Here is a 72,089-nt window from a genome sequence, read left to right as displayed (position 1 = left end):
TGGAAGTCTGGCCAATCAATCTTTGGAAAAGAGGAGCACAAAAAAGCTTTTGTTCCAACGCAGTAGTTTAGTATTTACCCATGAGAAGCTCTCTTTGTCATGCAAGACGGCCAAGTGTAAAGCAGCCATCTTAAATTAGTCTGTCAGTTTACTTCATGTCATTGCAATGGCTGTCATCTTACACAGAAATGACCTACCGGAGCAACGCCCCCAGCACCGAGTATCTGGTGGAGCAGAAATGATGGAGAGCTCTGACCAGAGAAAACCGTTCCCAGGTCAGTCTGTGTGAACACTCATATCCATGATCAGCTACCTGCAGTTCTTCTGATTCTTGTTGTGATCCATTGCAGCTTTGGCTACACTGCATGCATTTCTAGGGCAGGTGGTAAAATTGATGCATGAGGTAGCATGCTTGAGAGATCCAGGCTGTCAGCCACAGAAGTGGCAGAGGCAGGGCACTGTGCCCACTAATGAAATTTATCTCAGGCAGCGAAGATCACTGCTTAGATTTGCTTATGTACTCAAATGACTACGTAACCTCGCCATCATTCAAGAGGAGGAACATCCAGGGAGAATGACTGTTAGACATCGGCTGACATGTTTGCATCATAAAGTCCCATAAATAGGAATAGAGTCCTGCAAGGCGGACAACACTGATAAATTAACTTCTGTTAAAGTGACGGACAATGACAAAGCACAGGGAGTGATATAGTGGGCTGGCAAATTGCTATAATGCAAAACCATGCCAGGTTACATCCAATATGAGATGAGATGAGATGGGATGAGGTCCTATTTAAAGACCTGGAAAATGTGATGTCCAAAGAGCATCCTGGGTGCAAAAGCATCTCAGAGGAGTCATAAATTACAACAATTAGACTTCATGGATGAAATCGCCTCTCTCAGAAGATGTTGAATTAAATTTTCTGACACTCAGCTCTTTTAGTAAGATAGATGGCAGAAATGTTAAAAGCAATATCCTTTGAAAGTAGAGGAAAAATGAAGAAAATCTGCAAAGATCATCTGAACTTCAAGAAAAGCTCGACTTAATCTGAAACAGAGGAAATGAAGGTGTCAGTGGGCCAAGAGGGACCATGGCACATTGTAGCAGCCTTTATAGTAATTATGCAGCTGTAGATTTCTATTAGGTTTAAGTTCAAATTTTTTTGAATACTAAGCTAATGAACATTTACATGTAAATACATGAGATTACAGCCAAGTGGCTAATTTCCATCTCCAATCCCATTGACAGGTTGATGCTAAAGCATAGTAAAAACAAGGAGAAAAACAACAAATTAATGTTACTGAATAAGAAATGCACAAAACAAACATAAAATCCATACATACGATCAATGTTGACAGCTTTGGCTTTCCAAGAGGCAGTTTTTAAAATGTTTTCTAAATGAATCTCCTTTAGTAACTTTTTCTCTTTCCAAATGGTAACTAGTCATATTTTTTTTTATTTGTGTTGTTGGAGACTTTCTGAGAGAGCAGTGAGAACAGACATTAGCTTCTCCAGCTTCCTCAGTACTGCAGCCAGTCTCACACAGTCGTATGTTCACACAGTCCAAACCTTCACCAAATAGTCAGAGCAGAGCAGACCCATTCCAGTCATTCCAGTCATGCATTATTTAGAGTCAAATTGAAGTCCCCACCAATAATAATATTTATATTATGATGCTTTCCACATAAGTCATTCACCATGTTACTTAATCTATCATGAAGTTGCATATTTCCTGCTTTGGTAGCGGCCGCTTCGTCCAAACTATGAAAACCCCGACAGTCAACCTCTGAGTTTGAGAGGCGCTAACTGAAACATACGTTCTGCACGGGGGTCGACAAGAAAAATAATCAATTCTGGAGTTATAACACTATTTTCTAATAAAGTTTCTGAGCTGAGAGCTCCAGCTCACTGATAACCTGCTAGGTATCTCAGTTCTAGGCAAGTCCAGTGTGATGATAACCAACCAACCAGCAGAAGCTGAAGCCTGATAACACCGCCCCTCATTTGCATTTAACTTTTCTTGATAACGCATCCAATGCACAAGGAAAAGTAAGAAAAGGAGACGCTTGTATAAGGAAACGACACAACAAACTATAGACTTTTCTTCACAAAAATGCATGTTTAGGAAAAACAGTTTTTGATGACAGCGCATGAATAAAGGAATGGAAAAACAACAACAAAAAAAAAAAAAAATATATATATATATATATATATATATATATATATATATACTGTATATATATGCTTTTTTTATTATGTCAGTTTTGGTCTTCCATACAATGGTAGATAGGCATTTAGCAACAGTTTTGATAATATTCATCAGTGGACACTCAAAATGTGATCAGCAAAGCACATCACTATCATGAATGTCTTAGCTCTTCCCAAGAAAAATGTCATCTTTTGTACTTTAGTCATAATGAAGCATTTCCACAGGGTTTGATCTATATCTGCAGCAGCCCAGGCCTGTGGCCCCAACAGAACCTGATGAATAAGTTAAGAATGCCAGACACAGCTCTCAATGCCAAATCTGGTCCCCTGTAAGTTTCTGCAGAGAGCCACATATTTAGAACCAATAGTTGGTTGCTAAAAGTTTCTTATGTAAGTATTTTTTTTATATCTGTATTCCACCTAAATGGAGTGTTCAATATTATTTAATTTCATGAAGTATGGATCAAATGCAGAGACAGCTATTTTTTAATATTTTTGCAGTTTGTTATTGGGTCCTTTTATTAATACATTCTGCCAAAACAAGGGCCCGCCTCTGAATTAAACAGAAAGAAAATTGACTACTGACTATCAGGAAACCCCCCAAAACTTTCTGTATTTACCTGAACAATCTCAGCCTGCCAGAGTCACTGTTATACTTTTTGGGGCTCAGCTGATTAATAATATATATCAGGGATGTAGAATAGATTGCAATGGCAATAATATTGGTAAATTTTGTGACAATAACAACTGCAATATGTGATTCTTTTCTCATTTCTCATCTGTGCCTCCATCACCCTTTGACCTTTAACATTTTGGACAGTGTCATTTGTGTCCAGTGTGAACATCTGCTGCCTTAGGACTCTGTCCACCAGGTTAATATTACATTAAAATGTAAAATGCAAGTTCAGAACATTATGAATTTATCAGTCAAAAATTATTATTGCACCCTGAACAGTCCTTTGCCATATGAATATTGCACACGCTAATGTTGCGATGATGAGATATTTGCGATATATTGTGCAGCTCTAATACATATATGTTTAGACCCAGCCACCCTTTAGGGGATGCCACTCTTAGTGGGGATCCAGCCCATCCCTAAAGCTCTCTTTAATAACAGTGCTTCTACGTTTTTCTGTAGGATGTCACAGTAAAGTTAAAATTAGCACATAATAATAAACATAATAATTTCAAATTTGTCATTACGTAAGAAAATATACACTGCCAGACAAAAATAAATAAATATGTGATTGTTGTCATGATTGTCTTTTATCTTACTAGGTCTTCTGAGATAATGACAGAAGGATTGGTGGTTATCAAACTAGACGAGTTTTGATTTGGTCCCAAAGAACAAACACATGCCATGTTTTTTGGGGGTTTTTTCATCACAGACTTGAAGAAGTAGTGTACCATCAACCTCTTTTCACACGGATCCCAGTTCTCCTCCGGTAAACTGAGGAGCAGATCATGGACGGAGGTGAGGAGAACAAAAACAGAGTGGAGGGGAGCAGAGAAAGGCAAAGTCCAATTATGATGCAGTCGAGTGTGCTTGTGCGTATTCCCCGGCACACTGGTGCAAAAATGTTTGACTCTGTTCTTAGATGCACTGTGTGTGTGCAAATTGTGTGCCACAGGGCGTGTGTTCGTGCGTCAGCACTCACTGGTGAACACATGTGCGCTCTGCGTGGGTGGACGGGGGACCGGCTTCTGACGAGAGGGGCTCGGTTTGTCCAGCCGTACAATATGGTGATGAGCGCTGGAGAGGAGAAAGCTCATCAGTGATGCAAAGGTTCAAAGACTTGGTGCCTGTCTCATCATCAGAGCTGCAACAAACACAAAGGAGGTGACCAAGTGACCCTCCTCCCTCCTCCACACACCACCAGCACACACACACACACACATTTTGTGCCCTATAAAAGGAGAGTCTATGAAAGACGCCTGCTTTACACAAAAATTCAGCTTGAATCCGCTCCACCTTTCAACTGATCAACTGACATCGTTCACATGTAAGCCAGGGACTAGGCATTGCCAGCAGGATCTTTTCACAACAACTCCAACTGGTAGCCAAATGCCACATAATTCGCTCTGTAAGACGGAAACACACGAGAATTTACAGCTGGGAACATTTTCTGCTCAAAAGCTGAGATGTTACATAAAACAAAATAATGACATGAAGGTCAATATGAAAGGATCATAAAAGGACGTACCTTTCATGTGACGGATTCTCCACAGGCTCTCTGCTTGCAAAAGACGCATCAAGGCGATTACAAATGACAGCACAATAATCAATATTCTCTCACTACTTGAAGGGGCTCTCCCAGTCGTTGCAGTCTCCTGACTCTTGCAGCGTGGAATATGGAAAAGAAAACCCGCTCTGAGATTTTGGAGGCAGATGCACAGTTCATTGTTCCAGCTACTGGCTGTGCCTTCCTTTCTCCTCAGACTCAAACATGGAGAGTGTTTCCCACTATTCCTCGACAAATTCTTCCCTCCTTGGAGTACTAGGATTCATTTTAAGGCGGGTTTTTGATGTCATTTTGCTGGAGGATCAATACATTTTGGACCTTTTTAGAAACTCAGGATGATAAAATGGAATCTGGCACGTGTGGGGAAAACCGCTGCCAGGAGCTGTGACAAAAAAAAAAATCAGGAGGTTTATGACCTTGTGCGAGCTGACGTTTCCCTCCTTCTGCTTGTGAATTGATGCGGGGATTCCTAGTGCTATTTTTAGCCTCTTGGTCGTGGAGAGCTGAGCGTGGGTGGAGGAGAGAGAGAGGAGAGGAGAGGAAGAGAGAGAAGCTGGGTGGTGGAGGGATGGGGGATGAAGAGGAGGTAGAGATGGAAAGAGATGGGAAGAGAAGGAGATGGAGGTGAAGGGTGGTGGTTGGGATTTGCATGAGGAAGGAGGAAGAGATGGACGGGGTGGGGGGTGGTTGGGGGTTCCCATGCGGACTTCAACTGCAGCAGCATCAACACAAAGCTCCCTGCTATGGGGGCTTTGAATCGTGACCAGACAGCCAGGAAATAACAGAAGGGAGCGTCGTGTCATCCTCTCTGCACAGGACGGTACTGCCTGCTTTCATTTTAGCATGGAGTGTTAAATTATACAGGTGCTTTAAAATGATGCTGGGGCAGAACTCGTGCTGAGTGGGGGGAACAGGAGGGAGGGGCTTTTATTAATGGGACTAATGTGTTGATCAGGGAGGCTGTTCAGCAGTAAACCTAGAGTCATAAACATAGAATGGCTTTTTATAAAGATAGACGTATATATCTGCAGCCTCTAATGCAGGCCTGTCTCAGCAGTGCTATTAAAAGCATTGATTTTACGTCTCTTACATCCCAAACTGCTAAATAATATTAAAGTCACGACAAGGCGAGTTAATACACGCACAGCCATATCTCCACTTGCGCAGCTTTTGTCTTTTAAATGACAACCACTAATTGTTATCCTGTGCATTTCTTCACAACGTGTTCCCAGCAGATGAAGTCATTCGATTCAGCCCACGGGTTGAAGTCAGGAGGAAGGTGGAGGGATGCGTGGCATATGGGGATCGGGTTTATTATTTATCACCTCCGCACTATTTTTAGAGGAGCTGGCATTGAGGGTGTCCGGGCGCATGGATGGCAGGTTTCCCCGTCACCCCGCAGGTCACACAGCGGGGGGAGACCCATGCATGGTATTCCGCAGGGAAGGGGAGGGGTAGAAGAAAAACCACAGGCATCAGAGGACTCCTCTGGCTGGCTGCATTATTCACTCAGGCACTTAATCAGAGGTGTGTAATTACAGACACAAATGGGAGCGAGGAAAATGACTGCATAGGGGACGTAGCCTATAGAAGGTCTCTTAACAACAACAAACATTAGTGATAATTCACCTTAAATTTACAAGCTCACCTGTTACATATGCTCTAAAATAAAAGAAAAATGTAAATTATTAATTTAATTAATTTATAATAAACTCCTTTATTTTTAACTCAGGTGAGATCATCAGAGTGATTTCTTTGCTTAATAACAGAACATAGGGTTTTTAAAGAGTCTTTTCTTTCATCTATGGGGTTCCGTTTGTCTAAAATTAACAACAATAATTTAAGTTATTTAGCCAGTTGTTAGACGAAAAACTGTCTTAATTTTTTATAGTCATGTTTTTATTATGTTATTCAGATTGATTTATGAATGTCACAGTTTCAAACTAACTATTTAATTAACAAGCAAAACATTTATTTTACCAACTAAGTATTTATCATGACTGGGAAGCTAAATATTCCAAAAGATTAAACAGAGTAGCAAATTTCAGGCTTTCTGTTTTTGTCTCCGTGTCTCTTCCAGCCTCAGTGAACTGCAGACATCTTTGACACCTTTACTTTTATTAAGCTTCTTCTCTGTGGTTCCTTCGTCTGTAATTTTTTTCTTAAAAATACTGAAAATACTCACCTTGAAACGTCTTCCCTCAGTAACAGTCTTGACATGAAGAGGGTTGCAATCTGGCAGAAGGTCGATTTGTGTTTTTTAAATTTCTCACTGACTGGTAACTGATCAAAGCAGATCAAGATGAAAATCATAGAAGTCAGTGTGGTCATGTCTGCTATGTGCAGCAAAATTAAAAACATTTCCTCAAGTGAATCCAGTGCATTTTAGTGATTTGTTATTAATGACAGTAATCCCCAAATCGTTAGTGCTTTTTCTTTTCACCCATCCTCCATTCTTGTCTTGCCTCGTTTATAAGTGATATCCACGAAGGACATTCGCTGTAGGCAGTTGTTGGTACAGCCAAAGCCTCAGCAAGCCATTCAGAATGATAAGTGACAATATTATGCTGTGATGCAGCTTTCTGCAATGCTGCAGTTATGTAAGAGTAGCCTATTCCTAAAACACACTTTTATTTTTACCTACGTTTTGCATTAAAAACTGTCAGATAAGAAAAGACAACCTCATAATGTCAAACTGAAGAAGATGCTGATTTTATCAAGTTTGATTTTATAATGCTAAAAAATTAATCACATACAGTTTTCCTTAGTGCATCTTTGGTTAAAACTCTTAGAATAAGTTATGACATGAAAACATCTAACAGAAATAAAAATGTCATGTATAAGTTAATCTTTATCGGTGGGAGAAAGCCCAGACAAAGCAGTGAAGGGAAATGAGAATCGAGCAGAATTGCGCACAAAGGTGATGGCCTGGCTATGTTTGGGGGCACTGCCCACCCAAACTGAGGTTATTGTCAGGCGATAGAAGAGGATCTCCAGCCACTAAGTTCTGTTTATTTATATAGAGTCAATGTAGAATATTTCATTAACCTTTTAAAAGGAAAGATGCATTGTTCCAGGTTATAGCAAAAATGCTAATTTCCACATGCAGTCCCAGTACAGATATATAAAATATATATTCTCTCTGCTAATAAATCTACAGTTTGGTTTCTGTCAGTTCTAGAAACAAGAGAGAACAAAGCAAATTTCTCTTTATAGTGGCCCATAATTTAATTTTACTTAATAGGAGTCATGATTTAAAATTGAACAAACTTTGGCTCCTATATGCTTTATGAAATATTAACAAACTTTGGCTTCTATATGCATTATGAAATATTTCATCCTATTTGATGATTGCTCTGAATATAGCCACATTCTACGAACAAATGATGCAATTTGTCCAGGAGACAAATGTAGAAAAACAGTTTGTTTTTTGTCTCAGTCTGTCAGCTTAACGTCACACGCAGACTCGTTTATTTATTGGTTATGCAAACCAATAAACAACAGCCCTGAGAGCGCAGAGCAAAGATTACGTTCAAATGCATCAGGAATTAACACACAAAAGAAAACCCACAAAAACATTTACCACACAAAAACGGACGTACAAACACCAATCAGAACATCCTGTCTGTTGCAGATTTATGTTTCTGAATTTCCATTTTGTGATCATTAGGAAGTTGTTGTCTGAACACTAGCGGTGGTTGATTAGCCATCTTAAACACCTGCACTTCTGATTATCTGTCTGCCGAAATACTCCGAACTGCGCAGCAAGAGTACATGTTAAAGTGATAAAAGTTAATCTATCATGACTACCCTCTCCACTTTCTTTATATATATTTTTTAATTAAAGATTTTTACTGACCTGTGAAATGTGATCCCTTTGGACATTGTTGTCTTGCTATCACAGTGTTGACAATATCAAAACTTTGCATCCCCTTCTCAGATTCTTTGCTTGATTGTGTCATTTCACCAAGCACTGATATTCCAGACTCAATGCAAAGCAACAGCGCATGTGGCGCACTGCCACTGCGCAGTGCACGCCGCGCACAGTAAGCCACGTGATGTCCAATCCAGTCCTCAAGGGCCGGTGTCCTGCACCTTTTAGATGTGCCTCTGCTGCACCACACCTGAATAGAATAATTAGGTCATTAGCAAGGCTCTGGAGAACTGATCTACACAAGGAGGAGGTACAGTAATTAAGTCATTTCATTCTAGGGTTTTGTACCTGTGGCACATCTAAAAACTGTAGGACACCGGCCCTTGAGGACTGGAGTTTGACACCTGTGCACTAGATCACTGAGCGGACTTGCCATTTACGTTTTACAAAGGAATTTTAAAAAACATTACCTGACTGTTAATTTTTTGAAGACAATGTGTATGTAACTCGGCTACATACACGTTGTCGTCGGCATAAAGTTACGTTACATAGATGTAACTCAATGAGTCACATAAAGAACAAAAGGTGCAGGAAATATTGGTGGGGACTGTTCCCTTCATGCCAGAGTTGGTGGAGACATGTCCACACCAGTCCTTCAGGAAGTTACACCTATGCCACAGAGTGTTTTTCAACAAATAACTGTTTGACTGGCAATTTAGTCACTGCTGTCATTTACAGAAGATAAAATTGAATTCATGTATTGACTTTCCTTTACCATTATAGAACAATATCCATTTTTTCAATAGCCATTTTGTTAATTCTGTTTATTACTTCTCGTAACTGAATGCTAGAACGTCTTGTTCGCATTGCTTCTCTGCTTCAGAGAAAACAATAGCTGCAGGCTATTTGCAATAGGACCTATGTAGAAGGCAAAGGGCGTAAATCCCATCTTATTATTGGGGGGGACCATAAACAAGAACATTTCTTAAGACCGATTTTGGGGGGTTCAGCAAAGTTACAGTGAAATGTAACATAAAATGTGATTTAAAATGTTTTTAAACCACATTCAAGCTGCAGGACCAAAAATGACTAGTAATGCACATCAAACGTGTTTTTCTAAGTAACCTGTTGAGAAGTAAAACTAAAATTCAAATGTTGCTTAGATACGAGTTTTGTTCAGTCTCACTGATCTAATCTGTCTGCTATACCTTTACAAAAACGTAAGGTTCTAAATAAAAAACCTTTAATAAGTAACTGCTCTCAATAAAATTCCTCATAAACACTGATTTATTGTAATGGCTCCCAATACAAGTTATAGGCTGTTTAAATTATAACTTAAGTTGCTTTATTTTTAAGCCTTTTTTAGTTTTGCCATGTCCTGGATGACTGAGAACCAGCAGGTAGATAGAAATGAATATCTGGGGGCTATTATAACTTAAACATAACACTTAAAGCACCAAGGTTTATATAGAAAAATATTCAGATTTTATTTTGTGGTTTTAAAGGCTCTACGTTGAAGACAGTGAGAAATAAAGGCACAGCTTTCTGTTTTTTTCTACCTGTTCTCTCTTCTGTTCTCGGCTTCCACACACAGAGCTGTCGGCCACTCCTCAGCCCCTCCCTCCCGTTTCAAACTCTTCTAATTAACTAAAAGTTAAAGAGTTAAATATGAATGAGATGTCTGCTACCTTTGACAAAAAAGCTCAAGTCTATGAAAGCAGCGTAGCAGTTTTTCTAATGAGGCAGCTTATCAAGATTCAGCCAAAGTAAGAAAATAACGGACTGCAGTCTGATCTTTACTGTTAATGTGTTTCTTCTTATTGAGCAGTGAAAGTAAATAAAAGGTGTTACATGTCTTTTGTTTAAAGTATTTACTTGTTGGAGGGTTTTATGTTTGTGATGCAGCGCCACAGCTAACAGCTAGCTCATCACTTCAGTGGCTCTAACGGAGCCTGTTGTTGCTCCGTCTTCAAGTTGCACTGAACCATTGTTCTAACTAAGGTAGGGGGGGGACCTAAAAATTAATTCTTATTTTTTTCTAAGATAAATGCCAGATTTAATTCGTTCTTTATTTCTTTTGCCTATTCATATTGATATTATTTAAATGCAAACGTTTCTTATTTTTTTGGGGGGGGGGGACAATACTAGACTTTTCCAAGATTGGGGGGGTCCGGACCACCCTCCCCCACTGGGATTTACGCCTATGTATGTAGGTACATTTTAAACGTACGCTTATAAAACACTCTCATTGTTGATCCACACAAAATTATTACAGTTTACAGATTACTACAGTTTCCTAAATATGAGGAGGAACAATTGTTAACATAAATGAGGGTATGACTCTAAAATATATAAGCTAAATACAGACCTAAATAAATACTGTATAATGATAGTCAACATAAAGTGTGTGCTCACAAAATCAGCCATTGCTTAGCAACCTGAAACATGCAAAATATTACAATATTACAACATTACAATTATAATACCAAAATGCTCCGATATTGCACTTAGAGTTCAGGTTTAAGTAAAATAAGACAGAATGAATCTTAGAGGGGTAGAAAGCAAATGTAACTTTAACTCAAGGTAAATCTGTTTACTGCTAAACTAATATTTATTTCCTATAAGAGAAGAGCTGATCTCATGTACAGCGACTTACAGAAGAATCTATATTACAAAACTTTTAAGCACTTCAACAATAAATGTATTTTGCGATAGACTAACACAAAGTCAGAGTTGCTGTGAATTAATCACAATGGATTCATTCTTAATAAGATGAACTAAGTTAATGTTTTTATTATGGCTACCAATAGATTAAAATAGGATGTAACAAAACATGGGATCATTTCTCTGGTCTGATGATTTTGTATTTATCATTGTTCATGTTTATTATTTGTTCATAGCAGTTTAGTGTTGCTTCAGTTGCGAGAAGCTGCTTGTAAAATGATGCTTTTCTCCATTGTATTGTCAACAACAGTTAAATCATTTCGGGGTTCTTCCTGTCCTCTGCAGAGCTGCAGCATGGCGCTATGGAGGACAGAAAGAACCACCAGCGGCGAGTAGGAGGAGAAATGGAGAGGAGAGAGAATGGAGCTGTTTTCAGATTACTTTTTTTAAGAAACAGGAGATCAATGCCATAGAGAAACAGCTGAAACAAGGAAAGAAATTACGTTCAAACTGTAGTGCAGGTGACATAAACAGTACATAAACCTGTGCATTTAATTGCATATTATTGACATTTTCTCACTTTGCGAGATTTATCCAGGATTGGCTTGCTTCAGCTGACTCATTTCATACTATCAAGTGTTCTGAAAGCAGTCATTCTTAGTGCTTTTTCTGTAGCAAACACAGCTGTAATTTTGGCATTTGACAGTATTTGTTTAAAAAGAACGTTTCTCAGTTTCTCTGCATGTTTTTTATGTTTTCTCTCCTTCTTGGCCATTGGGCAGAGAGCCAAAGGGAGAAAATGTTTTGTGATATGACTGGGTCTGCCCTGTGTCCAGCGCAGTGACTGCTTGTTGGAAAGTTGCACAGACATTTTTTTTTTTACAATTACAATCCATTGTAATTGCCTTCCTGTCAGTCAAGCGATGATGCCACAACTGTATTACGTAAATTCACAAAAATATCTGCCACTAGTACAAAATTTAACAGCCTGTAATCAGCTTCTTTTTTTATTTTCAAACAAGCTTTAACAGGTCACCCTAATGTCTGTAGAAATGTAACAATCAACAAAATACAAAAGCAGAAATAGCAATGACTTTCCCTGATCTGTATTCAGTTTCAATGGATCACTGACAGTGTTTTTCCCTGAAATGCTGCCACTCTTTCAAATGTGTCACTTTATTGTTCTGATTTCCTTCTTTTCCCCAAAAAGGAGGATATGATTTCACAGAACGTTAAGTGGATGGGATCCCAGGGAATAATGTTGGAGCTGGGGAGGATTGTAGAGATCATGGTTGGTGGTGGGGGTGGGTGGAGCATCTCTGACCTGGCCTAATTAAACCCACCCACCAACCAACATCTCTGATGGGTTGGCTGTGATGTGTGAAGGACATTGGATGACTTTCTGAATCATAATTTGCCTGACTTTGACAGAAAAATTATCATAGTAGCTGTTGTTAGAGAAGCATTGGGAGACATTACCTGCTGTATGTTCTCAATGAAAATGTACAGGGAAATAAAACGGCAGTTACTCCGGTAGCCAATCAGAGGAACAGACAGGTGGGTGGAATGTCCATCTAAAACTGGAGTCATAAATAAAAATGCTGCATGGCATCAACCACTTCCACCTTAATGCTGAGCATTCTGAAATGATCTCATCCCTTTATGATTATGCTTCTTTGCAAAGCTCTAATAGAGTTAAAGTATGACCTCATATTTTCTTAATAGCTCTGACCCAAGTTTAACTGAGTGGCGCCAGGTGGATCTAAACTAACCTCATTTTCCTCATAGCCGGCATAATTAATACCTAATCATATTCCGCCATTAAAATCACAAGTTTCTGGCTGCTACCAAACCAAAAATGAAGACCTACGGATGTCATGCAGAGACGAGACAAAATCAAATTCCCAACATATGCTCAAACTCATAATTCACATGATAGAGGTCTGAGAGAGCTGCAGGGGGGGAGCATGTGGCTGAGAGGAGGGAGGCCTGCAAGCCGTAGCGCATTCCTCCCTTCTGCACATAGGGTGATTGATGGTGGGTGCCAAGGCAACATCTTGTCTGGGGCCCAACACACAAGGGTGCCTCACAGAGCAATGATGGACGAACCTGTAGATGCTACCTAAAAATCGAAGCTGGCACATATAGCGCATTCCCAGCTCTCTATCTTAACCTATAATGTATAGTGATTTAAATTTGTTTCGCAGTCCACTGCCATAGACAGTGATGGATGCCAAAAAGGAAACACAGGGAACAGAGTAGAGGAGAGAGACTGTGTGCATGCATTTTACATTTGTTGGGCACCTGAACACTTTCCCTGTAGACAGACATACAATCAATTCTAGGTGGAGGAGCTAAGCAGTTAATGTTAGCGGCTAACGCCAACGGTCCAAGTGACGACTGAACAGCACAAATAACATAAACAAAGATATAACAGAAGAGGACATGGACGAGTTTTAACGATCACTAAGCTTCATGTCAGGGGAACTGACAAAGTTAACGCTGCAGCAGGAGCTTTTCCTCAAAGTTGTAATGAGGGGAAGTCACTACAAACAACGCTGACAGAACGGGATAAGAAGAATTCTTTGCTCCAGAAGAGAATTGGAAAACTTGAACAATACACGCAGAGAGAGTATTTGGTGATTACAGGACTTAAAACTCGACACCGAATGTATGCCAGAGCGACAGCTAATGCAGATTTAACAGTGGACACACAGAGGAGAAAACTGCTGCAGCAACTGGTCGTTTGTTATCTTCAGAGTCAAGACATAAACATTCAAAGCGAGGCAATATCTATTTGTCAAGGAGGAAGTCTGAGCAATCCAGAGCCGCTATTAGAGTTTGATTCATCAGCAACAGAGGAAAGATGTCTTAATTCACGCATAAAAAACGGAATGGAACAAACATGTTTATAAATTCAAAATTTAAAAAAAGGAATTACAAGAGAAGCGAGGAGGTTAGGAAATCAGAAAAAAATGGAATATGGACTGGGGACGGGAATGTATGGATTTGAGATCAAGCTGGAGCTGTGAAGATACTCAAAGACATGGCAGAACTTGATAAGTACACAAAGAGGAAGATACAACCTTGACACCTGTTACTAAAAAACAACAGATAGTACAAGGACAGAGGTCATGAGAGGAAGCAGGTTAGACACACATGTTTAATGGACTAATATGCAGTGAGGTCAGTAACGAGTTACTTAGTGACTCGTTAGTGACGTCGGTACAAAATTTTTCTTCCTCTATGTGTCTTGGGGAGTTTCTATGCGACAGTATCAGCAGCGACAAAAACATAAACAGTCGAGGGAAAAGGGAGATGCGCATTTTGTTACTGGAAAAACAGGGAGTAGCCTATTTTGAGTCTCGCTCGCCAAGTCCGATTATTATAAGCAGCTTTGGGCTTGTTTTTTTTTTTTCTAAAGTCGCTTGCGCAGGTTGCGCTATTTGGGCTTGGAAATAAGCAGACATAAACCCCAGAATTTGTCTGACATCCAGTTAGTTTTAGTCAGACTCTCCCTGTCCATCATTTCCTGGATGATCCGTCCCGCTGTGTCTTTGTTAATGTCAAGTTAATATATTACCTCTGAATTACGTTGAGTTTCGCGTCGCGCTCCAGAAAACTGCAAACATCGAGACTAATATGAACAGCGCAATAAACGTGAAAACAGCCACGAATGAACATGTCCGTAAAGTTGTGTAACTAAACGCCACTATAATTATTAATATTAAGATAAGTGTCACAAATCTGTGCAATGGGACATCAGAGGTGTGGAGCGGCAGGAGGAGCGCTGTGCCTGCGCTCTGACACCAAACGCAGGGCCGTAACGCAGAACCTGGACGCTGGGAGCGGCAAAATCCTATTTATAGTTTTCCAGACAATACTGGAACACTCAAATTACTAAAGTTTTTATTGTACTGTTGTAACCATTAAACAAGCTCCCCTTCAGTTCAACCATATAAGTGGAGACGCATTGTTGATGTTACCATTATAAAATAACTTGCAATTAAGTAATGGCAAAGATCAATGTAATTTTCACAGAGCGTTGTTAGCAGGTGCTGAAAGTAACTAAAAAGCTACTTTTAATGTAACTTAGTTACTTTCCAAATCAAGTAATCAGTAATCTAACTAGGTTACTTTTTTAAGGAGTAATCAGTAATCCAATTAAAGTTACTTTTTCAAAGTAACTATGCTATCACTGCTAATATGTTTCTTCATGGACAAACATGAACACACGATGATCTTAAAGATAGATGTTGGTCATTGATTTCTCAGAATTAAAGAGTTTAAATATTATACAGAGGAACGATTTAACAATATACTGTGATGGACAGAGCACTGTCTGTCATTCATTTCCATAGTTTGAACTGGAGTCTAGTAAAAGTAACTGATTAAATCAACTCAGTAAAAGTTTTAATGTAATTGTGGTAACAAAGATTTGGTGAAAGGAAACTGATATAAAAGAAGTTCATGGTTGTCAGTTATATTATACAAACAGAATTGAGAAGAAGGGATAAGGAGTTGCTCTATAAATAAATGCAGATTATATATAATGATGACGTTAATATCGATTATGATGCATTTGTCAATCTGTTGTCTAGTTTGTATAGTAAGAATTGTAAGCTAACCAAGATAGAAGGTAATATCAATACAATTATTAATAACAAAATCTGGATGACAAATGGTATAAAAATGCCTGCAAGAACATAAATTATCTGTGTAGGAGTTTTAAAAATCAAGATTCAGAACAGTGTGATGTCACTGCGTCCTCTACTGCGCACGTGGGACACTTTTAGGTTATTTGCAATCCACACAGGGGATCACATGAAAGTTGTATATTTTTGGAAATGTGAACAACGCAAAAAAATCTGATTTTACAAAAAATCTGAATTAATGCCAGTTTGAACCCCCATTCTGTCTATAGTTGTGTCCTTGAGCAAGATGCTTCATCTGCCTTGTCTTTAGGAGTAAGAGGGTCCAATGGCTCCATTGGCATGGCAGCCTGCCCCAGGGGAGCTGTGGCTACTATGTAGCTTACCACCATCAGTGTATTGTCCTCTGGACTACTGGACATATAGCATAAGCATTTCTCTTTTACTCTTTTGAGTTTTTGCCTGTCTACCTGGACTTGGAAATCAATGACAAAAGGTAAGGCTGTATATTCTCTAAAGCATGCAAATGGAGAATGTTGTTTTACAAATGTTAGCAGCACTAACAACGCTAGCTGATTATATGATATGCTAAAGACTGTCATGAGTTTGTCTTAGTTTTGAAATCTTTTTTAGACTAATAATGAGGAGATGATCACACATAATGTTGTTGTACCTTCAAATATCATAGTTCCTAAAGACAAATAATAATGGGCAACAATCAGTATCAGCAACTCAGAGCTTTACAAACCCCTGAGATCAGCTCAGAATGGCTGCAGTTCTATTAATTACAGGGACATTATTCACTATCGAACTTTTGCAGGTGTCTCAGACATTTGCAGGTTGTTGTTGCTCAGACAAATGACTCACGTGGTTGTCCTCTATGTTCACTGCCATGTCAGTGCCCTGCTATGAGCATGTATGACACACAGTAAGTGAGCTCTTGTGTGACCTCCCCTCACATGTCACACATTCACATGCTCTCCCAAACCCACACGACTAAAGACCTGTGGGCTTTTCTGGCTCAATATACAAGAAATTATTGATGCGGCTTTGTCGAGATCTTCATTTAAAGGGGCAGTAATATGGTATGTGTTTTCCAGGCACAACTTATTGCACAATCAAGTAACTATACCTTCACTTGTTATAAAAATTATATATATACCAAATACACTGACTGGCCAAAAAAAAAGTCGCCACCAAAAAATGGTCACACTCTCTAATATTTTGTTGGACCGCCTTTAGCTTTGATTACAGCCCGTATTCGCTGTGGCATTGTTTCAATAAGCTTCTGCAGTGTCACAAGATTTATTTCCATCCAGCGTTGCATTAATCTTTCACCAAGATCTTGTATTGATGATGGGAGAGTCTGACCACTGTGCAAAGCCTTCTCCAGCACATCCCAAAGATTCTCAATGGGGTTAAGGTCTGGACTCTGTGGTGGTCAATCCATGTGTGAAAAAGATGTCTCATGCTCCCTGAACCACTCTTTCACAATGTGAGCCCGATGAATCCTGGCATTGTCATCTTGGAATATGCCCGTTCCATTTGGGAAGACAAAATCCATTGATGGAATAACCTGGTCATTCAGTATATTCAGGTAGTCAGCTGACCTCATTCTTTGGGCACACAATGTTGCTGAACCTAGACCTGACCAACTGCAGCAACCCCAGATCATAGCACTGCCCCCACAGGCTTGTACAGTAGGTACTAGGCATGATGGGTGCATCACTTTACCTGCCTCTCTTCTTACCCTGATGCGCCCATCACTCTGGAACAGGGTAAATCCAGACTCATCAGACCACATGACCCTCTTCCATTCCTCCAGAGTCCAATCTTTATGCTCCCTAGCAAACTGAAGCCTTTTTTTCTGGTTAGCCTTACTGATTAGAGGTTTTCTTACGGCTATACAGCTGTTCAATCACAACCCCTTGAGTTCCCTTTGCATTGTGCGTGTGGAAATGCTTTTGCATTCACAATTAAACATACTCCTGAGTTCTGCTGTTGTTTTTCTTCGATTTGATTTGACCAAACGTTTAAGTAATCGCCGATCACGATCATTCAGGATTTTTTTCCGACCACATTTCTTCCTGGAAGACGATGGTTCCCCACCAGTTTTTAATGATGCGTTGGACAGTTCTTAACCCAATTCTAGTAGTTTCTGCAATCTCCTTAGATGTTTTCTCTGCTTGATGCATGCCAATGATTTGACCCTTCTTAAACAGACTAACGTCTTTTCCACGACCACAGGATGTGTCTTTTGCCATGGTTGTTTAAGAAATGAGGAGTTACTCGTTGCATCAGCTGGGGTTAAATAACTTGTTGCCAGCTGAAAGATAATCACCTATGCAGTACTTATCCAATAGGAGGCTTGTACCTATTTGCTTAGTTAAATCCAGGTGGCGACTTTTTTTTTGGCCAGGCAGTGTATATTTATATAATATATATTTACACTGCTCAAAAAAATAAAGGGAACACTCAAATAACACATCCTAGATCTGAATGAAAGAAATATTCTCATTGAATACTTTGTTCTGTACAAAGTTGAATGTGCTGACAACAAAATCACACAAAAATCATCAATGGAAATCAAATTTATTAACCAATGGAGGCCTGGATTTGGAGCCACACACAAAATTAAAGTGAAATAACACTACACGCTGATCCAACTTTAATGTAATGTCCTTAAAGCAAGTCAAAATGAGGCTCAGTATTGTGTGTGGCCTCCACGTGCCTGTATGACCTCCCTACAACGCCTTGGCATGCTCCCGATGAGGTGGCGGATGGTCTCCTGAGGGATCTCCTCCCAGACCTGGACTAAAGCATCCGCCAACTCCTGGACAGTCTGTGGTGCAACGTGACGTTGGTGGATGGAGCGAGACATGATGTCCCAGATGTGCTCAATCGGATTCAGGTCTGGGGAACGGGCTGGCCAGTCCATAGCTTCAATGCCTTCATCTTGCAGGAACTGCTGACACACTCCAGCCACATGAGGTCTAGCATTGTCCTGCATTAGGAGGAACCCAGGGCCAACCGCACCAGCATATGGTCTCACAAGGGGTCTGAGGATCTCATCTCGGTACCTAATGGCAGTCAGGCTACCTCTGGTGAGCACATGGAGGGCTGTGCGGCCCTCCAAAGAAATGCCACCCCACACCATTACTGACCCACTGCCAAACCGGTCATGCTGAAGGATGTTGCAGGCAGCAGACCGCTCTCCACAGCGTCTCCAGACTCTGTCACGTCTGTCACATGTGCCAAGCGTCCTGCACGGTGTTGGGCTGTGAGCACAACCCCCATCTGTGGACGTCGGGCCCTCATACCATCCTCATGGAGTCGGTTTCTAACCGTTTGTGCAGACACATGCACATTTGTGGCCTGCTGGAGGTCATTTTGCAGTGCTCTGGCAGTGCTCCTCCTGTTCCTTCTTGCACAAAGGTGGGGGTAGCGGTCCTGCTGCTGGGTTGTTGCCCTCCTACGGCCTCCTCCACGTCTCCTGGTGTACTGGCCTGTCTCCTGGTAGCGCCTCCAGCCTCTGGCCAGGCAGTGTATATTCAACGCCTTGACATTGGGTCTCTGTCTCTTTAAAAAATTCTGCTCTCTCTGAAACTTTGCCTTCAGGAAGTCATCAAACATTGCTCCTCTGTTAATACTTTAACAACGTTTTTTACCAGTGTTGCTCTGAGACATTGCTCCTATAATGAGCTCAGCAGATGAGCTTTTCCACCAGGAACTTGTTATTTACTTCTGGCTAGTCTGAAGGAGCTGAGTGGGGCAGATGCAGTGGAGGGGGGCTCTGTGAGGCCGAAGCTTGGAAACTATAGCTCCCAAGTGTTTTGTACAGCTGAGTGGTTGCCATGGAGATTAAAGGATTTCTCAAACATGCATAAAATAATCAAAGCAACACTCCAGGTATGGTTTTGATGAGGGAACAATATTATAACATGATGTAAAGCTCAAAAAAGTTGATTTTACTGCCCCTTTAGAGACATTAAAAGTGCAAAGTGACTCTTTAGGAAAAGTGTTATGCTTGCATGAAGGTATTGAATTGTCAAATGATCATAACCAGGAACCAGCGGCTCACTCTGTCCTTCCATGCATGCTCCCTCTGCGTCTTTTGAGTATAACATACCTGATGACACACGTAATAAAGTCCACTTTGGTGTATTGTTAGACGATCACATTGACTTGTCATGGTGAATCTTCCAGTAGCTGATAAATATTAGATGGGAACAGATAATAAGTTGACTGAGGGGGCCTCCCCCTACCAAGGCAGGAGGGTTGCACACTCAGTAGTGAAGTATTGCCCAATGAGACTACATCCAGGCTGCTGAAAGATTTTCTCACAATTGTGTGCACAATGCAGCATAATTGTGGGTGGATTTCATGCAACTCTGAGAGTAAAAACCAAAAAAAAAAACAAGTGTGTATTTGTCTACAATTTTGTATCTGTGTGCCAGAAAGAAAGAGAGGAGAACAGCAGAGGAAGGTTGTTTTTTTTCCTCTGTCCATATCTGCAAACCTCTAGCTGGATTTTACAGCAGTTGCCTCTTCATCGTGAACAGAACTGGATTGTGTTTTAAAGCCGTAGCTGAAAGATGGGGATTTCAGGGCTTACACCTTCTGTGTGTGAGTATGGCATGTCATGGAAGGGAGAAAAAAAACTGGCATTTGCATGACTCAGAAATATGATCCAGACATGTTTAAGCCAGCTCTGTAAGCACACGTGTAACAGAGTAAACCGGGATGAATAGCTGAATTCATTATGAAATTACTTAGCTTATGTTTATTCATTGAAAAAAAAAAAGAAACTCCTGTTCTGACTTTTAGATTCATATAGTCACAGTCTGTGATGTAGAAGGTAAACAACTCTAATAAGTTTAATGTAAAACAGGAAACCTTCTGAAAATGCAAAGAAACTCTACAACATGAACATTAAAATACCATGAAATGTACATGCTGGCAGTGAATCTTTCACATAGCAAAAAATGACTAAACAAAAGTTGAGCTGTACAAATTAATTTCAAATGTAATCCATGAATTCTTATATTTCAGGGCTGCAACATGTGTAACAGGTTCATAAAGCTGATGATGTTTTGTACTGTTGCTGAAAAATGATGAAAAAATAATAAAAAGTGAATCAAATAAAAAGATTATTTTCAGTCTGGATGTACATTTTTAAGACAATAATGTTGCAGTGAGCAGCATATGGGTCACTTGCCACTAAACAAATCCAACCCACTGCTTGGTGACACTGTGACAGATACTCAATGGTTCATTTCACCTATCAGTGGTTATAATGTTGTTGGTAACCTGGGCTGATGGTTAATTGGGCTACATTTTGAGCTTGTACTTTATATACTGTTCATAAATTAAGGTAAGTCTTGCTTAAGACTGCAGCCAGGTCAAAATACAGAGAGTAATTAACCCATCTCTGGGACGTCTTGGGTTGTATTTCACTTCTTCTGGCAGACTGCTTTACCACACAATGAGATGGAGACCTAAACTGCTGAGGATATTCAGCAGCTCAGTATTCATTTAAGAAATTAACAATTAAGATTTTTTTAGCCTGAATTTGCCTTTTAAATCAAGTACTTCAACATTATCAACAGTCTAAGAGACTTTTAAATTTAGAGCAACATATGCTTTGAGGTGAGGTGTTGTGAATTGGTGCTATATACATATTGAATTGCATTGAACTGAATTGTATTAATTTGAACTGAAATCATCATCATCACCTTTATTAAAGACACAAGTAGGTCCATATTAAAAAAATATTTGACTGAATTAACTGAACTGAATTTAAATTAACTGAATAGAATTAATCTGAATTGAATTGAACTGAATTGAATTTAATAGAGCTGAATTGTATTAAGCTGAAATCCAGCTCTGCTGCTCGTGACAGAGAGGTTACATTTTAAAAAAATGTTTTAAGTTGCGCATTGAATTAAAAAGGCATGAAACAGAAAGAAAGAAGGAAGTCCGATACTTCAGCTTCATTAACATGCACATTAACATGGGACCGGTCAGGCCCCAAACATCACCTTGTCTCATGTTGAAAGAGAAATACAGCGGCTGACAGAGCCTTTGCATTGCTTATTGATGAGTTTGAGTGGATAGGATGACAGGACAATGTGAAACGAGAAACTGTTCACAGGATAAGGTGGATGGGGAGGCAGTAGCAGTGGTGGCTGCGGTGTGATTTAACATTTCAACATTATCACTTAAAAAGACAAGCCTGGCCCCGGCGTGGGCCCAAATGGAGTCACTGGTAAGGTAAGGAAGGACGTAGAAAGAAAGGAAGAAAACGATGCCGAGAGATCCCATGCCACACGGGAGCAGAGAGGGAGAAAACTGAGAAAAAAAGGAAGTAGGGGTTGCATTTCCACTCAAAACTTAATTATATATGGAGGGGCAGCTGGAGAGAAAGAGATGAAGAGGAAAAGAAGTTAGTACCAACCTAACTAAAGGGATGGTGTGGCAGGTGGAGTGCAGGGAGGAACAGAAAGGGCGCAGAAGATAAAACATAGCTCTTACAAATAAAGCTTTAAGACTGTATTTGTTAAAGAGTTTCTATGTAGTTATTATCAGTGATAATTCTCTTACTTGTGATAGAAAAATGTCATAATGCTTTTGAGTGTGACAGAAAGTAAACAAGTTACAGTTTAAAAGAACTCAAACTGAAAATCTTCATTATTATTGGAATATAACAGGATGCAGTGACATCTGGCTCGTAGGGGGCACTGCACTTCCTGATGTTCAGGGGGGAGGGCGGGAAACCTAAAAATTACATGTTTTAAAGGTTATTTAAAGCATTTTAAAAATAATAGTATTATTCTGTTTTCCTTACCAGTGTGTGCCTAAATGTAGTCTGAATGATTTACACAGCATTTCCACAAACCGAGTCAAATGTTGTGTCAGTTCCACCAACTGACACAACATTTCCACCAACTGAATTCAACAAATGCTGGGGGGAAAAAAACCTTTCCATTGAAGTTTTGCAAAATACACAAATTTTGTTACGGCTGAAAAACCAACTGGTCCTATTGCAAACACTTTTTACCAAAAAACATGAGATTTTTTTTGTTTGTTTGGTTTTTTCTTTTTTTTCCAAAAATGGGCTTGTTTCCATTAAGCAAATTTATTTTCATAATTTTAATTTGCGCAATATCATGGTCAATGGAAATGCAGCTGCAGTTACATCAATCCAGCAACAGTGTTGCACATGTGGGGTACATTGCACACAACGTGTCAAGAAAATGATGAGTTGGAAATGTTCAATCAGAGGCAGCCTGGGTGGTCTGGTGATCAACGTGTGTAATAGCCCAGTGTTAATATGTAGGAAGCATTGTTTTCTTATAATTTGTTCACATCTGAAACAGTTCCATGCTAGTTAAGCCCAGTCACACATGAGCAAGACGAATGAATGGAAGGAGTGATGGGCAATAATATAAGGAGACATTGGAACAATTGGGAGCAGCTGTGAAAAAGCAACCAGAGTAATTGTTTTTTCTGGGCCAGCCCACTGCTGTCTGCATCTCTACCCATCTAATTTTTCTCCTTGTACTCTTCTTACACACCGAATGACTCATTAACACACATACAGTACACACACACACAGTCACATACATTTTGAGCCCCTGTTCACTCTGTAGCACCTCCTTCCACTGCAGTCTAATTTTCTGGTTTGCTCTTGTGACGACTCTTCCTTGAAACTGAAGAGGGTTATTCCTGTTTGTGCCGCGCCCACACACATCACTGCACAAACGAATTTGGTGGGAGGCACACATCGCATGCACAAGTGACAGAATCACCAAGTCTTATGCTTGGTCCAGTTATCCACAACTTCTCAAGACACTGGCTTCCTGATTCACAGTAGAAGTGAGATTGCTGGGCCAATGTTCTGTGGCTGCCCCACTTAAGACAGCAGCAAGCTGACTTTACATCAGAAAGGGTTAGGAAGGATTGATAAGTTAGTTGAATTATGTGTTTATGAGAAAGTATTTTTGTTGTTGTTGTTTTTGTTTTTCCTGTCGACCAGAACACATCTGAAAATTTCTACTGCCAAAAGGTAAGTAGGTATGTTTAGTATTTTTTGAATGGGATGTTTGTCCTTTTATTTTCCTCTGCTTAATTGTGATCAATATGAAGATGTAGCAAGTCCAAAAAGGCATTCTGATTGGATGAATGAACTACTTAGGTTGACTTATTTCAGTTTAGGGGAGCAGGACGGGAACTCTGCGTTTCCCCCATTATCTCTAAAGCAGAGTCCAGTTACCCTGCAGAAAAAGTCTGTTAAAACAGAATAGAATAGAATAGAATAGAATAGAATAGAATAGAATAGAATAGAAATATTCTCACCCCTGATTTCCTTAATTTTGATTGATACTGTCCTGAAGTGAAGCTGATCTTATTCACCAATCTTATTTACTTCGACAAAGGTCTAAAAATCATCCACATTCCTCTCCTGTTTTTGTGTCATCTCCTTCAGTAGTTGTTGCAGCGCCCCCACAGGCGAGCCAGTAAACATTTTTCAAAGGTTTGGTTAGTTTGACAGTGCACCGCGTCAGGTGGAAATGTCACAAATGTTTTGTTCCCAATTGAACTGAGTCTATCAGGCTATTTCCTTTAAAAAGAAATGAACAGGCGCACCTAAAAAGTGGTTGGTCAGTGAATGGAGGCCGGACAATTCAATTCCAATTTCTTCCTCAGCAGCCCGACGGTTACACAGTCTGGGTGAAATTGAGAATATTTTTACTGTCACTATATATGATGAGAATTTTCTGGAAACCGATGTCTAAACGAACCATGTGCATCATGAAGGAAAAATGAACTAAATAACAATACTTCACTATTTGTTGGGTTTGTCCTGTTTTAAAATCAGCTCTTATTTTCTAGCCCAGTTTGGACCTTTCCTCTGAACTTGCAGAGCTGTTATAGTTCTCCTTATTTTTATCTGTCAATTCTGCATCAATTCATTTATGAAACAAACATTGTTTATATCCAAAATATAAAACAGGAGTGGTGTGGAGTAATCCCAATCCTTCACTTTTCTAAAAACACTTTCCTCCTTATCTCGAGACGATCAACACTTATTTCACAGAAATCTAAAAAGATATGTAGAACCAAACCATATTTGATAGCATAAATGTGTTTTACAAAATATTTGTATATTAGTTGATTTCAAAAAAAAAAAAAAGAATAGTGTTCATGTGACTTGAGTAGATGACCGACACAAGATCAACCCCCATCATTAAACATGAAAGGTCATTGTGCAGAAGGAAGGTGGTTCCAGATTGGCACACCTGCAACACAAACAATGGATTTTAAATTATTCAATGATGCCATCAGATTTAGGCGTAAGCAGTGGCGCGGCGCATCACTGTATCTGCGTTGCACCAAGACACTCAGCTCCCTCCAGCTGCAGAAAACTCATCTGCGCTGGACCAGTGACTGCTGCTGCCACACTGCCCTCTACCAGCTCAGCTCTATTAGTTCAGCTTCACCACCTCCCAGTGGCCCCAAGGTTGTGACAAAGTGGCAGTTAATGTCTCTCTGAGTGAGTGTATGCGTGTGGGGGCGTGTATGCGTGTGTGTGTGTGTGGCCGTGCACCCACACACACATGTTTGGTATTTTGCATCTTCCACTGGACAGATTAGGTGGATAAAATAGCATGAAAATAATTTAGAAAATTGAGCTAATTGGTTGAGTAATTGGTTGAGAAGTCATTGGCAAGAAAAAAAATCTGGTGACATTTCTGACTAAATAAAAGGAAAAGAAAGGAACAGAAATAGAAATTCTTCTGGCCACATCTTGCAGTTGCTCCTGCAGGCGCAGAACATAGGGAGCTCTGTTGCAGCTTTGTGGTCAGTAACTTCAAAAAATGAGAAAAAAGATGGCAACTAGTTTTCCAGTTGTCTTTAAGAGCATCATTTTTGTCACCATAAAGTAACAGAACAAAATGTTTTCAAAGCTGTAACAGAGACATGCAATTAGGTTCTACATATTTAAGACGCACCGTAATTTATGAACAAACAGTTGATTTCAGTAACCGCCTCACTGTTAGTAGCAGGCATGTTGATCATCTGGAGTTGTAAGTTAAAAAAGTATTCATGTTCATATGGACTGACCTCTGTTGCTGATTACAGTCAGCAGGTTTCATACAACATGTTCACACCTCGCTGATACAGTACATACCATAAGTTTACATCCACTGTACAGAAGGACACATAACCTTTTTTTTTCTTTCTGTCATTACGTCAAACTAAACATTCTCTGTTTTTACAAAATGCCAGAATAAGAAGACAGAAAATTCGTTTACACATATTTTAATAGTTTTTTGCAGAATTTAATAAAATGTTTTGGTTCTACAAGTTTTCACAATAGCTTTAGTTCTGGCCCATTCCTCCTAGTAGAACTGGTGGCCTCACTCACTCACACCATTTTAGATCTATGGGACTGAGATCAGGACTTTGTGGTGATCCCTCCAAAATCTTGGCTTTGTTCTCCTTAAATCATTTTGGGGGAGGAGCTGTGTGCGCCAAACTACAGAAAATCTCCCCTGAAAATACTAATACAAGAGCACGGCAGCCAAAACGGGAGATTTAACAGGTATGCATCCATTCATAGCTGATTGTATCAGTTATTTAGTCATATTCAATAAATTAGAATATGTATTCTGATGAGGCCCATTTGTCAGAATAAAAGTATCTTTTGAAAATAACAACCTTTAGGTTGGTAAGCATACTTTTCATTCAATCTAAATTTCGGTATTGTATTATTGGCCTGATGTAATATTTTGATATTTTCATGAACTGTGTGTAGAAAATAACCATAATTAGCTGTAAGTATAATTATTCCATATAATGTGTTTCACTTAGTGATAATGTTCCTGAAATAAATGGGGTTTTCAGTGACGTTCTAATTTATTGAATGGGTCTAATAAATGGATATTTATACGTAATGGTTTCTCTCTAAAAATCTTTATGGAGAAAAAAGGATTTCTATCTGGAACAAGAATAAAACTATACTGTATGTCCTAAATAATTTTTAGAAATGTTTACTTTATTTTTATCCCACATTCATAAAATAAGTCATTTTACTTACTCTCTTACTGCATGGAACAAAACATGAAAATAAGCCAATTGGCCCTTTATTATAAAAAATATAATATGAGACACGCAGCTGTAACTGAAGATATCTGGAAGTCAAATGTGACAGTTGTTCCTCTGCGGAAACAGGCCTGAAGCACTTACAATAATGGACGAACCAAAATGGACATGTCAGTCATCAGCTTGACTTCTGCTCCCCTCTGCACACCCACATGCATTTACTCCCTGCAGCATGAAACTCAGAAAGCACACACACACACACCCACACGTCGCTGCGGGACACATATGCTTCCAAGGGCTTCAGATGGAGTTTCCTGTGTTCCACACATGCACAATTATCATGCACAGCACATCCAAGTGTTCCAACATAGAAATAAGTGTCACACATTTGTTGTATGCACATGAAAAATGACATTTTTAGCCTTAGCACTTTAGCTGAGGGTAACAGGAGCTCTGAAAGCTGCTTCCTTTCCATGCAAATTGACACCCACCAGTCCCCGCACACACTCCCTGCTCAGCATGCACACACGTATGCGTGATCCGGTGTGCTTGCACGACAGTGTCAAAATGTATGTGTAAGAGTAGTGATGACACTCAGCGAAGGTGCCATCTTCGCACGCTTTTTCCTGCGTGCTGTAAACAGGCAGGGGGAAGCAGAAAAAGATGGAGTTCCTTTCCACGTATTTCATTCTAAGCAGTAGATGTGTCATCTCATAACGGCCCTGATGTGAGCGCATGCCTGCAGGAGCCTGTTGATTATGTTTCTGCTTTTGTAATCTGGTGAGGTCACTGAGCATTTCACACTGAGGAGCTTTGAGAAAACCAAAATATAACTGGAACACAAAGTGGAAATAAATGTTGCCAGTATCAAACGCCTGAGTTGCCATATTGTTCCACCTGTAGTATGTGAGCCATAATGTCAGATAGTAAAAAGAGCAGTACAGTATTTCTCATTATCAATTATCTGTTGCTCTCTGCTGGTCAACATGTGACACTACATCTATGCCATGCTTCTTCCTGCATGCATTCTGAGCATGAGCAGGCTTGCAGTAAATTGTAAAGAGATTATAATTTGGGTGAAACCTTGATTTTCATCGTCACATAGGACATGTGGATTATGTGTTTCCATCTACTCCTAATGATATGCAATTGTTATTTTGTCTGAGTCATTTGTCATGTAATCTAAAAATGAAAAAAGAAGGAAAGAAGAAAGTATCCTCCATTGGTACTGCTTGATTGGTTGAAAGACGCAGTATAAACGTGTCAGATTCTTACTTAGAAACTTTAATTTACAGCTTGTGGAAAAAAAGAGTGAAACGCTCCTAGAAATCCAATATGGCTGCCTTTTCACAAAGCTTTGTGAAAGGCATCATAGGTAGTTTACTTGCACTTCTGAAAGTTTGTCTCTTTTCTAATTTTTCACAAGTCTTGTGTTATACTTGTTGCTGCAATGTTTGAAATGCAAGGTGAAGAGATATACATTCATATAATTAAGTTTACATTTTGTTGTTTCTACATGGTTGGATCCTCTTTTGTGCGTGAAGTCCAGTTTCTGAAGAACTCAGACTGGTCCAGCTGGCACCAACAACCAGGCCACATTCAGTCACTTATCATCTGTCATTTTGAAGAAAATTACCATACATTCTTAATTTGATGTTGGCACATGGATAAATCTAATTATTCTTAATACATAAAATCTTTTCTAAAAAGGAAAATTCTACAAAAAACTGAGAATAAATACTATTAGTAACAGATGAGTACAAAGGTACAGTACTTATAAAAATGATTCACCTCTTGGATGTTTCACCCTTTTTACTGCCTTTGCAAATCAACCATGAGACACAAATTCTGGCTTTATGTCCAAAAGATTTATAAAAACAACTTTAATGTCAAAGTGAAAACTAATGTCTATAAAATAATAGAATAGAATAGAATAGAATTCAACTTTATTGTCATTGCACTGTCACAAGTACAAGCAACGGGATGTAGTAGAATAAACTGCATTTTTGTTGTTTGTTTCTGGTTAGGTTAATGTAACTTTTCTGGCAGAGGTTACCTCTGCTTTCAAACAGTGTCCAGGATAATAGTAACGTCTTCTACTATAGTGTAAACAGTTAATCATAAAATGGTTTCTTAGCATGCGATGCTAAAACAATTACCCCTAAAATACCTTTGAAGAACATTTGTGCAAGGTTTAGTTTTTTTGTTTGTTTGTTTTTTCAAAAAAGCCTAATATTGTTGATGATTATTGATTTGTAAAAGAGTAAAACATCCAAAGGTGAATACTTTTTAGAGCCACTGTCTGTACAGACTGATTCAGTAAATCATATTACTGAAAAGTTAATTTACTTCAGTTACTCAATTTAGTGGAAATATTATTAATTAAGATTAATTCCACACAGACTGAAGTTTTCAAGCCATTACTTCTTTAAACTATGATGAGGATATTAAATCAGACCTACAAATGACATTTTTCATACAGAAACATGGGCTTAATGAATTCTACATTTTTTTGTAGTTATGTTCAAAAGGTAATTTTAATCTACCAAACAAGCCTCATCGTTTCTTGTGCATGATTTGAAGTTGTTGCCATCTGTTCAAAATCTGAGGAAAAGTTTGGAAAAGGAAAACAGAAGAATTGAAGAGGAGAAAGTCCAGCAGGTTTCGATGCCAGAATACACACTCGAAGGTTTCAGTTTCTGCAGCGGGTTCCTTCAGGTCTCTGCTCCTTCTCTTGGCTGCAGGGATTGTTGGTGTTGGCTGGAACTTGCTCAACCTTTAAAGAACAGAGATAGTGAACTCACATCCAAAGCTGATCAGGCCCCAAAATTAGAGTTCAACTGAGGCACCGCTTGTTTGATGGTTCTGTCTTCCTCTTCATCTATCGATTTTCTTCTGACTCGACATTGACACTGCACTGCATAAATTTTGGATTTTATTTTGACACTGCACATAAATATAGATAGATAATTCTATCTATATTCTTGATAGATATTAAGAATAGTAAATAGTTTTTTCCTACCTTTTTTTTTTACATTTCAGAGAAGAGTCTGTTCCTTAACAATGCAGAGATATTAATACTTCTGGAAGGAGACAGAAATCTCGCTCAAAGTTACAAACAAGTAAAAAAAAAATAAAAAAAATCTATTTAAAATGAAATATCAGTGATGAGAAGTTTACAGAATAAGACAATTCCCCAGGAGAAATACTTTTAGCTGGACTGTCATCTATCTCAGTTACACATAACATCTTCATAAAAACTGCATTTGACATGGTTAAACCATCTGTTCATCATCACAAAGACCTTATGCCCAGTCTTAGTGACAAAAGTCAAAAATTAATATTTGTGCTTGAAGCCAGATTTCTGCTTTGAGGTTCTCAAACTTTCCTCCCTGTATTTCTCTTTTGGATAATAAATGTTGGAGGTTATTAGTTCTACTCAGTTCATTTGTTTGTATTTGTCTTACAAATATTAATATCAACATTTCTGGTTGTGGGAGAGTAAAACAAACCTCCATGCTGTAAATGATCCAGCAAAAATTAAATCAGAAATATGGATTTGTCCTCTGTGAGACAGCACAGAAAATAAAACCAATTAGATGAAGACTAATTGCATGTAAAATGCAACACACCCTTCCCCAATTAAAAACAAATAAACCAATCAGAGGCTGTAGGCTGATCTTATTAGCTATTAAGAGCCATTTAGTGCTGCAGATAATCAGCACCACATTTGATTATCCACTGAGAGAATTACACACTGCTGGGTGTGTGAGCTGGCTGGGTTACACAGATTATTTCTGTCATTACTGAGCTGAATGGCCTGAGTGGCCAGTCACATCATTTTGATGTTGCTGGATCAGGGAGAACAGAATGCTGCAATTTGGACCCACACTGTGTCTCATTTGGGTTTTGTAGCATGTGTATGTGCAAACTCGACATAAAAATGTTAGTTTAGGGAATCCTTCTACATACGCAAGGTCAATTTCTTTATGAATTCTGTGTATTATGGTTTTAAGCTTTATTTTTGTAAAATTCTGTGCTGCTATTTGTTATTATTTACAATAAGCAGACAAAAGAAATGATTAGAGACATGTAGCAAAGATCCCTAAGGCAGGAATCAAACCCTAGACAGCCTCATATTTTAGACTGCAGCATAAACGGCCTCTGGTGAGAGATGTCAGCCTGAGAAAAGAGGGTTTCATACGATAAACCGTATTCATAGACTGTGGTGCTTCTTGTAGGAATACTGCCCTGGGGAAGCCCCTCTAGACTAGCACAGGGGTCTCCAACTCCAGTCCTCTGGTGTCCTGCAACTTTTAGGGTTTTTTCAGTCTTGATAGTCCAGTAGACTCGGTTCAACTGAGGACCAAAGTTGCAACAATTTGGTCTGTCAAACCTCCCAAACCCTTTTGAGGAAACTGTTCCTCTCCCTACCTGTGGTGGCACTGCACCAAGAAGTTCTTACTCTGTAGGTTCTTATCCTCTCTTATTAAAGATCTGTCCCAAATTTGGCTCATCCATGGGTACAATTTTCAAATGTGTGAAAGTTCTGCTATTATCCGAAGAACAGCCAAAACGTTTGACAAAAAGTCGTACAGTTCTGCCAAATACTGCATATTTAAACTTTTGAATTAGATTTGTTTATGCTGTTATTGTGGCATTTGAAAAATACAGACAATTTTAATAATTCTTTCTGACCTAAAAAAGGAAAGGTTTAGTGTTTTAATCATTTGATGTTAGTTGGTGAGATTGAAAAAAAAAAGTTATGTTTTTGTTCGACTCTGTATACAAATATGGACATTTAACCATACATGCGGGTTACTGGAAACAAGATGATATGGAGGCAGAATATGATCTTTGGCACCCTCTGAAGGCATCAGCTAAAAGGAAAAGAATAATTTTCATATAAGCAAAGTTGTTTCATCATCATCATAAATAAGATTTTTTTTAAAAAGCTTAAAAATAAAATGACAGAGCTAAGCACACAATAATGAATTAAACACAACAAAACATCACAGTTAAACAGATAAAATCAATACCAATATAGATGAAGCAAAATCAAGTCTCAGTTGGTTGACGGTCAATGAGTCAAAATAAGTTTTCAGACAAGTTTTAAACATGGACAGTGACTGGACAGTGAGAGGTCTGTCGGATGTGCAAAGTCAGAGCGTTCCATAGCTCAGAGTAACAAACAGAAGCTTCCACTTACAACTGGGAATGAGCAAGAGCAACTGGGAATGACCAGGAGCAACTGGTCAACGGACCCGAGTGACCCAGAAGAAGTTCTGTTAAATAAGGCGAGGCAAGTCTGTTTAAAACCTTCAAAACAAACAAAATAACTTTAAAATGAACTCTAAAATACACGGACAGCCAGTGGAGAGAATCCAGGACAGAGGTAATGTTCCCTTTCAAATGTTCAAATGTTCAAATGTTAGCAGACAGGAACAGCATTTTGCACCAGCCTGGCTGACTCTGACATGTTCTGACATAAACCCTTATTTCTGTTTATTATGATGATTTTTCTGCTTTAATAAATTTAAGCGGAAATACCTGGTTTAATACTTAACTCTTATTACACCAGACAAAAAAAAAACATTTTAAGACTGAAAAATTGGCAAATGAAAAGAATCTATAATATGATAATAAAAACCTTATTTTCAAAAGTAGTTCATTTTTTATCTAACTAACTAGTCTGGTCAGAATTCATCAGCCGCCTCTCTGAGACATTAAGGATTACCATGTTAATGTAACACACAAAAACAAACCTTCTCATTTAAAACTGGGAAGGTTTTAATTGAGACTGTTTGTTTTTGCCCCTACATAGGTGTCTTAAGCAACTTTGATGTCGTTTTCTCCACAACAGCAGGAGAAAACAGATCCAACACTGATTGTGATTGGATGACACCTTCTTTATCATTAATCATTTTCTTTATCTTTTTGACCTTGTTCTGATTGATTGGGTGCAGAAAAACATCCCAGGCATGACTTTGTAATCATCAGAGGTTTATTGCAGTGCGCATCAGCTGCACTGATTGCATTGAAATAAATTATTCTAATACAAATAAATAGCATCTGATTTGACTCCATAAAGCCAGTGTTTTTTACTTCCTCTTGCACACAGAACAATTCATCCTACAGTAACTGATTTGACACTTTTCTTGCATCATATGAAACATGTAGAATTATCAGACTAGATTTCTCAGAAATTGGGTTACTTGGCAGAGGTTTCACAGGATTTCACAGACCAAAATAAAATCTCTTCAACTGTCGGACGAGTGGGAGAGCTGTGCTTAGCAAAACTGAATCAGCTCTTTCATGCTGCATCCTTTCTCACAGCAAATGTCAGATATTTTTCCAGCGGATCGTCTGATTCGAAAGGTCAGGGGGTGCCAATGAGGTGCCAAAGAGGAGAAGGGAATTTGGAGTGTCTCTGAAGTCTGGTCCTCCTCAGTGGAGGCATCCTGGTCCCCTATGCAGAAGTAAGAGATCAAATATTTAAAGAGAAAACCGGAAGAAATTGTGATCCCACCATGAGATCAAACTCTTAGACAGAGAGAACTTACAGCCAGCGGCGAGCTGCTGTTGGCTCAGTTCTGAGTCCAGGATGCTTCTCCTCAGCCGAGAGTTCCCACAGGATGAGACGGCCAGACGGATCAGCTCTCGCCCGCACATCTTAATCCTGTCCTGTGCCTGAGCCAGCCGCGCCGCAACCAGCAGCACCACCAGCAGACCCAGCAGCCACCTAGCAGCAGCCATGGTGCAGATGGTTGGTCACCAGAGGGAAGAGACTTGTTGAAGTTATGATGTGTGAGGCTGGCAGATTTGTGACCTATTCAAGGAATTTGTAGGGGCTTATATAGTTAGTGTGTGTCACTCATGGCTGCGCTTTAAAAAAAAAAAGCTTAGTCTGGCAGGTTTTCTCCAAAAGATGTGTTCGGCCTTGCTGAGGGAAATGGATGTTCTGAGCCACAAATAAGTCCAAAACTCAAGGCTGAAACTGACATAAAGATAAAAACCTGCTTTCATAATGTTTCACCACAAATGCTACAAAAGCTAAGTGTAAATATCATAAAAGTGATTTATATTGGCTTAATGGGAGATGTGTTTACCCAGTATCTTAAGACATCCCGAAGGATGGCAGCTAATTGGAGGAGAGAGGAACTAGGAAAGATGATGTCAAGGATACCTACGCAGTTTGGTCACCTCAGGCTGTGCTCCACTTGGAAAATCATAATAGTGATGACTGCTTCATGTGACAGAACAGGGGGAAAAGCAAATGGTGGCACGTTAACGTGTGAAATGTACTTGCAGTTATGCATACATTTTGAAGCTGAAGTAAAGATAACTTCCGACAACAAACCCTGGTGTGTTTCTGGTGGTGCTTCTGCGTGAGCCTCCTGTTCCAAAACAAAATACACATTCCAGGACGAGGAGCATTCTGTAAAACACATCAACTCTTTACAAAGTCCATCCATTATCTAATACGCTTAGATACTATAATACAGAGTCACCAGGGGGAGCTGGTGTCTACCTCAAGATTGCCAGTCCATTGCATAATAATATAAATTATAATAAATAATATATTTGAGAAGAGTTTTGGTTTTCACAGAACTGAAAGTATAAGAATAACAAATCCCAAACTGTGTTCAACTGCTTCTAACTGCTTGAAGAATCGTAACAGTTAATAACCAAAACTTCAACACAAATGTTGAACTTTCTTCAACTGAAAATGTACAAAACAGTGACGTGAATTAGTGGTTTAGAGTTCATCCATGAATGTTAATTTGAGGAAGCTAAACATTTTCAAAGTTAGCAAGCGTGCTAAATCTCTAAACGAAAAACCTGTTTAGCTGTCAGCGCATTGGCTGAGGTGTGCCCACATACCCCATTACCAAAACGCATTCAATGTGATCTGCTGTAAATGTCAAGTTGGTTCTTAAAAAGTCAACTCTTAGAATTTTATAATCTAGATGAGCCTTGATTACTCTCAATTTACATTATACTGTATAAAAGTTTATATGAAAATAAATAATAAACAAAAAGACAGAAAGAAAGAATTTTTTTAATAATCAACTAAAAGAATATGCAGTGTTCTTCATCTGATATTTAATTGTCTTCACTTCAAGTCCTTGTAAGGACAACTGACCTTTTCTGTCTGTTGAAACAAATCAAACTATGTGTAGTTAGAATGGTTGCATACTGTCCCTCAAAACTTGTTTCATGTTTATTAATAAGAAGCTTTTTTAACCTCAGTTACATTTTGAGGCAATAAACAGTTCTTAATCACTATGGACAGAGCAGGCTGAACAGCTTCATGCAGATAATTAGCTTTTTCTTGTAGCGTATGGTGGTATGATTTAAAAGCGGCTGCATAAGATGATTCAGTCAGTCTGAAGACTGCAGATCTACAAGATGAGTTCATGCTGCCACAAGCATGACTCTGAACCAGCACAGTTACTAACGGGACTGTCAGATGACTCAGCTGTTGTTAATTCACATAACACACTTCCAAGGTCACAGGCTTAGGTCTGTGAGATTTCCACTGACTCAGTCTATTCCCATCCCTTTGGGTCTGTCTGGGTCATGAAAACCAGCCAAAGTTTGTCAGGACTTCTGAGTTTTAATCAGTGGTGGCAGCATTATAAAACTCCTGGTATTTCTGCTCTCAGCTGATCTTGTGACGCTACTACACATTTTTTTCTTCAAGATGAGCAGGACAAGATTGTGCTCATGAAGAAATGTTATAAAACAGAAACATATTCAATTCTGTATTTCACATTTTTTATTTAGAATCTGAGTTCACACAGTCTAATAGGTTCCCAGGATCCTCTGGACAGAATAAGTCCCACAGTGTCACAGATAATCTATCAGACAGAACAGTGGTAGATCCTTCTAACCTTTCTCCCAAACAACGCATCTGCTTGTAGATGTTGCCTAATAGTTGCTAGGGAGAGTATTAGCAACCAGGACAGTCCTCCCCAGCTGATCTGCTCTCTGTGTGTGATGCCAAGACAAACATGGTATCTAGCTGTTGTCAGTGGCTTCTGTGTCACATTATATTTCTCCCCCAGGGAAACTCATAAATTGCTAATAAGAAGTTCCTAGAAAATCTGATCAACCCAAAAACAGTTAAGTAAAAATCTTTAAAAATGATTAATGTATTTTTTTAAGGAGATTCTAAGGTATTTTGATTTTTTTTTTTTTAAAGTAGTTCTTAAAACTGGACACCCCCCACTCCCTCTTCTCCTGCAGCATACATAAACTTCTGAAATGAAACAGGATTCCATTGTTATGCATCTTTCATGTCTAATGAATATCTGGAAAATGGTGTCAACTCATAAAAAGCCACCTGGAGATGGACACCGGTTCATTATTTTGCTTCTCTACTCCTAATAAGTAAAGAGCTGGAAGCACTAAACAAAGATTGCTGTGTAATTACAGGAATAAATACCAGTGGCCATATGTTAGCATTTTAGGAGTCTGGTCTATGTCAGAAGGAAAGCATTATCCTCTAAAATGTCCTGTAAGTGCTTAAACAGGACCTGACTGTATGCACCTGATCAGATTATTCTGTTACAGAAATAGAACAGAACATGACTGACTTTTAGTCAGCCAGGCGATGCAGGAGCTAATCCTGCTAATCCTTGACAGCAAAATTAAACCCTTGGCCTCTTCTCTCCACTGACACGCCCCTTCACTCCATCTCTCCCTTCAACTTAAGTAACCTAAGCAACGTGCTGAGAAGGTCATCTGACAGGAGCTCCATTTTTACCAATAATGTGAGGCATGGGGAGGGGCATGGTGGTGTGGGAAAGTGACAGGCTGCCAAAGGTTTAAAACAGAAATTAGAAGTTGTTATCATGATGGCTGATACAGTACCCTGGAGAAGTATTGGTCTCCTCATAGATTTCTTCTGCTTTTGTTTTTTGCCACAGTTAAATGTTTCAAAGCACCAACTAAATTTAACATCAGACAAAGATCAGTTTTCAACTGTTGATTTAATTTAGTAAGAGAAAAAAGTTTTCTTAAGCCTGCAGATGGTGGTGCCAATACTGGCAGCAACAATCTCCACATAGATCATGAATGGCCTGTTTAAAGTTCTGCTATGGTGTCTCAGTTGGACTTACATCTAGACTTTAACCTGAATGTTGTTTGTTTCTATTCAGAGGTGAACCTGCAGCTTACTTTGGATCCTTGTCCTGCTGGAATTTCCTCTGAAAAGCAGAATTGATGGTTCCTTTAAATACAGTAGGTCATCCAGGTTCTGAAGAAGTGACACAGCCTCAGACCATCACACTAACACCTCTGTGCTTAGCTGTAGACATGATGCTCTTTTTCAGAAATGCAGTCTTAGTTTTACATGCGAGTCCATGCATGCCTTCCAGAAAATTCCACTTTTGTATCGTCAGTCCACACAATATCTTCCCAAAAGTCTTGGGTTGTATTTTTTTTCTGGTGAGTGAGAGATCGGCCTGTGAGTTGCTTCGGTCAGCAGTGGATTGGCCTTGGCACTTCACTGTGGATGCTCTTGCTGCCCAGTTTTCTTCTTACTGTGGAATTGTGAACATTGACCTTAAGTTAGTCGTTCTGGGTTCTACTGTGATGTCCTTGATGAGTTATTGGAGTCTTTGAGTTCTTTTAGTAGGCCTGTTATTCCTGAAAAGGTTCACTGTTGTTTCAGCTTTCCTCCATTTGAAAAAAATTTTCTTACTGTGGTGTCCTGGCGTCCCAAATCCTAAAAAAATTGCCTTGTAACTCTTTCCAGACTGATATACTGTATGTCAATATGTTTGTTTCTGCTCTGTTTCTTTAGATCATGGTACGATGTGTTGCCTTTCAAGATGTCCAAGCCTATTTAAAAAAAAATTTCTCCTAATGAGTAAAAACATTATTTAAAACTGTTTTTTTTGCATTAACTGAGGTTAATTTACATACAAAAATTTGTTTGGCAATCTGAAACATTAAAGTGTAGAAGAAATAGAAGAAATTAGTAAGGAGGCAATTTTGTATGTCGTATTTGCCAAAGGTTTTGAAAAGGTTAAAAAAAAACATTTTCTCTTGCAGAGACAGGCTAAGCTGCCTCTGCTTTTCTATACTAAAGGATAGAAAAGCACAGTTCATGAAAAATACTTTCAATAAAAAATTCAACAGTATGATTTAACGCTGCTTTATTCATTGTGTAATATTGGAACTTGAAATCCTTGACATCTATTTGAGTTTAGTCAGCATTAGTTGCAGACAGGGCTATCCTTGGAAGTAGATAACAGGCTGTCTAGAGGAGGAACCCAGTCCACCTGACAGAGGAATGATCTGTCACCCAAAGCGTTTAGCAGGACCAATTGCAAAGCCACAGCTTACAGCTTATCTCTGTGTGCTGCTGCTTCCGTGTCCTCCCCTTAGATTAATCAGATCAGCTCCATAGGCTCAGCAATCCAGGCAGATGGGGTCTTTATACTGTCCAGACCCATGGGTGATAAGGCCATTTTGGGTTAGAGATGATACAATTAGGTGGCAAAATCTCAATCATCAAAGTCGTAGTCAAAGTCAGTATGTCTTCCACTGGGGCGATAGTGAATGTCATCATCCGAATCTTCAGGTGGCGGTTCGAAGCAGCGGTCGAACTTACGCCGCAGCCGTCTCCGAAGCTGGAATGTGCGCTCCGTGTTGGAAAATGAATATTCCTGCTCCTTCAGTTTGGCATAGTAGTCAGAGAACTTGTTGAACAGAATGGAAATGGGCATTCCATTAAGAATGATGCCAAAAGAGATGCAGGCAAACGCCACGCAGCGGCCAAGATAGGAGACTGGGACGACATCTCCATAACCAACAGTAGAGATGCTCACCTACAGGAAGGAGAAAACAGCGTCAGCTTTCAGATACCCACATGCACTTTTTACCTTTTGTCCCCACCTAACTTTTACCTTCCAAAAACTCTTTCCATCATTCCATTAGATCTGTTTGGTTTTTAGTTTCTGTCCTTTGTTAGGGTAGCTAAGACTGAGTAGAACTAAATAAATCTGATGTAGCACTACTTACCTGCAGCTTCATGCCACCAATGAAAGTATTAAATCCATACTTCAGGCTTTAGACACATGAATAACAGTTAAATAAATCCCCCGGTCTTTAAATGGGAGAAGAGGGGAAGCAAGGAATTTCAAACCCAGAAAGCTAATACAGTTTTTAAAATGGCAGACACTGAACTTCCTGAACTGAACTAAAATATTTTATTTTTGTGATTTTATTTCAGTCCATTAAAATAAATCCAGAAATTATGGCTCTGTGAATAGATGACATATTTTAAAGTCTAAAATAATTTAAAACGTACTGCAAAATCATATTGTTGGTCTTTGCTCAGTGGGAATGAAAAAAATCCTTAATAAGACCAATACATGACCAGGCTTTGATTTTTCCACTTCTGCGTCTGTCTATTCATAAATCCATATTTCTTATATCTAAGATGCAAAATAATAGGCAATAGCAATAGGTTTAAACCATATGTATTAGATATTAGAGTATATTTATGCTTATTAAGAAAGGTTACTTATCTACCAGAGTTAGTCATGGAGTCTCCCAGGGTTTTAATACTCACACCAATCCTCATTACTTCACATTCCTCCATTTGATAGAATTATTGGACGCTCAGCTTTGTTTATTTAGTGATAGCTAAATCCAGTTATCAAGTCATCTATCCTTTTATAGGTATTGTTTGTTCAATAAATAATAGTGAGATGATACCACTTTCTTAAATTAGAAAAGACATGTCTTTGCACCTGAAATACAAACTGCGTGGAAGTCACTTATTCTGAAGGGCATCAGTGTGAAGTTTAGTGATAATGTAAAGAATCTCAGTGTTATCTATGACAAATCCAATGTAAAACAAAAAGCACCAAACTTTACAACAGCCTCTTGTGGAGTTGTAGACTCTTAATATCTGCTAACACAGTGGTGTAGACTACTGGTGGGAACATTTTCAGTTTGAGTTTTTTTAAATGGCTAAAATCAGTTAAAACGGTGAGGTCTCACGAGGTTGTTAGCTCCCTCCACTTTGGGATGTAATTACTCATCAAGAACCTAACAGTGAAATGATATTGTTTTACTACTGATCTTGACAAACTCATAGTCCTATGTGTTCTCATCAGAGCACTTCGCTCTCAGGCTGTAGGTTTACTGATAGTTCAGCGCATCTAAAGGAAAGGAGGCAGATCTGTTATTTATCAAGTTTCTCTCCTGTACATCCCTTCTACTTTTCAAAGAAGCGGTATTGTGTATTTTCCAGCTATGTAATGCCAATTTATAGAACAGCCAAGTAACTAAGTTTGCAGTTTTAGCAAAGAAAGATGTTTTTGTGTAAAGTCACTTTGTCCTTGCTCAAGATACAGTAAGTGATAAATGGGATTTTATCATCAACTCAATTTCTGTTACATTATAATTAAACAACAATGAACTGCCTTTAATATAATATGATTTTGTCTTTAGTGGATTTAATGGCACTGGAACAAATTCTTTTTACATAAATTGTTTTGGTAACAAGCAGATAGAAATTGTACCTGTTGGTGTGTTACATTCTTTTGAGAACTACTGCTATATAAATAAATCAAACTGAACTGAAAAGTTTTTTTCCCTTTTAATAATAAGGGAAAATCTGGAACAAACCTTTTGATTATTGAAAAACGGCTGAAACACTGAGTTTATCTAGACTAAAAACCCACCTGTTTGGAGGTGCTTTTGAAACAACAAATTAAGAATTTAATGACGGTGATGATTCAATTGTTGATTCTATGTTGCATGACTTTGTGTTTTTGTGCACTTTGAAATGCCCTGTTGCTGAACTGTGCTATACAAATAAAATTTGATTGATTGATTGATAACCAAGAGGTTGTAAAAAGATTAATGTTTGGGCTTGACTCACTGCGGCCCACCACCAGGCATCTGGTATGCTGCTGAATGGAGTCCCGGGCTGATCCACCTCAACAGAATGCATGAGAGCAGAGAAGGTGAAGATGCCCATGGCGATAAAGAGAAACAGACAGCAAACCTGCGATTTTATGAGAAACATGTTACCAGCTGCCTGTTCCTACTGCAGATATGTTTCTAAGGTATATTTTTACAATCTGATAGGTGATGTGGTGTGTTTTTCCCTTCATTCCATTGAGTACCATTCCAGTTTTTTATTTTTGTTGAATTCTACACAAATAAAAACTTCCAATGATGACTATGTATGTTTGTGCTTTTTAACCTTGAGTCCATACCTGCTCAGAGCACTGGCGGATGGTGAAGCCGAAGGCCCTCATGCCAGTGGAGTGACGAGCGAGTTTCAGGATACGAAAGATTCGCATCAACTTGACCACTTTGAGCACCTTGCTGACTTTACTGACTCGTGACATGGCTTTCAGATCTTCTTGTGCACTAGCATCTTCTGAATCTATAACAAATGTCTCAAAGATTATCTGGAGAAAGTAGGGCATGACAGCAACCACATCAACAAAATTGAGGGCACTCCTCAAAAAATGTTTGATGTTGGAAGTGGTGGCTAGACGTAAAAAGTATTCTAGAGTGAAGAAGAGGATGGAAGCAATCTCCACCCATTCCATGAAGGTTTTGCCTGCAACTTTGTATTCCCTAAGTTCCTGTACAGTGTTCATTGTCATGGCAACAATTGAGATGAGAACAAAAAGACTGGAGAACACAGCAAAGGCTTTGGCTGGTAGGGAGGAGTACGGATTCTCCATCAAATCCCAGAGAATCTTTCGCAAACCTCCCAGAAACATGGTCTTGTAGCATTCGTCATCCTGGTGAGGTTTAATCTCATCAATCAGCTCCTGGTTAACCTTTAGTTGGTCTCTGATGTCATCTACCTTCTCCTCAAACAATATCCGACAGCACCTGAGAAAAACATTTTCACAAGAGTACATTCCTTAGCGCTCCTTAAAATGCACACACAACAACTAACAATAAAAGTTTTGAATACAAAGCACATGAAGAATACCTTGGAGTGTCTTTCAGTTTCAGCCCCCAGAATGACATCTCTTCCTCAAAGTTGACAGGACAGAGGCTGTCCATCACCCAGAGGACATTGCTGCAGTAGAAGTGAAATATGTAATGGAAAAACATAGGGTCCCTATCAAAAAAGAACTCGTTGCTCACAACATTATAATCATCACAGAGAGTGAGCCGCTTCACTGGATCATCACACAGAGCAAGGGTTCCGATCCTGGTCCTTGGATATCGGAGAGCCAAGTGCTTTGGGATGTGGAATATTTTTCCACCTATATTTAGGTTGACAATGTTTGATCTTCTTGGGTTGGGCAAATCTTCCGCCTTTATTTTTTTCCCATCCGGACTGTCAAGGTTGTCCATCGAAGTCCATGGTTTTACCGAGCTGTCCTGTGAAAAGGGAAATACATATTCTTCTTCTTCTGCGCTTTGTGAAAAGCTCAGATCCCGCTTCACACTGGCAAAAAGACTGGAGCGACGCTTTCTCAGCGCCTTCAGCTTGGGCTTTATGGCTGCCATTGTGCCCGCTCCTTAGCAGTACAACCAGCTGAAGGTTTTGTGCCAAGTTAGGATCAAGTTGATGAAAAACAGCAAGAAAATTCCATGAGAATCACATAAGCAAAAGATTACACCTCAAAATCATCCTGCCTGTGAGTGAAATACAGCTGACAAAAGTGATACCAATCTTTTGAGTCAGAGAGCATGAAGATCAGCAGCATATGTTAAGGATTCAGTGCCTTCTCTGATTCTGTAATCCTATTGATGTTCTCTCTGTCCCAGAGCAAGTTAAAAATACTGTTCACTGGGATTAGTACTGTGATTTAGGGCTTTGAATTCTCAGAGAGCAAGAAGGCGGAAAGAGTGATGTGATGACAGTATTGCTGACAAGGCTACGTACTGTACATGCTAATGCTACAGATACGAACTATAGTCGTACAATTTAATTCCTTTGCTAAACTGATAATATCATATTGAATGTATGCTTTAAAGTTAATATGAAGAAAATAACTTTGAATGACTCACTTCTATTCATATATACATAAATAAAAGAGTGTTATACTGCTCTTCAGTTCTTTCCATTTTCAATTGGATACATGTGAAGTCTTTGACATGCCCATTTTAGCTATTTTACTTTGTTTTTCTAAAATCAATTAGCAGTTGGATGTGTGTTTGGGACTCATGTTGGAAATTCATTCTCGTTTCCAACATGAGAATGTACCAACATGCCCTGGTACATTCTTAATAAGAATGCTCCAGGGCTTTGTTATCAAGAATGCCCTGGTGCATTTTTCATTTATCCTGTCATCCCTATTATCAATAAACTGTAAGATATCCCACAATATGTTCCCACAAGCAAACATCCCTTTTAACATTGTTTTTCTGTGATGATGTTTGGAACCTTTCCTTTTCTTCAACAGTGGAGTGTTGCGTAGTGAGTAAGTATAAAGGCCATTGCAGTCAAGTTTCTGAGAATTGGGTAGGTCAGGGGTCACCAACCTTTTAGAGACTGGGAGCTACTTCACCGGTACAGAGTAACACGAAGGGCTACTTGTTTGATACAGACATAATTTTCTTGGCTCAGCCTTTATAACAATAGTATACTGTATATACGTACAGTACAGACCAAAAGTTTGGACACACTTGAGAAAGTGTGTCCAAACTTTTGGTCTAAAAATTTCAGAAAATGTATTTTTAATGTCAGACGTCCAAAGGAGGAGAAGGTGAAGCAACAATGTTTGCTTAATTTTTACTCTTTTGGGGAATGTTTCGACTAGATTAAATTGTTTAACCCACAGTCTTAGAGCGACGCTCAGGAAGAGCGGCAGATGTCAGCCGACAGGTGACCCGTCAGCTCTCCAGTTCGGGAAACATCAAAGAAGCTCACTAAACCGGCGACCCGCAAGAACCGCACACGGTAAAAAAAAAAAAAAAAAAAAAAAAGCTCCGCCGGGATCCAACCAAACGACCGCTCTTAGAACTATGGGAGGTTCAAACTCCGCTCATTCATTTTAACTTAAAGAAAAAGCGCCAAGCCGGCAAATAAATAAAAGCAAACTGACAAATAAGATTTAAGCTTTGGCGTGTCCTTTGACCCCCACAGACTCAGATGTGCGCTATACGATGTTTTGACAAATAAGATCTTTTTTTTTCTCCACAATTTTGTTAATTGTAAAGAGTGTTCGATAATAAAAATTTCTGAAATTTTTATTTCTGAAATAAAAATTTCAGAAATAAATTTATTAATAAGTTACTATCTCATTATTTTGAGATACTATCTCATTATTTTTTTTAAAAAAAAATATCTCATTATAATGAGATAATTTTTTATTTTTTTTTTACAGAGTGGCAGAAACGGGCTTCCATAAAAATCAGAGAGGCCAATTCACTTCTTCATTTTAAGTCTCTTCTTAAATCTTTTTTTTTTTCCTTTGGCTCTTGACCCACGCTGAGGTGTTTTCTTTAATCTCTCAATGGTTCTTTTGTTTTTATGCCTGTTTTATATGTTTTAGCATACAACAATGTTGTTGTTTTAAAGCCCTTTATAAATAATATTGTATTGTAAAATTATTAATGACTCTTAGGTCTATCCAGCAAAAAATAAATAAATAAATAAAAATACTTGTGCAAATCGTTTAATAAAGGTAATAATACCTGCACATTTTGTGGAAATTATATTATTATAGTTATTTTCTTTGTGCAACTGTTAAAAACATTTAGAGATTACAGACGTGATTGATCAGTAACATAGTCACCAATTTTTCTTTGTAGAAATCACATAACTTTTGGTCTATTCTTAAAACACAGAGAAGAGAAACTCCATATTAATGTTATAAAGACACAAAAAATGTCCAAATAATTGTATACACTTTGAAAATAAATTCTATTTACATGTGTATTCCTTAAAACGTATGAATAGACCCAAAGCCCAAAAACTCTTTTTTCTTTTGAACAATATTTCCCATAACTAATATGTTCATTTTACTGAATAAAACGAGGAAAAAAGCATAAAAATATTAGTAAAGAAAACCCTTGTTTATTAACCCTCTATAACAGGGCGTTGCCCTCAGGCAACAAACCACATATCTCACATTGCTCCTTTATTTTATTTTTTGGGGGTAGAGGTGATTTAAAGTACCACCTGACATATTTTTGTCCAAATAAAAGAGGTATTGAGGTTCATGTGACCTTTTACTTGGAAGAGGAGCAGTCTTTTTTATGAAGGAGAGTTTCATGCTACACCTTGCCTCCTACTTGTAAGTTATAGATCACTTTTCTTCATGTTTAAATTTTGGGTTACTCGAATTAAAAATATTTGTCTGTGAGTATGTAAAGAAGCATTGTAGATCATTTCAAGACAATATTTTTTATAATTTATATGCTAAAACTGTGTTTTTTTGTTTGTTGCTTCAGGGCAACATTGCGCAGTTGGGGCCCTTTTGTTCAGACAATATTATTGTAGTGCGTTGATATGCAGTTGATTACAAAATAATTATAAAGCCAAATTTTTAACTTTATTATTGACTAACAGCAACAGGAGATGGATGCAAGATCATTTCATGGACAAAAAGTGCATGAAATGATCTTTTTGAAATTGGGAATTCCCAATGAAATTGGTTATTCCCAATTTCATTGGGTTTTCATTGGGTTAGTCCCAATTTCATTGGGAATAAGCCCCATAAGTTGGGGTTATTCCCAATGAAAACATGAGGATCCACTGTACAACCATTATTTCATTGTTTGTTTATCCTCAAAACTAATGTCAGTCCCAAAGGTGATAAGCTGGTCATCAATGAATAAATGGCCCTATTCCAAGGCAGGCAAAGACTGAAGCAATACCTGACAAAACCAAAAATATGGGGCTGCAAGGTACTTCATATGGCTGGTGCAGATAGTGTTCCGTACAACTTGATAACCTTCACAGGGCGAGTCGTGCAACTACCAGATCTACCAGATATGGGAGCTGGTGGAAATGTTGTCCTTGGCTTGGCTCAAATTCTACCAAAAAAAAAAAAATCAGAATTTCAAACTCTTAAAAAAAGAACTTGCAGCCCTAACTATAGTCACTGGTGTGAATCTGGTTGCTATAACCCATAGATAATCAGATAAACAGATGGTGATTCATAGGTATGTCAATAATCAAGATCCAGAAATGTGATATACATTCTTTTTCACATCAGCAAGCAATTCCTTCCTGATGTTTTACATATAATAGAAAAAAAGACTGATGTCAACATCTTTAGTGATTCTAACTCTGCCAAATATACACACGTAAAACACACAAATGCTCGTTTTAATAATTTGTTATATGTAGCATTCATAAATGAACATTGGTTGTTTATTTTATATTTGGTGAGTTGGAACCATGTCTGATTTATTTTTGTCAAAAAAAGGTTTTTTTATGAATTTAGTTTTTGTTTGATTTGTATTTCACTTCTCATAATCACTGAAGAAAACCTTGGTGTTCTAGACCCCAATGTTGCCCTGAGGCAACAAACCCAAATCTGGTTCCGGGAGGTGTCGGGGTCCGATTTGATGATTGATATGTAATTATAGACCACTAAGCTCCCAACGAATGCAGGAAAATATTTTTCAAAAAAAAAATAAAAAGTCATGCCATAGGGTTAAAGACTTATTTTACTTTTTTTTACGGCAACACAAAGTCTTTCCGGTACCGGAAACGGAAGTTGAAAAGTCAAGTACTAATTTTAAAATATACACGTTAAGGTTTTGAATTTATCTGTTCGATAGAAATTTGCATGCATTCATATTTATTTTAATGTTATATATAACGCTCTTATTTGATCTAAAAACAATAATCAAGAAGAGTTTAACTTCGAAGTCCCAGTGTGGATATATGCGCCCCTCGCACCACGTGACTTCCTTTCTGGTAAAACCTGACAACATGGACGCCAGCCGCGTGCAGCCGATTAAGCTTGCTAGAGTAAGAAAACCCATCAGACTATTGTAGAAATGTCGTTTGTTTGGACTTACATTTTTATGAACACATGCTGACTCAGTTGGTAACAGTATTTTAAGGCTAAGTAAAGTTTTTATTTAGTTAAATGGAAATAAACTGTCCTAATGTCGCGCTTCCATCATGGAGGCCTGTCCGTGCTACAGTTTCTTATCTGAGAGCTGATGTTTCCACATTATGTTCGTGTTCTCGGTCATAAACATGAAATGTTTTATTTTCTAGGTCACAAAGGTTCTCGGAAGAACCGGTTCTCAGGGCCAGTGTACACAGGTATGTTAGCATTGTTCTCCACTGGTTAGCATCTTGGCATTATCCTGACTCTAAAGAAGACTTCTATATGTATTTATGTGTATTTATACCGAGTCATGCCCCTTATTAGCTTTTCCCCTCATCCCATCATTTTAGAAATAGAAATGACGTTGATTGTGTTAGGGGAATTTTTGTCTTTCACTCTTAAGTTTATACCCACATGTTTTAACCTTCCTAAGCTTTATTTTCTATCAGTAACTAGACTGAGAAAGATGACAGAAGTAGGGTAGGATTGAATATAGCATTAAAAAAAGGTCCTTTTGATGTAGGGGCTTGTCATTTCCATTCATCTGCCATTTAATATTTACACTCTTTGATATGTATTGCCTAGGTTTCTGTTTGAAAATTATCTGACTTCGAATGTTTGATATTGACCATATTTTTAATTCATGGAAGAATTGATGTTTTTGCTCTCAGAGCACCGACTTATAGCTTCATATTCCCTAATTGTAGTCTTCTTTAATGAACGTTATTTCAGACATCTTAAAGCAAAATGTAACTTAAAGGTATTTTGATTACTTCTCAATTAATATATCTTTAGATTGTACCACATTGTAGATGATGTCATATTGAAAGTGCAATATCAGAGCAGTAAGACAGCTTGCATAAAGGCTCTTATACATTAGGTCCCATGCCTTAAATTCATATTTCCAAACATGTAGCCACTTGGATGGACTTCCTCTGGGCTTTATAACCAAAACTGATATAGGTTATAGATCCAAAATGATGAGATTTTTGGTGTGTTGTGATTATCATGATGATGGAAAAGAGTATGGTGAAGAAAATTATGGTAATCATATTCACCATTACTGTTAAGCTACAGTATTTAATGTGAAGCAGCCTCAATATTTACCAAGTTGTTTGGTCCAAAATTAAAAAGAACCATAATCAGTAAGGCTTCAGCTAACGATTATTTTAGTAATCGAGTATTTTATTGATTATTCTGACAAGTAATCGGACAAAATATTTTTCATTAACCACATAAGCCTTTTTTATATACAACATTAATAGTTAATTTAAAAAATTCAAATTAAGATTTTAATTCCTGCAGTACATGCAGCAAGAACCTTTCCTTAGTGAACGTGATCATTCATAGCAAAGATGCATCTGCTGCTAAAACAATGCTAACATCACCATGTGAAGAGCCTCACATGCCTTTTTCTTTTAAAATAATTTAATAGCAAAGAATGTGTGTGACAACTACAATTTAACAAATTGACCATGACTTTTTCATCTCACAGTTTTCCACCAGCTTCAGGTCATTTCACTCCTTTGTCACTCCAACTGAGAACTTTTAGTGACTTTTGAACTTTTATTTTCCAATTGTAAAATAGCCATCATAGTAAAGGTCCTCAGATGAACTAATAGAATATCCTGTTTTCATGCTATGTACATCAGAAATATTTACCCAGGTGAAGTTCACATGATTGTCATCTGTCGTGACTGGATCCAAGGACATTGTACAGTCTGGGATGTCGCGATGCTATAAAAACTTTTAAAAAATTGTTTATGCCTTTAGATCTGCAGACATCTGATCGCTTCAAATCACTCTGCAAACACTTCTGTTTCAAACTGGGGTTGAAATTAGGCTTTTAAAATAGAGATTTTTGTGGTTTGCTTATATATGTATATATTTTTTTTTTTTGGCAGACTTTAAGATGGTGGGTTTTTTTGTAGTTTTTCTGCTTAAAAAAAAAAAAAAACATTTCTGTTTCCTCAGAAATGGTCCAAAGTTCCAGAGGTGATTCTGGTGGCTTAGAGCCACTTCCTGCTGGGAGATGGGCTAACAGCGTTAGCTTCCTGCCCTCTGCTGGTGCTCTTCTTGTCCTTCATAACTGTACATTTGCTTTACGGCAGTTCTACTTTCAAGACGACACTTTTCCATTATAGTCTGGCTGATGGTTATGGATGAAACATTAGTGAAGTCGTACTGATTTAGTTTTGTCAGAAGTCCAGTGGGTTCTTGTTGCCAGTGAGCTTTAACTTCACTCAGACCAAAAATGTCAAAACAAAATGAAGATGAGAAGTTCCAGTTTCTCATGCGGGTTGTTTTTTCCTCCAGGTCCGAGTCGAGTTCATGGACGACAGCAACCGCTCCATCATCAGGAACGTGAAGGGCCCCGTCAGAGAAGGAGACGTGCTGACACTTCTGGAGTCTGAGAGAGAAGCCAGGAGGCTGCGATAGGTGAGACCAAACAGCTGGAACCACATCTGGATATTTAAACTGCTTATTTGAATCCAGCTTTTTTTGTTCATCTTAAAACACCTGGAAATATTTTAGAATCATCTGAGCTTGGGTTTAGCCATTTCAATTCAGATGTCTTAATGAATAAAGTCATCAGATGGCTTGCATTACTTTTTTTGTGTGTGTGTTTTCAGATGGATTGACTGAGTTGTTGTTGTCACAGTGGAAGATGAAGCTGTGGAACATCCGGTGGCTCCAGCTCCACTCACTGGGACTACAGCTCATGTTCACAATTTCAAAACACGTTTAAATGTTTTGAAATAAATTTGGGTATTCACAAATGTTTGACTCGTGTGTTTTTTTTAACTTTTGTAATAAATCCATCTAATAAATTTTAAGTTTGACCATCATACCAAAGATAAGTGACAATTATGTTTTGTCCCAGTGATATTGTAAATAAACAATAACTTAAGCACATCTAATGGAGAATATCCCCACATTAAACATGACCGAGAGTACAGGAGGATTTTTACATGCGTGTTCTAGAAACTCTGCAGCTGTAGTAACTTTACAAAGATGGTGAACGGACTGATTGTTTGAAAACACAAACATTTTAGTTCAAATTACCTCCAGGAAAATACTTGGTGTTAACGGCTCTATCGTCCGCCTCCCTGTTGGCAGCACAGCTTTACTTTTTCCTCAGCAGCTTGTCACAAGTGGAAAGCAGCTGGTCATTCAGATCTGCTGTGTCTGCAGGTTAAGTTTCCTGATCTGATCTGCAATATTGTAACATGCAGTGTTTTACCAGCAGGGGGCAGCACAACTCTTTCACTGCAGATAGTTTTATTCTAATGTTCTAAAAGCGGTTCCCTTTTAAGTTCAGGTTTAAATTTTAGAGTAAAAACCAATTGAAAAAATGTCTTGTGTTGAAGCCTTTTTTTTGTTTTTGTTTTTTATTCAGGTCAATCCAATATAAAATTATATTTAAGTCAGACAGTTCCCCAATTTGGAGACTAACTTGTATTAAAGGTGCAGTTTGTAACTTTCATAAAGGATATGTTTTGTACATTTATTAAAACTGTCACCATATTAAGTTAGTAAAAAGATACATTTTATCCCACCTCTGCTATTGCCATCTGAAAAAATAAACTGCTTCTCACCAAAAACAATCAGAGCCAGGAGGAGGAGGGTCTTAGCGTTGTCAGTGAACCTCACTATTTTCTGCTCAATGTGCTAGTGGTGGAGAAACAACTCACCATTACAGGAAAACCTTTTATCTGCTGTTATCACTGGCTATGCTAATTAGCTTGAGCAATCACAACAGGATCTGACAGAGCTAAGACCCACCTCTGGCTCTTGTTTGGCTGTTTCTAGTTACCACTGGGAGAAGACAGATTCATTTTCTCACATATTTGTCTCATTCCATACTGTCATGACATGGTGATGGCTTCAACAGATATTTTCTATAAAAGTTACTTACTGCAGCTTTAAAATGTTTAATAAATTATGATCACAATTTTACGATTAGAATTGGGTATTAAATACTGACGTCTGATTTTTGACCACTTTAGTTTCCCATGTTACCAAGCTGCTTTATGGTGCTAATGTGAATTTAAGAGACGGGTGCAAACTATTGATCAGGAATTTCTATTTTAACAATTTGTCTGTTCAAAAACACTTTCATAATCCAAGTAGAACAACTAATCTAACTTGTTCAAGTTTCTTCATAGTTGCAGATGCTGATGGCTTCAGGATCTCCTGTAGCAGTCTGAGGCCTCTGACTGAAGACATTTGTATGACAGTCTCATGAAGATGTTCAGTGTTATCCAATTTCTTTCTTTTGAGGAATCTCTCATTGCACAATCATCTCCAGAGCTTCCACAGTCGTCCCCAGAACAGAATCAGAACAGAACCAGCCTTCTTTATCAGGTTGCTGAGCCTTTTTATGTCCCTGGTTCTGATGCTGCTGCTCCAACAGATGACGGCAGAAGTGATGACACCCAAAAACACACTCAGAAGATCTGCAACATCTTGACCACTGAAGAATTAATTTTCCTCTACCACCTCCACTTTATCTACCATGATGAAAGTAGTGTTTAACCCAGCTCTCTCAAAATCTGCAATCATCTCCTTTGTTTTGTTCACATTTAAGATGAGGTGATTGTTTCCACACCATGACACAAAGTGGTCCACCAGCTCCACTCAGATTCTTGACTATCTCTGATCCACCTGACGACTGCTGAGTCATCTGAGCATTTCTGCAGATGACTGGAGTCTGCATCGTTTTTCAAAAAGAAGCCTAACCTGCTCTCTTTCAGTTTAGACCATTTACATTAGGGCTTCCCAAAGTTGGGGAAATGACCTCTTGAAACAAGTTAAGAGGTCATTTCATATTAACATTTAGAGACTCAAAGAGAGAATAGCATCTGGATATTAAAATATTATTTCAGCCTTCACATGGTAGTTTTACCATTTTCTTTTACATCTTTATGGTTTTGATTTCTAATTTAAATAATTTCAGGTTAAAAATTTCATTTGGATTTTCTGATGGATTGACTGAAATTTTTGAAGGCAAATGCAAGAAGATGTTGCATCTTCTTAAAGATGCAACAGTACATATTTAACTGTTTTGTTATTAAAGTTTTGACCTACTGTTCATTCTAGGAATGCAATGCTCGAAATGTCTATTTATTTCAATAATTTATTATTATTAATGAGCATATTTTGTTTTGCAGTGTAGTTAGTTGAAATTGCAATTTTAGTGTGCCACCCTTCACCCCCACCTAGAAAAAAATCTAGGTGTAGGTGCTGCTGTGTCTGTTGGTTTTCTATTCCTCTATTACATGTAGTACAAACAACACGTTTGTGTTTGCACAAAGTCTTCCTCTATATATAAACCATTCTGCACAGTTTTACAGGCAGCCTTTTAAGGCCTGTGCAGCTTTCCAGGATTCCTGTGGCTGTAACCAGCCTGAGCAACCAGAGAGGAAAACTGACACCAGACTACAAATTAACTCCTGGAGACTTTTCAGCATTCAGGTTCAAGAGTACAAGCATGCTGGCACAAGCTGGCTGCACTCAGAAATTGGAATTAGAAGCACAGGAGATGGACAGCCAACATTCCTTTCATCGTTTTATAAAGTCAGAAAAACACAACAAACCTGAATAAATGGTGTTTAGCTTTAAGATGAAGGCATATACTGTACAATGACAGCTCATTTGAAGCCTCTTCATCGTCTCGATTCATTTTTTTTTTTTTTTTTGGACAAACTAGGTGGTTTATATAAACACTACAAAAACAAGAGTGAGGTTAAAAAATGTTTTCAGAGTACTTAACAGCTGGTGCACATGAAAACAGATCAGTGTCACCAAGGTCTCCTTCAGCTTCTAAAACCTGGTCATCATCTGTCTGAGCCACAAACAGCTCACACACACATGCATTCAGAGCAGTCGGCGGTGTGTGTTTACCAGTTCAGCACCGGGTTCCCACTCTGTAACACACAGGTCTGGAGAGCAGAGACAGATCCAGCCAAGGCCACTCTACGTCTGTCTGCAAGGACGGACTCAGTGTGGAGAAAACACCAGCGGTGGACATCTGCCTGTCTGCCTATCTATCTGCTTGCCTGCTTGTCTGTCTGTCTGTCTGTCTGTCTGTCTACCTGCCTGTCTGTTTGTCTACCTGCCTGTCTGTCTGCCTGCCTGCCTGCTTGTCTGCCTGCCTGCCTGCTTGTCTGCCTGTCTGTCTGCCTGCCTGCCTGTCTGTCTGTCTCTGGCTTTGCTCAGACATTCTGTAGCACTGTGGAAGAAAAGAAGAGAGAAAACATTGAAATGGAGGTGCAGCGAGTAAAAACCTTGGAGTCTGAAGGGACGACAGCACAGACAGTCAGTCTGAAACATGTCCAGAGAAGTGGCACTTTCCAACTTTGAGCAGAAGCTTTGATAAACAGATCATCTTCAATGTCAGAGTTTATGATCTTTAGGAAGGTTGATGTTTCCATCTGCCTCTCAGTCCTGAGCAAAGCCTAGGTGGCTTTAACAGCTGCCTCCAGGTCATGTACGTCGTTGGGTCTAGTGTCTCTCATCTTCTCCTTCATAATATCTTATCTGTGTATTTAAAGGTTAGGTCAACCTTGCATGGTAACACCACCGTGACTGAAGCAGCCTGTCAGCTAGAGGAGTCATCAAAGTGCTCTAGAGTCTCCTTCTAGACAGCTGTGTTGGACTTCAGAAAACCCAGAGGACCAGAACCCTAACCAACACTGACTGTGGAAACTTCACACTGAACTTCCAGCATCATGGAGCCTGATCTTCTTCACTCTTCCTCCAAACTCTGGGACTTTAATTTCCAGAACAAACGCAAACTTCACTCTCTCTCTGAAAAGAGGTCTTTGGGCCACATTTCTTTATCTCCTTGTTGCACTATTTGTACCTCTTGCCTGGGATTGGTCTGTGTAGGGACGCTTGATGTTCTGATTTCAGCCTCAGTTTATTCCTGGTGAAACTCCAGCAAATTCCTGAATGGATGTTTTTTTCTCAACACTGCAGTTTTCTCTGTTGCTGCTGTACCTTTTCCCACCACATTTTGACCTTCCACTGAACTTTCTATGGAAATGTTGCTCATACATTGCTTTGTGAACAGCTAGCTTCTTCAGCAATCACCTTTTGTGTCTTCTGTGCATCTGTCCACTCAGCAGTTTTCCCTATGACTGTGTATATACCATAACATGCCCACTACGTAAAACGTATACTTTAAAAATGCTTTTTTTAAATTGGTGTGGTATCCTAATTATTTTCTGAGACTCTGAGTTTGGGTTTTTATTGTCTGTAAGCCATGACCATAGAAAATTACAAGAATTAAAAGTTTGAAATATTTCACTCTCTGTGTGATGAATCTGTTGAAGTTGGAGCTCGGACATTTTTGTTATGTATTTTTATTGCATAATGCTCTTTCTTCATGACTTTGTGTATTTTGTGAAGTGCACCACTCCCTTCTGCAACAAACACTCCACAGCATGATGCTGCCTGCCTATGTTTTAGAGTTGAGTGATGTTCCCGGACTTACAATATTCCCAGTGTTTATTTTAATTATAACGAGTGTCATTATAATCAAATATGTCAGTTTTAGTTTGATCAGACTTCAGATCACTCTTTGTTGTTTCAGCCCCTGTTAGTACAGAGATTCTCTAGGTGTGGATAATGATGCTGCTGCTTCAGCCAACATCTTCCAAAGGTTTTCTACTTCAGGTCAGGTATTTATTCATATATGACATTACTATGAAATGAATGAAAATGTTAATCTAGGCTGTCTTCTTCCTGAATAACATAGGTTGAATCAATGAAATTATTTTACTGTTGTAGACAAAAGAAATGTAGTAAAATATCATTTTGCATGCGGTTATTCACCACTGAAGCAACAATATACTGCTGCTTTGAACAAATGAGAAATATGAAAAATGATAAATACAAAAGCTAGAAGCACATGAGTAGTGATCCATGCTCAGCCTGTTACATCTGTCCTGCTTCAGAAACAATTTACTTACAATCTGTCAATGTCAAATAATTGTTTTACTTAATGTGAAAAAGTTCTGCAGATGGAAGATTTTCTGACTCTAACAAGCTCCAAATGAAATTTCCTAAAAAAAAACATAATTTGTCATGATTATATGGGTCACTTTACAAAGCTAGCTTCATTATAAATTTTCTCCAGTTCTTTAAACATAAACTAAGGTGTGTGTGAACTTAAGTGCATATAAACTTCTGACTTAAATGAAAAGAAAACAAAGTGAGAGCAAAAGTCAGGTTTTTATTTTCATTTTGCATATTAATATGTTCTTTCATCTGTAGCTTCATTGTCCACAGGAAGAGGAAGAGTTGGTGTATTTAGTATTTTTGATTTCAAAATATCTGAAATGTAAAATATTTTCAAAGAAACACTTTTCATTTCTCTCTACTTCATTTTGCTAACATTAAGGAAGCAAAGTCAATTAATAACTACAAGCTCTAATTTAGACTGCATTTCAAATTCCACCATTCGACAAAATGATGACTAAAAGTCAGAGGTGTGTCAGTTTATAAGATTTTCTGTTAATGTCAGATGGATTTGTGATATAATACATGTAAAACAAGCAGAGCTGGACCCTTGTCTGTCCCAGGGCTCGCAGCAGGGCGCGTAGCAGGGAGGCTGCAGATCCCCTGATTTATGAACTCTGAGCCCAAAGATTTGGATGGTGGCCCTCTGATTTTACAAAACGGGCCCAGAGGACATTAAAAAAAAAGACAATCAGCCCAGAAGTAACTAGGAGTCATTTCCTGTCCATCTTTATCTGCCCTGATTCCATCTTTTTTCTCATGGTCAGTAAATCATTCCTCCACCCCGTCCTTCTGCTCAACACATCTGGTTACTGAACTCTAGTAAACTCTGTCTCATGGGAGACTGCCGTTATGTTCCGTCATCAACTGCACAAGATGGCATTGGTCCTATTACAAGAGAATCCATCACATTTTCACATTTTAGAGCAACAACAGCTGGTAAAAGTGAATGGAAAAAAAACCTCCTGATGTGCAGCACATTCTGGAGTTAGTTAATCTCTGGAACAGATAAAGATCAGGCACAGTGGTCTTCGTTTGCTTTAATGTAAGCTAAAGTGCAAAGGAGGGAGACTGCATTGTGCGAAGGTCAGAAAAACAAGTCGTGGATTTATTTTTCCAACGCCCATCCCCTGCCAAGAGTGGGACTTGTTTCTCCTCTCACAACAACAGGTGCACAGTCTGAAAATGTGACTGGCTGGTGAAAACTGGGGCTAGATTCTTGGCAGGTTGTCGAGGGAGGAATTAGAAGTCACACACAGAAACTAAAACACACACCTAGCATTCACTCAGACAGACAGGGTCATGGTGAATTGCCTGCACAGTCAGCTGACTATTAGGTTGACTGGTCTCTCTAGATTTTCTATAGGAGCGAGTGAGTGTGTGTATGGTTGTGTGTCGGTGTGTTGTCCTGTGATGGACAGGTGACCCTCCCAGGGTGACCCAGATCTCTCACCCAACAACCACTGGAGAAGCCCCCGCATGGATAAGCTAGTATACACAAGGGATGAAATATGAATCTAATTTCTAAAACATTCTATTGAAGCTAGAAAAATTCTTGGAACATTTAAGTCTTACTGTAACAAAAAGCAACATCACTATACAATAAATTAGATTAGAATTCAAAATATTGTCTAAAGAAGAATATTTTTTGTAAAATAGGAGATTTCCATCTAACTAGATTGTCTTCCACTTTCTCCAAAAGCGGGATGTGAAATTTTTTGTTCCTTTTTTTTTTCTCAACATGTTTCTTTACATCCATATTAATATTATCCATATTAAAATCCATTAAACCTTCATGTTTATCCAACTTGGATAAACATGAAGTATACTATTAAATACTCCTAACAGTATTTAAGCCTATTAGGAAGCTTAAATACTCCTAATAATTACCCACACAGTGTAGAATAACTTGAAACTCTTGAGAAAAAGTTCTTTTAATTCAAACATGCTTTTTCGTTTGTCAGAGGAAGATCCCGGCCGCTCCGTCCAGCTGACTGGTTCCAGGTGGAAACATCTTTCTGTTTCTGTTCAGAACATCAGATTGGTTAGTGGTACTAAATAATTTTAGTACCTGCTTTTCACACATTTAAATCAAATATGCAAAAGTAAAAAGTGTTTAAATAATTCCAAGACATCTTATCAACCATTGTCATTGCACTGACAGATGGATTATGTCTTGGTTTGCATCACTTGACTAATCATTCCTCACAGTGACTTATTTTTTACAGTGTAAGTGTGTGCTCTGAAATCAACTCAGACAGAAAAAAAAAGATAATTTCTATAGAGATAGAACAAATTGAATTAAAGAAAACACAATCAGAAGATTTAAGCTAACATGACTGTTAATGCCAGATGAATTATAGAGCTGTTTGTTCTCTCAGTCAGAGGTCCAAAACAGTCTGCTGCCTCCATGGCAGTTCTATTCTACTGCTGCTGCCCAAGGCCTAAATTCAATTAGGCGTCCGGATTTGAGATTACAGAGGCTCAGAGAGGGCATTAGAAGTCACAGGGTGTTAATGAGAGAGCCAAGCAGATGGACTGGGATCAAAAATACAGTGTGACATTTGGTAATACATGAAGTGCAGAAACAGCTTTACCTTTGGCTGTCATACTTGTTTATATGTGATTGTCTTACGTATGACAGTTACACAAATCAAACTGATTCAGGTTTTAAATAATATACAACACAAATCAACTTTTTTATACACAAATTTTTTAAAGTAGTTCTTTCAGGGTGCTGTCTTTACATTTCTGTGGAAATTTTGACATTTGTGTACACATTTATTTAATTCAGCAAAATTTTGACCAAGTGGTAGAGTTTGGTTAATATCTGTGTCACGGTCCCAGTTCGGGTATAAAACCATCTCACTCAGACACGCTCCCTGATGGCAATCATTGATCAATAGCAATTCTTCAGCTTTGCACATGTTTGATACCTTTGGTGTATGGACCAACTGGAATGAGTCTCCTCTGCTCGGACTGCAGAGCTCAGGAAATGGGAGGAGCTAAGAGCAGCAATGGCTGCTCACTCAGCTGCTGCAGAGCGTACTGTGCTTTCACGTGTTGTCGCCATAAAAATCTGCAACAACACAGAAAAAAATGCTAGATCTGTTGCCGGTCACTTGTTTGAAAAAAGTAGCTAGAGGGTTAAGGAAGACTCATTACATATAGTGACAAAATCTTATGTCCTCCACAGTGTTTTTGCTCCGCCGTGCCCTTGGTGCCTCTCGGCTCCGCCCACTTTGGTTTAATTGTCTGGGAGTGGGGTTATGCTTCATAGAGGTGTTAGTTAAACTTTAATAATGAAAATTCTTAACAGGGTTTTCTATAAGTAGAATATTTAGTAACAGATAAAACCTGCAAAACAAGCCCAAATTATGACACCTACACTATCAGTCTTATAACACAGCTGTTTGTGTTATAAGACTGGCTTTAGTTTTCTCTGTGCACGGCACTAATTAAGATTGGCCCTCTGTACTTTGTGTCTCATCTGTGTTCTGGGAGCTACGCTGCTGTTTTCAGACCTTTAAAACGACATTTTAAAGGTCGTTTTAAATGTCCTTTAAAACGACATTCTTGTTGAGTTTTTTTTTATTATTATTGCTATTCCTCTCTCCTGAGCGTTCACTTTAACATGCCCAGTGAGGCCTGTAGAGCCTGACAGAGCTCTGGGGTTTCAGGGTCAGTTCTCAGAGCAGTGCAGACTTCCGGGTGAACACGTTGGGACATCCGCTCCTGGGAAGGTTGCAAACTTTCACATGTGTTTTCCATTCATATCAAATATCTTTCACTGTAGAATGATGGACTCAGACCTCTATCTGGGCATTTGACCAGCAGCACGTACATCCTGTTCACATGATATGGGAACTGTAGGAATCAGCTATTCACTGTCTTTGGATTTATTTGAGCTTCTTTCTTACTGTAGTTTTCGGGCCTTGCTGAGCTATAGTTGATCCGTTTCGTTTTGATTTGTGAAATGTTAGGACTGACTCTACTCATTGCTGTGAAGGAGTGCTAGCTGCAGAACTTATGGTAAGCGTGTGGAGTTCAACATCTCCAAGCTGTTTTCCATTTCATCAGAACGGGGTGTGGTAGGTACGTAACGCAGCGCTTTCTGACTGCTGAGGACTTTCCAAACACATTGACGGCACATTGTCTCTCTCAGCCAGTATCTAGATATAAAAGCATCCTTTTTGCTGAGACATCGGCGTTTCACAGCCAGTAGCTACTCTGAAGAATAGTTTTAGGTCAAGACCCCCGCTGTAATGAAAGCGATCTGTAACAAAATGTTCTTCCAGAACTCTTCTGTTCACTCATCTTAGTCGGGGGTTCTGGAAGACCAGCTTTCCTCTCACACACTCCACTTGCAGCTGCTCAGCGCTGTAGCTGTCTGCCAACATCTACATCCGTCCTGGAGCAGGACCCGTCCTCAGTCAGAGTGTCTTCCACCTGTTGTTGTCTTCCCTTCTGCTTATTAAAAATAACTGGGTGATCAATCAGCCGCATTGTGCTGAGAAACTTCAACCCATTGAGCTGAAGTCCTGACCTTAATCTAAATCTGAAGTGGACTCTTAAGAGTTTTACATGATGCAGATTAGTTGATGTAAATCAGGTTAAATATGTGGGAACTTCACAGTTCTGCCACTCTGGGGGATCTTAAAGCGACAGTTCCTCCGGCTCGGTGGTTAGATCATCTGGAGAACTCATCTGGAACCCACAGCTGCCTTGTTTGTTTTCATCCCCCAGATAATAGAAATATGTATTTGATTTATTTAGAGCTTCTGAGTTTGGCGTGGGAGTCTTTGTTAATCTTTTCCAGATTTTTTATCTGGACATAAAACTTTATGGTTTTTCTGTCTATAATGTATGTCACAGCAGGGTTTTTGTTCCCCTGCTGTCATGGGAACAGTGTTAAAGGAAGTTTCCCATTTTGAGAAGTACTTCACTAAAATCTTTGCTTGAAGAAATCTTTTATTAAATCATTCTGAATTATAGCAACAAGTCGCTAAAAATGTTCTCTGAAATTGATAAATTTTTTCCTTCTTTTCTTTCCTATGATGAAACTGACTCTAACGAGGATCCAGGCCTTTGAAACAGACACAGGCCCACAGCATCACACATCCTGCACTGTACCACTGTTTAACAGTTCAGTTCAAATATTTAAAAAATGGAATTTATTCCTGAAGGAATAAATTAAATATTGTCATAACTCATCATCCAAGTATCTTCAGATAGTTGATGTTGATGACGATGTTATGGGCAGGAAGGATCTCTAATAGCAGTCAGTCCTGCAATGTGTCAGAAGAGGCCTCTGACTGAAGACTGTTGCTGTATGACAGCCTCATTGCTATCATGACATGCTTACATGCTAACTGTATCTGGGCTGTTAGCATGTACCAGTAACATGTACTGGATGACTCCCTTGCTTTCTAACAACTATTATTATAGTTGTTAGCAGCTATGCAGCTATGCAGCTATGCTTTTGCCGCTCCTCTCGATCTATAAAACCAAAACTGATTAATTCAATGTAGTCTTTAAAAGTCTCAAAATTTGTTTGTTTTAATTCAGCTAACTTCAAGTGCCACATGACCAGACCTAATACACTCATCGCAAATGAAAAGCATGTGATGAATGAAGAGTCACACACATCACACACACATAAAATGTCACAGACACACACACACACACACAGAGGAACAAACCACCAAATAAGGCTGGACCGGCATCCAAACACATCAGAGAGTTCCTAAAACTTCCCAAATTATTTAACAATTAAATGGCATTCTCACACAAAAGTGCACAGACAGTAGTTAGAACTTTACCATGAAAGCTGTGAAAGCTGACCTAATGCACCGCTAAGGGTTCTGCAAAGATCTACAGAACAGATTTTTACAGATTATTTCTGATCCAAAAAGAAATGAGAAAATATGTTGGAAGTGAACCAGGTGTGGGATTAGAGTTCTTATTGGCATCAAGGGAATGTTTTGTTAATAACAAAACTTCTAACTCAATTTATAAGTGTAAAAATGTATTTCTGCTCAAAACTGGTGCAGTGTGGAGAAATGATCTGTTTTGTTCTCCCTGAAAGGACTGGGACAAATGTTTTCGAGGTTAGACAAATTATGCTTCTAAATTTACTACATAAGATTTTTACTGGTTCCAGAGAAAAATTTAAAGACTGGGGGAAAAAACAGGCAGAAACTAGTTTACCCCAAAGACAATAAAAGAGGAATGAACTTCAGTTTGAAACCTTAGAAGTAGCCACTTATAGAAAGTCCTTGAAGTTAGAAATGTAGCAAAACTCAACACACTCTGATATTGCAGGAAGAAAAAAATACTTATAAACAAGTTTCAACTTTTTAAATAAACCAGAATGTTTCCGTCTACCACGGAAACCACAGAAAACATCCATTTAAATGAGCAGAGCTGAGAAAAGCTGCTGGATGCTTTTTCATAGTGCCGTCGCTAACCCTGCAGCTTGCATAACCAGCTAACTCAAGAAGCCAGCGCTGTGTTGTTTTACAGCAGTTGTGTAACTCTGGATTTCTGGGCACAAAGCAGCAGTGGTTCGTTCTCTGTGCAGTCATCAGACATGCAGGCCCGCTGCATTCTAACAGGCCTGCAGTGCTGCTGCTCTGCATGCTGCTAGCTGAATAATCCCAGAGACACAGACAGCTACAGAATGGGATGTGGTTACATTTATTTGTGTTTTGCAGCACATGACTGAGCATGTGCAAGTGCTGATGAAAAGCCTGGGGGAAAGATAGGAAATTATCCACGATCTAGAATCCTGTCTATTGTCAGCTGCATGCAGAAGGCTTTGTAACACACAGGCAGTAATAACTTTGTTACATAACCAGGCTTTGTTACATGACAGGCTTATGTCATAATTAGTTGTGTTTTTTGTAACCTTATCAGTTTGAGCAACGTGTTAAAAAAGAAGAAGAGATGGAAGCTCGTGCCTTGGCTTGCTCTCTGCCTCTGACTTGTTCTGCGCATGGCCAGCTGAACCAGCAGCCAGATGAGTCACAGCTCATCTCCATGGTTACCTGGAGGCTAACAACATCACACATCCACTTTGTCTCAATAGCTATGCAGGCTTCAGCTGATGACATCAATAAATCTCATCAATACATGAGCTCAGGTCAGTGCTGACCTGAGCTGACCACTAGGTGGCAGCCCTAGCTGTGTACCTCTGGTGGATGCTGCTGCCTGCTGTAGAGATGGAAGTGGAGTGTGTAAGAGTGTGTGTGGATCAGAACACTTTTATGTTTGCTTTTTACATTAGTTGTGAAAAACAGCCAACTTCATTTCAGAGCAACTGGATGTAAAGCTTCAGTTACTGAGTCTTTCCACTGATTCTCATTTGGATTTAGGTCAGGAATTTGACTAGGACATTCTGAAAAATCTAAATCCTTTGATGCTACCTTCAGTTGTTATGAAAATTGCAACATCATAGCCAACATCTGATGCCTTGAAATTGGGCTTCTGTCTCTTTAAGAAGCCCTTATCTCTTTCTGACACGGCCTTCAGTGTCATCACAACAACTCTCCTACATGATGCAGTTTTCAACAGTCCTTAGAGCGTCAGACTGAGAACTAGTCCAACACTCACAGATGTGCAATTCCACCAGGTGTTTGCTAATTGCTGCTGCCACTAGTCTGAAGGAGCTGAGTGGGGGAGGGCTGCTCTGTGAGGCAAAAGCTCTGCTGGAGACTGCAGCTCTGAGGAGGAGCTTTGTGGAAATAGGCGGAGCATTTGTGAGAGTAAGCATTTAGGCACCAGGAAGGGTTGCCACGGGAGATTCATGGATTCCTCTAACGTGTATGAAACAATCAAAGCAACACGATAGGTATGTTTTTGATGAGGGGATAGTATTATAACTTATAAAGATCAAAAAAGTTGATTTTCCATGATATCCCCTCTAAGACCAGACTAACCATTTTCTTTTTGGTAAAGTTTATAGAAAGGACGCATTAGCTTATGCTGACCTTACAGTAATACTGCCCTAACTTGTGTTAAAAAGGTACATGCTCTTGTGTAAAGTCAAGATATAGTAAGTGACAGTGTTGTAAAGTAACGAAGTAAAAACACTTCACTACTTTACTTAAGTATATTTTGGAGTACTTCATACTTTCCTCGAGTATGAAAATTTTTGATAACTTTCACTTTTACTTCACTATATTTCCGAACTTAATTGCATACTTTTACTCCGATACATTTTCAATGTGTGGTTTAGTTACTCGTTACAAAAAAGCGAGAGAGAGAAACGCAAGTGTTTTGACCCCACCTACTGATTGACTGCAACAAAGTCGGTAGCCTACTTGCCTGGGCTTGTTCATCACCACCAATAGGATACACCTGTTTCGCTTCTCCCATTAAACACAAAGCAAGTCTCGCAATCAGCAGCAGCCACATAGAGGAGGAGACGGAGACCACAACGACTGCAACTACGTCGGACACGGCTCCAGGGGAACCACCAGCTGGTGATGAGAGCCCATGGCCTTATTTAAACACAATACACTCTTTCGTGGGTGTTAAAGATTCGTTGTACCTCATGAAATGTATGTTATGCCTGCCCAAAGATGTGGAAATTCTATCTTACAAAAACTCCCCGTCCAACTTGAAGAAACACATCGAGGCAACTTCTTATGAAATGGTTATAATCCTCCTGTTTCAGTAACTATAGCTTGGTCACTAGGCACTATTGTGAAATCTTGAGCATAACGTTACCTGTATAAATGAACTTTGTTTGGCATTGTTTCAGTTCCACACGTGGTGTATTTAGCTTAGGCCTAATGTTGACTGTAGCAGGCTACCTAGACTCCTCTGTTCAAGGGGGGACAGAAGCCATAGCGATAGCAATTTAGACTAAATTTAACGAATAATAATCAGTTGTAAAGCAGGTTAAGTTAACCTTGTGGTATAGGTAAAGCACCTAATTTTCTTAACTAAATGATGCCTGCAGGTATATCTATTAGCAGGTTTAATTTTGCCTGCACTTGGTTGGGTACATTATTTTAAGTGTATTTGACAAGTTTACCAAAATATAAAAAAAGTCATTCATACTACATTTGCCTTGTTTTACTTTTTACTTGTACTTTTCATTACATTACTTGAGTACATCCATTTTTACAGCAATTTCCATACTTAAGTACAAGAAGTTTCAGATACTTTAAGACTTTAACTCAAGTAACATTTCAGTCAGTGACTTGGACTTTTACCAAAGTCATATTTTGGAGAGGTACCTATACTTTTACTTGACTCTGAGATTTCAGTACTTTATACAACACTGGTAAGTGATAAATGGGATTTTATCATTCACTCAATTTCTGTTACATCTTAATTAGACAAATATGAACTGTTTTTCATATAACAAATTTGACTTGATGTCAAAAAGTTGATTTAACATAATGCCCCTCTTTATGTCTTTTGCAGCCTGTAACAGGTAGCTCTATGTTTGGCTCCATCCATCTGTCCCTAACATTCATCTGGGGAGGAAGAACATCTTCAGTATGATGCTGCCACTACCATGTCTTCCTGTGTTAGCCCAGATTTCCTCCTTTTTCACAACAACAGCTTTCTCCATAAAGCCAGATTTCTGAAGTGAATTACTACTGGTTGTTATCTCAAGAGATTGTCTTTAACTCTATGTCTTCTAAAGGCAATTGGATAAATGTATTTGCAGGTCTCAGAGTAAAGCAGATTGAATAAAAAACATGCCACACTTTTCAGATAAATCGCTTATCATTTTACACCTCACATTTGTGGTAGCAAAGTGACACAATGTGACAAGGTTCAGAAGGCACAAATAGTTTTTTTGTGAACTGTTTAGTTTGGTGTGTCCAGTAAACTATGACTGGTTTGTCTTCATCCAGTTAGAGAAGTGAGCTGCCTTCACTTTCAGTTAAATAGAAGAAAAAGGTTACAGCTCCTGGATTCTTTCTAATTATTTCATGGAAACACAGAGCATGTAATGTGACTGTGTCAGTGTTTTAAAACACTAATTCAGGTCATTATTTTGAAATTCTTCTCAAAATGATGATGCTATGAAGTAAAAATGGGATCAGAAAAAATGACCATCCTTCATTCTCACCTCTTATTTAATCAATACTGTGGAAGCAGTCAGAAGTGTGACTTCCCCCAGAACCAGGTGAAACAGTCAAAAAAAGGAGGGGATCAGATCAGTGCTGCTTCCATGGGAACCAGAGAATCGGAGCGCTACTCCAGCACTGAGTGTGAGGCTGCTGCTGCAGATGTTTTGTGTTTGGATCTGGGTGAAAGTTCGCCTGCAGGCGGCTCAGAGCTGGGAGAAGACATTTTGGGAAATTGGATCAGCATCTGTGATGAGATGGGGCTGTGTGCTCTGTGTCAACTACCAGGAAGATCTCACACACACATAGTCTTTGGAAAAGCCCAACCACTGTTAGTATATATACCTGATGAGCAGATTGAGATAATTTTCCTCTTTTATACATTTTGGTTCAAGGTTGAACCTGAGATGTCTAAATCACTGATGCAAACATGGCTGTGATCTTTAGCCCAGATCATCACACCCTCACCACCATGCTGAAGTGCTGCTCTGAGCCAGCTGAGTTGCCGTGGTATCTTGATTGAGTTGCACCAGATGCCGTGTTGTCTTGTTCTTTATGACCAAGCTGGCTTTGTTTTCCTGGAACCCAGTGGTTTATTTGCATATCTCTTTCCAAAGCTTTCTTTCTCATTGTTGTATTTCTAATTGCTCAGAAAGAGACAAATAACCTTTACCAGACTGATAGAAAGCAACATTCTTTTTCTGATGTCATTTCTGATGCTCATATCTAAACGCTCCACAGTAGTAAACAGACAGTTCTGGAAATGTTCTAATTGTTTAATTGGTCAAACCCAGCTGATATTCTGTCACTTCACTCTAGTGGAAACACAAAGGCTGGACTTCCTTTCTCTGCTAGGGCTGGGCGTATCAATCTAAATTATCCATGGTACTGATGCCAAGGAGAGTACTGATATTGGATTCATAGCTAGTGTGATGAGATCAACACACTGTTAACAGTTTCTCTTCTATATGTCAAGCACATTACTTAGCTTTGTCACAGAGCTCATGCCAGTTCATATGCAAGAATTAAGATTCCAAATATGAAGAGCATTTATTTTTAATGTGAGAGCAGGAATTCAAACCTTTGTAATGTTTGCACTCAGAATGTCTGCTTTCTTTCAAATACAGTCTGGTTAATTCCTCCAAAAGTTTTATTATTGTCTATTCATCTCCAAACTACACGCTTATGTAAAGATATACCTGAAAATATTAATGCGTATTCATATGTGAATACACATTCGTAAATACAAATGAATGTAAACTACTGAAGGAAAATAGTGTTTTTATTTAGGTTATGTGGAGATTACAGTTACAGTTATTAGAAGGTAATAAATACAGACTAACTATAATAGAAAACACTTGTATTTGCCAAAATAATCTGTCCTGTGTTTCATAATAACAATAATCAACTAACTGAAGTCGAATCACCAATTTATTTAATGAGGAAATCCTTTGTCTGGGAGCAGCTGGTCTACAAGCCCAGACCACAGCGCTCACCTTTCACCCACTTAGTCTGGGTTGCAGGCAGCAGAGGGTTAACAGCTCTCTTTGTGGTCTGATCACACAGACTGGACCGCTGGCTGCCAGGCGGAGACTGCCAGACACCGCCTGGCTTTGCTGTAGCATGGCCGCTCTGTCTGCTGTGAACTTTCCCCTAATTCTCACAGTCGGCTTGATCGTAGGCACCCTGCACCCCCCTCCACATTCACGCCTCACGTCATCAGAGGGGGGTGTGAATACAGAGGACTGTAATATTCTTTTAGTATTTCCAGCCCAAAATCAGTCACACTGGTTCCAGCTGCAAAAAAGCTGCCTTTTACAATCAGAATTTTGTGGCTGATTTCAGATTTTTTTTTTTTTGCACCCCCCCCCCCCCCCAAAAAAAAAAAGCTTTGACCTGAAATACAGATTTCAGTCGATATAGAAGAACGGCACTGAAAATCCTTTCTCTAGCCTTGTTGTTAAAACCCATTCTGGAACTGAAAAGTCTCGTTTATTTCAGGAACTTCATCACAAAGTGAAACACATCATGTGATTTAAATACACAAAGATGGGTGTTTGAAAGCCCTTATCTATAATGATTTTCCAAGTACAGCTAATGATAACATTTAAAATTAGAATATTACATCAGACCAATAAAAAAAATGTTTTAATACATACATGTGTCCTCAATGAAATATATGTTTAATATCTGATTGCTTAATGGCTGGTTGTCCAGTATCAAAAGGTTCTTTTAATCTGACAAATGAGCCTCATCAAAAAGTTTTTGTTTTTGAAAATGACCATATATTAGGAAGAGAAAACTATTTAACAGTTTAGTTTAAACTGACTGCAGCATCTTTTATTAGCAGTAAGAAAAGACTTGAGATTCTCATCTGAGTTTTCCTAAATGCTGCCATCTTTTCTAACCCAGCATGTTCTCAAAAAAATAAAGCAGAACAACTTTCCTGAATTACATTCCCCCTTCCTATTATCTCCTGACAGTTTTGTTTTCTTTTAAACAGCTTATTTTTCTTCCTATATTAACAGTGAATTGCTACTTGAAAAACACTTTAAATTGAATCTTCCTCTCTCTCTCAGCATCCGCACCGAAGAGTATCAATGCAGCAGAAACAGACAGAAGCCGTCCTGTTAAAGTTTTGTTGTTCTCATGTTGTTTTCTGTCTTCTTGACATTTGGAGGTGGTGAAGATCCAGTAAATACTAGGAATTGTCACTGGAAGTACTTCTAGTGTTTAGATATATGTACATTACCTGCTGGATATATTAGAGTAATTTCTTGCATGGCTTCTTTTTACTTGTACCTGAGTAGAAATATGCTGCAGTCGTGCTTCTGTCCCCTGGAGGTTTCTCATCCTTCACTGTTTCACACCAACTTCATCCTGCTGCCAGCATGCTGGTGTTATTTGAAATAAAGATAAGACGGCAGAAAAAGCTGATAAGATTAGCTATTCTAAATGTTTATGTTTAAGAGACCAAAGTTCCCTCCCACTTTGAGTCTTAAATCTTCCTCAGGAATGTTCCTGACCAGTTTCAGTTGCGATGTGCGTTTCTCCTCCGGCTCATCTGCTCTTTGTTCTGACATTTATAAAGCTTTTGATGAACTACGCCAACATCTACTCCAGCAGTATTTGATCTGGATGGCTCAGTGTCTGGCTCCTGATATGGCTAACAGCTTGTTTCATAGTGTCCCTGCCCTGATGAAGGGATCAGAAATGTTACAGATTTCATCCCCAGCTGTGGTGAGGTGGCTCTTCTCGCAGAAGGAAGGACAACGGTTTGATAGAAGTGACCTTTTTTTATATCATCTCCTTCCTTACACAGCCTCTGACATCAATGGTTAATATGGAGATGGAGGAGGAACAGAAACCTGAGAGCAGCTGCACTCCTCCCTCTGCCCAGCTGGCCAATGGCAGGCAGCAGCATGGCTTACACTGCAGGGCTGGGAAAGTATAAAACAGCAGAGCTGTCTGTTCATCCAGGAGCCTCAGCTCTCCAGTTCAACTCCACAAGACTTGGCAGGACTCGGTTTGAGGGGTGGAAGCTCCAGCAGCAATGAAGACAACGCTTGCAGCCCTGATACTTTGCCTGGTGGTGCTCATGGCCTCCGCTTTCCCCTTTGAGAGGAAGGGGGCCTCGCCAAGCACTGTTGCTGCCAAGGAGAAGCATGTGCAGTATGCGGCGCGGGACGACGTTAACATCCTGGCCCACGGCCTGCTGCAGCTGGGCCAGAACCTGAAGGAGCACGTAGACAAAACCAAAGGCCAGATGAGGGACATCTTCACCAAGCTGAAAGCCTTCAACCGCACCACTGCCGAGCTGGGCAAAGAGAGCCAGAGGCAGCAGGTAGAGAGGGACAGCCTCAGGGCCCAAGCTCGAGACCTGGAGGACAGAGAGGGCCAGCTCCTCAACGTCACGGCCGAGCTGAGGGAGAAGGTGGAGGAGATGCAGCAGGAGAGGAGGACCATGAGCGAGAGGATGAGCCGGCTGGAGGAGAGGGTGGATGGCATGCTGCAGGGACCCGGCAGCAGGAACAGCAGCGATGCACGCAGCATCCAGGTGAGACTGCAGGCCGCCTGGTGAGGAAGGGTCATGGGAGGGTGAACACATGAGGCTTCCTTTGCGTTCAATGCTTCCTGCTTGTAGACTCAAGTCTGCATTAAAGTGTGCACTTTTAGAATGAAAAAGCCCAGGGGGAGCAGAGGGTGGGGAACTGCACGCAGAACGTGAAGAGAGACTTCAGGGTTGCTAGACAAAGAGACCTGAAGCATCAGATGGTAGAGTGAGGGGCTACTGGCTGCTGGGACCCTGGAGAGCCTGACGGGGAAACGGGCTGATCCAGAACCAGCTGGCTGCAAAAGGCAGTTGCATAACCAGGGCTCCATGTGAAATAACCTTCCAGAACCGTCCACCTGGGTCTTATTAATGCTGCTTCTTTCCACAGCTCATGCTGGACTCTCAGAACAGACGCATCGATGATCTGGTGGAGCGCATCAGGCTCCAGCAGGAGAAACTGGACAAGCAGAACGTTCGCATCAGGACGCTACAGAGCCAGGTGAGCCGCGTTCACAGCCTGGTCGGTTTCATTCTCTGAAAGCTGGGGACAATTCATTCATGTTTCTGGGGGCTTCCTGTTGTGTTCAGATCCAGCAGGTCGGCCTGAGGCCCTCACCCCGGGGCAGCAGCGGCGGCAGCACCGAGGGCCCCGCGCACAGCGACGCAGAGGAGCAGCGCGACTCGCCGCTCGGTAAGTAAAACCCCGCAGCGCCACAAATCCCCCTCCCTTCACACAGACTTAAGTGGGCTGAAGAAAATCTGACGCCAAAACGTGGCAAACCATCTGCTGGGTGAGGACAGAAAGAAGCTTAAATCACCATCAATTAAAGTCAGTCTAATCGCGAGCCCGGAAATGGCAACAGGTGGACTGTTCTGACTCACAATCAACTCAACACGGGAGGTTGGCTTCCTTTAACATTATACACCAGTCTGAACACAACCTTTTCATCTTGAATTATTCTATAATGTCACACAAATCATCTGACTTTTAAAAACATTTTGGCATTTCCAATTTTTTTTCTGTTCTGATAGCTATCTCGTGACATTTCACCTCACCTCTGTCATCTCACAGTCATGTAAGAGAAATTTATTATCAAATATATGCAATTTATCCAGGCAGCTTCAAACTCCAGTCTGATATAGTTCTAAATCAATCAGATGTAGTTCCTAATGCCATTTGGTAGAAAGTTAGCTATCTTAAAAAGCTCAGCCATTTGGATCAAGCATGTGGTGACAGGGGAGAACAACACTTCCCTTTCAAACGAGGAAAGAATGGATGTTGAGTTTAGTCAGAGGAGCTCATTTAACTCTCCAGCCTGTGAGAATATCTGCCTTCATCCAGACTCTACTGGGATGCTGAAAATGGCCAAGCTGGTTTCTAAATATCCACAAGGCAGAAGCTGAGATTGCCATCCATGATAATAGTTAGGTTAGGTGTAAAATAAATAATTGCTTAAAGTAGATCATGTAATGGTGATATTAGGTGATCTGTGGGGGCTGATGGTGAGCAGGGTGTGGCTGTTGGAATCATTCTGTGTGCTCAGTTTAATGACACACATTCCTCTCTCAAGCAAACAGATCTGAAATAAAAACATTCTTTTTATAATTTTTTGTTTGTAGGATGAGCTTGTCAATGGAACATTTATATCTTGTAATTTGTTCTTTTCGACTTCATTTAATTAAAATTTACATGTTTAATTTATTACTAAGCAGATAAAATCTTTTTTTTTAATGGAAAATTTTTAATCTGTTAAAAATTGTAGGTCTCTGCATGTTTTTAACTCTCTAATTTAGACACATGGTGAAAAAAATCACTTGCCTAGAGCCCAAAACAGATTTTCAGCTTATTCTTCAGAGACAAATAAGAAAAAAGTGCATCTAAAAACACAAATGAAGTGAAAACTGGAATTCAAGCTATTAGAGAGCTGTAAAACTTGACTTAAAGTCAAAACCGAACTCCGAACTGCTTCTAGATGTGAACTAGGTGAAAGGTGATCCGAGGTCCGCCACAGATCCCAGGAATACCACAACACTCTGACATCAGCAGTGCTTTGTGAATGAGGGAAAAAATGGACAAGTTTTCCTGGCAGAGTTCCAGCTGGAAGAAAGTTCAGCGTCTCAGAGAGTATCCTGTCAGGGTCAAGCAGCTTTAGTGGATTACTCAGACCTGGGAGGCTGCCTCCATCTCCAACACTCTGTTTTTACTGATAACACTTCCCTCTGAGCCAAAGAAAGAGGAGGAAAACAAGGAAAGGCTGTCTAAATTTATCTGTAAACCTTGCATAGGAGACTCTTGACTCCTCCCAATTTTATGGCATCAGGCTCAAAAACAAATGTTTGGACGTTCCTCATGAGTGAGCAACCTTTCCCCTACATCCACACCCCCTCACCCACTACATGCCCCACACCCTGAACAGAAAGAAAACTCTTTCTCTTCCTTTGGAAATGTGCCAAAGTTCAGGAGATCCCCCTGACCCACAGTCAGGCAGCAGCCCCCAGAGTTTGTTCCTTTAGAGTAGAGGTCAGAGGTCTATGATCAGCTAGGCAACATTCCGCCAACCGCATGCATGATTTTTCATCTTTATTAGAATTTATTAATATATGCTACATTTTCCTACCTGGTGCCACTTGAATATTGGCAAGATGTTGCCTCCTTAGGCAAATGACAGCTTGCAGCTCCAGACTCTCCCCCACTCCCGTTTCTAGATGCCTTTCTCCCTTAAGGAAACATCCCCATCCCCCCCAAACCCTACCATCTGATCACTCCCCATGCATGCAGCAGTCATGCACATCTACGTCACCACCTAGCTACTATGCACGTGACGGAAGTGTGACAGGTTGCAGACACGGGGAAGGGGGAGGATAAGGAATGTAAAGGATGAATGGTGTGTAACCCTATAGCTTGCAAGGCCAGGCAGCTGTAAAAGAGGGGAATTCTGCTTGGGAACTGGGAGAAAGGTCATGTTTACGACAGAGACACACTCTTGTTTTTAATGGCTTTATCAGGTGTAAGTTAGTATCTCCAGACTTGGTGCGATAAGCTGTGCTTTGCTCACTTGGAACGATTAGTTTTATTTGTAAACACTCTGCTCTCCTTCAGCTGAGGGTTTCTTTAAAACAGACTGACCTATTTCTAAA

At 39.2% G+C, this 72,089-nt stretch overlaps 4 protein-coding genes across 5 annotated transcripts in view; 2 read left to right on the top strand and 2 right to left on the bottom strand.

Moving 5' to 3' along the window:
- Positions 1-32,709: 32,709 nt before the first annotated feature.
- On the bottom strand, positions 32,710-33,608 carry insl3 (insulin-like 3 (Leydig cell)). Its single transcript, XM_032566575.1, has 2 exons — positions 33,315-33,608; positions 32,710-33,220 (listed from the first exon to the last, which is right to left on the bottom strand). Exons 1-2 carry the CDS (start codon positions 33,505-33,507, stop codon positions 33,042-33,044), a joined length of 372 nt encoding a protein of 123 aa, XP_032422466.1. The 5' UTR covers positions 33,508-33,608; the 3' UTR covers positions 32,710-33,041.
- A 4,259-nt stretch (positions 33,609-37,867) lies between these two features.
- On the bottom strand, positions 37,868-42,452 carry LOC116721337 (potassium voltage-gated channel subfamily V member 2). Its single transcript, XM_032564989.1, has 4 exons — positions 41,738-42,452; positions 41,001-41,634; positions 40,661-40,786; positions 37,868-38,594 (listed from the first exon to the last, which is right to left on the bottom strand). Exons 1-4 carry the CDS (start codon positions 42,262-42,264, stop codon positions 38,271-38,273), a joined length of 1,611 nt encoding a protein of 536 aa, XP_032420880.1. The 5' UTR covers positions 42,265-42,452; the 3' UTR covers positions 37,868-38,270.
- Positions 42,453-46,534: 4,082 nt separating this feature from the next.
- On the top strand, positions 46,535-49,555 carry rps28 (ribosomal protein S28). 2 transcript variants are annotated; one of them, XM_032566593.1, is made up of 4 exons: positions 46,535-46,687; positions 46,943-46,990; positions 49,092-49,214; positions 49,409-49,555. In XM_032566593.1, exons 1-3 carry the CDS (start codon positions 46,601-46,603, stop codon positions 49,212-49,214), a joined length of 258 nt encoding a protein of 85 aa, XP_032422484.1. In that variant the 5' UTR covers positions 46,535-46,600; the 3' UTR covers positions 49,409-49,555. The 2 variants fall into 2 exon arrangements, with proteins under 2 accessions (XP_032422484.1, XP_032422483.1); XM_032566592.1 differs by having other exon boundaries at positions 46,536-46,687; positions 49,438-49,555.
- An 18,802-nt stretch (positions 49,556-68,357) lies between these two features.
- The window catches only part of angptl4 (angiopoietin-like 4), a 6,271-nt gene continuing 2,539 nt past the window's right edge, over positions 68,358-72,089 (top strand). Inside the window, exons 1-3 of the mRNA XM_032565147.1 lie at positions 68,358-68,954; positions 69,340-69,450; positions 69,540-69,642. Of these exons, the coding sequence (XP_032421038.1) occupies positions 68,451-68,954; positions 69,340-69,450; positions 69,540-69,642 (718 nt within the window). The 5' untranslated portion in view covers positions 68,358-68,450. The remainder of the gene's footprint in view (positions 68,955-69,339; positions 69,451-69,539; positions 69,643-72,089) is intronic.

This window comes from Xiphophorus hellerii, chromosome 6 (genome assembly GCF_003331165.1).
Source record: "Xiphophorus hellerii strain 12219 chromosome 6, Xiphophorus_hellerii-4.1, whole genome shotgun sequence".
In the NCBI taxonomy this organism is placed as follows: domain Eukaryota; kingdom Metazoa; phylum Chordata; class Actinopteri; order Cyprinodontiformes; family Poeciliidae; genus Xiphophorus; species Xiphophorus hellerii.
The sequence above is the reverse complement of the archived record's forward strand: the minus strand, read 5'-3'. Positions and strand labels throughout refer to the sequence as shown.

Coding starts and splice junctions, on each gene's coding strand:
- insl3 (XM_032566575.1), bottom strand. CDS start 33,507: ATGGCTGCTGCTAGGTGGCTGCTGGGTCTGCTGGTGGTGCTGCTGGTT. Junction 33,221..33,314: donor ACAGCAGCTCGCCGCTGGCT/GTAAGTTCTCTC, acceptor ACTTCTGCATAG/GGGACCAGGATGCCTCCACT.
- LOC116721337 (XM_032564989.1), bottom strand. CDS start 42,264: ATGGCAGCCATAAAGCCCAAGCTGAAGGCGCTGAGAAAGCGTCGCTCC. Junction 41,635..41,737: donor AAACTGAAAGACACTCCAAG/GTATTCTTCATG, acceptor TGTTTTTCTCAG/GTGCTGTCGGATATTGTTTG. Junction 38,595..40,660: donor ATGCCTGGTGGTGGGCCGCA/GTGAGTCAAGCC, acceptor TCCTTCCTGTAG/GTGAGCATCTCTACTGTTGG.
- rps28 (XM_032566593.1), top strand. CDS start 46,601: ATGCGCCCCTCGCACCACGTGACTTCCTTTCTGGTAAAACCTGACAAC. Junction 46,688..46,942: donor AGCCGATTAAGCTTGCTAGA/GTAAGAAAACCC, acceptor TTTATTTTCTAG/GTCACAAAGGTTCTCGGAAG. Junction 46,991..49,091: donor CTCAGGGCCAGTGTACACAG/GTATGTTAGCAT, acceptor TTTTTCCTCCAG/GTCCGAGTCGAGTTCATGGA.